Source organism: Vanellus vanellus, assembly GCF_965231255.1.
Source record: "Vanellus vanellus genome assembly, chromosome: 1".
Taxonomy (NCBI): Eukaryota; Metazoa; Chordata; class Aves; order Charadriiformes; family Charadriidae; genus Vanellus; species Vanellus vanellus.
The window spans coordinates 39,723,541-39,780,684 of NC_138905.1; the positions used below are offsets into that span (position 1 = coordinate 39,723,541).

Below are 57,144 nucleotides of genomic sequence, written 5' to 3' on the forward strand. Positions count from 1 at the left end.
ATTATCCAACCTGCTCTTGGTAACTCTTAAAACAGCTCTGCGCCAGCCCAGGTTGGGTCTAGAAAATGTATGGGCCCTTCACAGGGAGCTGTGCCTGCCTGGTAGGCATAATGCTAGCTCACTGTTTTTTTCTTATTGTATGTCTTTATAGCCTAATTTAGATATGTTTCGTATTGCTCTTTTTTTTTTCTTCAAGGCGAGTGCTCACCTCTGTCTTCCCTGCCTGCATTTTGCTAGATAATTAGCAGTTGTGTGAACCATACTTATGGGATGAAGGTGGGCATGGAGAGCTGGGAGCAAAGATTAAGGCCCCATTCTTTCACCTTAGAAACAGCATTTTGTTTCAGAAGAGTCCATGAGTGTTGCCATGGCACTTGGGGATTGTTCTTGTGCGTTGGGTTCCACTGAGCGGTGACTTACATAGAGCTTCTTTTAATTTCCTGACATTTTCAGTGATGGGGCTAAACTATAAATTCTCAGATCCCTGAACTTTGCTCCTATTTTGTGGTTTGAGCTCATTTTATTGACTGATAATGATTTTATAATAAGAGAATTGTTTCACTCATTAGCAGCGCAGTGACTGCTGGAGGTCTGTGCCCAGCATAGATTACTTAATCCAAGCTGGCCAGATACTTAAATCAACTGTGCATTTTAGCTGTTTCAAATGAAGACTGTTTTCATTGAACTGGTTTCTATTAATTTTCACTGCCCTCTGACAGCTGCTGCATCAGAATTTCCTTTCTGTAATTAGTTATTGCAAATTTGTATATAGGAACAGTTTTTAAATATGAAAGGTAGCTGACAGTGTTACTGTTTGCACTGCCAAAGCGATTAGCCCAGCGGGAAAATGCCTGTAGCAGGGAGAACATGGGAGACCTTAGAGTAGTGAACTCCTGCCATATGAAATGTCATTTGACATGGTGAAAGGCCTCAGAGCCGCACAGCGATCACACAGTGTGCAACAGCCCCCAGCCGTGCAAAGCCATGGCCCACCACAACCGAGCAGCACTCCTCGAGAGCAGCTCCCTCACGCTCTCCTGGACCCCTCTGTCATAAAGCTAACTCTGCTGCCATGCGTTTACCAGCCTAAATATACCGTAGGTTGCAATGAGTAGTTGACACAAAATGCTAGCTACGAAAAGTAAGGCCATGAAGGAGTGAGGGTGCCAGGTTACGCTAACCATCAGAGCTCTCTGCCCTGAGACACCTCCAATGGACAAATCACTCACCATCCTCCAGCATGGCAAATGGGCAACTTTTACACTGGCAGTGACAGCTTAACCAGGTCTTGATGTTTCTTTAGCCACTCATTTTTGCCCCCACAAGACTCCCTCAGCCGGTCAGCAAAAATCCGTGTGGCCGCTCTGTGACCACCAGATCAAATGACCAATGCAGACTAACAAGAGTTCTCCTGCATTTCCCAACACAATTCACTGTGCCCCTCTTACAACAGCTTCACCAGTCATACAACACTGCAGAGGAACAAGAAGGCAAGGAGACAAAACGAGCTGCAATTTAATTAAAGCCATCACTGACAGCAAAGGAAACATCTGTGGAGCCACCACGTCCATGCTGACTGCAGAATGACTGAGCCTACCCTGGTACTTGTCTCTCTCTGCTAACTACAAACAGAGCCTTGGAGACCTCAGGCTGAATGCCTAACCTTGAGATGGTTATAGTCAAATTAAAAAAAAACACCCAAAACATCTCTGGGTGTTTGGTGTGAAAGCACCACATCCTGATATCTTGTTTGGTAACCATTTTTCAGGCTATCAGACACTTCATTTCTGATCATGCATCTATCTTGATGCCCCCTCACTACCTGCTCTTTTTTTCTCACCATCCTTTCAAATTGTATTTTGACCTTTTCATTTGCGCTTGCTTCTGTTGTACTTCTTTTTCCCTTTCTTTCATGTTTTTTATCTTTCTTTTTTTTTTCTCCTCTGGTTTCAGCTTTACGTTTCCGTACTTTGTTTTCAGCGTGCTGCTGCCTCATGGGTTGTCACAGTAACACCTCGTACGTAATTAGCTCCCGTGCTTTTAGTCGTACTGTTGGGTAGAGATCTAATTGGCCTCTCAGTTTCCCTGCTACAACTCCATGGCCAGGCCAAAGACAGCCTTGGTTGTCCCTTCCCCTTCATGCTAGCTGTCACCATTGTCCTCCTGAACTTTTCTTCACCCTTACCATCCACATACCTTTGGCGAGGAAGGCTGAGAAGCAGCTGATTTAGCCCCAGAACCAGCCACTTCCCCACTTTGGTAGCTCATCAAAAATCTGCATTCCTCAAAACTTAATTTGGAGCTGGCAAGTCCGAAGCCGAGCATCAGCAGTCAGAGGAGCACATCATTTCAGGCTGGTGTCACTGACTTTCGGGAGTTGCATGCGCCAGAACTGCCCTTGGGCCCTCAGCACCAAAACCTCCGAAAGATGGAAATAGAAATAATTCTGAGAATTGAAGCAAGGGGTGGCTGAGAAGGAGAGGGGGAGGAAGAACATACATGCTCCTCAGTGTTTGCCAAGAGACAGCTTGCTGTTCAATCTGGTTTATAACCATTAGCTAATAAAGAGGTACTTCTCAGCTCTGCTGTGCAATCACACCAAAGAGTCAATGCTGTCCAAATTGTGAACGGCCCATGCTCAGCTTGCTCGAACCAAGCAGTGCATTTGATACATTTCCTTCAGGTATTGCCACATATAAAAAAATATCCCAGGTTGTTTAGTTCCATTAAAGAAAGCAATTACGCTGTCTTCATTCAGCTGGACTGGCAGGCCAGCGCCACTGTAAAGGAAATTCATCTCCAGGATCTGCAAATGACAGAGCTGGCTCCCCTGTACAATAAAGCTTACTGCAGCAGCATTAGCTGCAGTACCTTTTGTTACATTCTGCTTACACTGTACAATATTGGGTAACTTGATATTTCTCCAAGTGACATTTAAATTTAAGTCCAGAAGAAAGCTGATTGTCATCTTTTGTGAAAACATTACATGAGAAATTTCAGACCCCTATGTCACTTGATGTAAATCAGCTCTGTATATAAAAAGCTACTAAACTCCCCTCAGACCCTGTAAGGGCTATAATTTTCACATAATTTTGGTGTGATTATTGTTCAGCCATTTATGCGTGACTATGATAAACATACTCCCTTGGAATTAGTCCACTTAAAAACACATTTCCATGATCAGCCTGCCCTTCTTAGCCCTTCTTGACCCCCACTTGGTAATTTCTTCTAAGTCATTTTAATCATGTTTTATCATTACAAGGCTTCTTAATAGGACAGTCTAGCCTTCCCTTCTCACTGCATGAAACACTGCTGCCGGAGCTTGATTTGCATGACCTAAATGATTTCTGCAATCACTGCTCTCCAGTTGTTTGTCCTGGAGGGACAGTGAAGGATTATACTGTTTTAAAAGCATTTCTATTTAGCAAATACCTCATTTGCAATAAGATATCAGCATTTACCACATTCATAATGCAGCTTGTCCTGCTAATAAATTTCATTTCTGCTTCAATTTTTTTGCTTCACAGAAGACCAGAGACAAAGATTGCATAATTGAGATCCAAGCGCAGGTAATAATTCCTTACCCATTAGCCCTCCAACTGCAGAGCTGTAAGCTCATTCAAAACAGTTAATCAGCAGCTGCACCATCCATCCTATCACAAGGACCCCACATGAGGACCTCCATTTCCCCCTGCATAAAAAGGGAGGAAGACCACTCTGCTGAAGCCTTGAAGTTCTGTCCCTCGTGCTACTGTTCCTTTCTGCCTCAGTTTTCCTTCATTTAAAAATAAAAAAAAAAAAAAAAAGAGGCTTTTAGCACCACAAATACTTTGAAACTAAAGATGGTATTTCTTCTATTTGCGGGACTGATCCAATCAATAGGAATCTCATTATGGAGTTAAATCACTCCTTGTTCAAGCCTATTTTTGGGAACAGGGAACAGAAAATCTGTGAGGTGAAGGGATGGTGTTCAAGTCTTTTCCAGCTGCTCTTCCAGACAGGCTATTCTCAGTACCAACAGCTAGTGGAGGTAATACTCGCTAGGCCAGGAGCTATTAAGCGCATTTCCCTTGCTGCCACTACACAGACGCACTGAGGAAGAGTTAGGTGAGAGGAGGAAGGGACTGAAGTCTCCCCATCATACTGCAGCTATGCAATACAAGAGGCATGATTTTCTTCATAACAGTAAGCTAAATGAAAGTTTGAGTTGATTAATGACCACGGCAGAAAAAGAACCAATAGTGAAAGCATTTATAAGTCAGTGTATACCTTCCAGTCCGGCAAAGGATTCTTAAACGAACTACTTCATGCAGCGGTTGCTGTTAAAGGGAGGCATTAATCTTGCATTATTGATTTTGTTTATTCATACAGGTCTTCACTATAACCACCAATGTCATGTCAAAAGCAGCAATAAAGGATTTCCACATCTTCATCAAACAGCCTATGTCTTTCTTAAAGCAGAGTATATCTCTTTGCCATGTTTCTGCAGTGCTTAGGACATTGATATTGGACCTATTAAGACCTCATAATGGTAGGAGGAGTAATTATTTTATAATCCTTGTAAGAACAATATCACTCAATAAAATATTTCCTTTTCTCAGTTTCTATACCTAGAAGACACAACACCATCCAGTTCCATAGTTCTTTTCATAAAACAGGTCTGGCAAAGGGAAAGAACTTCTTTAGGGAAACATTTTATTTTTTTTTCCATCTGTCGTTGAGTCCAAAACAGCCTCTCCCTCACGACCACCAGCAACTCAGAATATTGCTGCTTGGAGCAGAGCACGCTTTCCTCCGCACTGCAGGCCTGCCTTTGTAGGGGATAAAAAAGCAGCTGAGCCAGCGGACACTTGTTGAATTCTGAGCATTCTCCATCACCCACCACATGAGCGGTGAGGGCAGCTCAGCTGCTGGCTGCAGCAGGAGCCCTACAGAAGACATATTAACAGAATAGACTGGTTATCAGGTTACACAAACACTCACACACAAGTACACACAGGCACGCACAGAGGAATAATAATGGCCCAAGAGAGATAAAAGCAATTTATAAGGTTTCCTCCTTGCACTGTCACAGCAATTTAAGAGACAGACAACTCCCTAAAACATGGCAAATGGCCATAACTGGAAGTCTCACTATTAGCAGTCTGTTTCTCTGCTAAATTTGGATTAAAGGGGGAATCACAAAATCTGTTGTTGAAAAGAACAGAATCCCCTATAGAGCCAATAACACTCTCTGAGCAGGTGAGGTTCACAGTGAATTGATACAGCTCATGCAACATCAGGCAATGTGAGGTGTCATTTACAAAAACCAAGTATTTGGCAGATAACTTTGGGTCTGTTGGCTGAAGCAGAAAAAGCAATCAATACATGTTGGCAATATTTACCCACTTACAGTCCTGCCAAATGTGAATTTGCAGGAATGTATCGGCTGTTTTGAACTGATCTTTGACTTTGTCTCTTCACAGATTAATGTGGACTGAAACTAGAATAATCCACATTACAGAGAAAGAGATATGGCAGGAATGCACAGGGTCACCTCTATTATTTGTTCTTGCCGTAAGAGTCACTGCTGAAAAAATTAGGTCAGATACAATTTCCAAAGGGATTAAGTGAGGTAAATCAGATTGATAACTGAATATGAGTCTGAAAAAATCACTATGTCAGACTTGATCACCCTTCTGCCTGGAATAAAACCTAGATTTTTTTAAAAATTGGAACAGAAATTTTGGATTTTAAAAGAATGAGCCCGTATCTGGTCCATTATCTGTTTCCAGCTCTCTCACTCTCCCTTCCTCTCTCCCTTCAGGCAGTGCCTTTCAAATGCACCCCCTCAAAAATACAGACTGAGACACCAATAGTTGTATGACAAGCTGCAAGCGGACAGTAAAGAAGAACACCTATGAGATAGGAAACCATCCTATGGCAATAAAAACTAGGAGAAACATGACTTCTGCTTATTTAACTTGATTCATTGCTATTACAATCCAAGCGCTATGAAATTTTCACTGGAAAACAGTAATTTCAAATATCAGACCCTAATTAAGAGCAGCAAAAGCATCCTACTAAGTCAAACTAATGATCCATCTCATCCAGTATTCTGTCTTCGACACTGGCAGTGGAACAAGTTGTTCATGGAGAGCATGTGAGTCTAGACACTTTCTGCAGACCACTCCTCCCAGCTTTCCAACCAGCAGAATTGCTGTTTTAGGGATGTTAGATGATGCGTCACTGCCTAGTGCTGTTAGCACTTTTACTGACTTTTTATCTGCAAATTTGCCTCATCTCTTTTTGTCCTGCTGATACCATCTGCCTCCCCAACCTCCCATACCACCTGCATAACACAACAAAGCCTTTCCACTCTTTGTCCCCAGCTCTGCAAGTAAGTTGCCAGCTGTCTCCAAGAGACAGACCCTGGGCCATGAATGCCAACAAGCCGGGTTCCTTCCTGGAACAGCATCTTCCTTCTCATTCTGCAGAGGCCAAGAAATAACTTGAATCTGAAGAGCTGGTTTCTCCAGGAGAGCAAAGGCAGGAGAGTAAAGTTACCCATTTGCCAACAGAAACGGGGCTCTGCTATGGTCATATAGAATTTTAAAAATATTAAGCAACAAGCCTGAGACATGAAATAAATCAAAGGGAAAACTAACTATTGTTCTAGGGCTTTTGCTAGCATTTCTAGTTGTGGAAAGAAATGAGAAAACTGTCAAGTGGAATCTCTCCGATACAACTACATTAAAGGATAATTTCCATTCCCCGGATGCATGATCTAACTCCTAATGAAAGGTGTGTCCTGAAGGACAGAATTTGGCCTTATGTGAATCTAATGAACCCAACATCTTTAGCAGGCTTCTCAAATACTCCTTTGTTCTGCAAAGTGCTTTACTGTACTGTTTACATGAAAGAAGCTGTACAAAAAAATGAGTCAGATTAAATGCTCTAGGGCCAGATTTCATCTGACCTTCCCGTGATACCCTGGTAAAAAATTAAAGGAAGGTCTTGTGTAGGGAGTAGAAACAAACGTATTTCTTTTTACTGCGTGAAGCAGCAGTTCTGCTCCCTCACTGCGAAGGAAACAAGGACTCAGGTCTAATTTCCCTCTGCACTGGAGGAGATACTGAAAAGTTAAGACAATCTGCGTATTTGCCCCAGTAGCAAAGCTAGGGAAGAACAGTGTCCAAAGGGTAACCTTACCTTTGAATAATATCTAGCTTATAAAAGGATTCCCTAAAACCCTGCCTGCAGGGCAGAGCTGCTTACAGACTGTAATGTTGAAAGGTGTATAGGGAAGGTTGATATAACTGTACAAAGTTGGAAAAAAAACCCAATTCAAAATAAAATGAAGCTTTTAATGAATCACAAAGCTATATTGTCCCAAGCAGGTGATGACTACTGAATAATTAAGAGCTTCATTTCTCTTACAATGCAGGTATATTTATTTTTCAAATGTCCTGCTGTTGTACTGATATCACTTTATACTCCATCTACTTCTAAATGAGAAATCTGCTTAGATCCCTGGAGGACTAAGTTCAAGAGAAACAGAGGCATAGCCACCAAGGCCCAGAAGGACCTATAGCTCACAGGTAGCACTCTGGAAGAACTGCTGCTAGGTATGAGCTCTGTTCAACAGCAGTGCAAAACAGACTGGGAGAACGACATTAAGACAGGCTTGGGAGGTGCTGTATGATCCCTGGGGAATGAAAAGTATTTTGGAGGGTATTCTTAATTTATTGGCAGAACTCTTTAAATGTGCATGGTAGGAAAGGAGATATGTTTTCTGCAGCTCACTTAATAAAGTAAGGTTCTGATTTACGTGGACATTCATCACGAAGGATTGTTAACTTGTAGATATGGGCAGACTCTACTTAGTGGAAAACCTGATGGGAAGTTAGAGCTCTGTCCCTGCCACCCCTCACAGTCACTGACAGCCAGTTTTCAAGCAGCTTTAAAACTACTGACGATATCTCAGCAGCAGAGCAGGAGAGGCCATAAGGCCAGGCAGAAGGAAATGCTGCAGCACAGCACACTGTGTAGCTGCTGGCTCTGATCCGGCTGGGCTACCCCAGCTGGCTCGCGCCCTCATGCCTGGCTCTGGGTGCCCAGCCTGGGAAACCCCCACCATGCCTTGCACTTTCCTGGGCTCTGAGGAAGGCAACCAGAGGGACCTCCATAGACTCGTGGCCATCGCAGCAATGTCTCTGGACATACACCCTGCATATTGCCCTGGTCCTGCTTGGAGGGGTCCTGGTATGATCTCCAGCAGGATGTCAGGGGCGAGGGTCACACCAGCCTGATCTTGCCATGAGTACGACTTGTCTACAAGTGAAGGGTGGACGTGTGGCACTAAATCCTGGGACCGCATCAGGCACCAGATCAGTCTTGGGCCTGATCTGGTGCTTCCTCACTTGGCCACTGAGACTTACTAACACTTAAGTGTCCAAAAGTCCCAGATGGGGATCAATAGATTGCCTCTGAATTTTGGCCTTGCCCTTCCCCATAACTCTGTATATTACATGATGTTTCTGCTGACAACTGTAACAGAAGTGCAGGCTGGTACGCTTCTATCTCAACTCTCCCACGTATTAGAAGCCACCAGTGTTTGTGAATACTTTCCCACGCCTTTCAGCTGAGAAAACCACATGAGAAGCCACATATGATATCCAGTTTAAACATGAAGGGTCACAGAATTATTTTTCTGAGAACTACTTTGAAATTTTTTTGTGAAATAAATGCAGTATAATACAATGAGGTAGATGACACTAAGCTGTTTGCTTTACAAGATGGATGTGTGGTGTGAAAGGAAACAGGAGTACAAGAACCAGAAAAGAACAGAAAAGAAATAGTGAAAATCTAGTATGCAAAAAACATTCAGGAACTGGAAAGAAGGAAAAGTGTACAAAGAGGTAGATTGGGAATATTGCAGGACTCAAACAGCAAGAGTAATACAACGAAATGCTGCAAATATGAGATGGAACCAAGGAACTTAAAGGGAAAAGATACAGTCCAAGAAGCAAGAGAAATAAATTGATTCCTTTGTCTTTTACTATGATTTATCTTCAGGCTGATGACACTGTTGACTATTTAGTGCATAGCATTAGTGGCAAACCTTACTCTGAGCTTTCAAGTATTTTCAGGCATGTAGTCAGATTTCAGCTGAGCAACAGTTGAACAACTTCTAACACATACACAGACAACAGGTCCATAAATGAGCATCAAAAGGACCTGGTACCCTACAACACCCCCAATACAACAGTTCTGCATGCTGGGGGTATATGTGGGGAATGGACCACAGAAAATGTCAGGGCTCACTACCTGTACAATGTCTCCCATCCATGTCAAAGGCAGAATACAGGACCAAACAGATTATTGGTCTGACCTTGTAGGGCATTTCTTATGTGCTTGTGCTCTTAAATCCTTTCAGAAGTGTTGTATTAGATGACAGAGTAAACTTCAATTTAAGCTTACAACCCCACTCTCTCTGTTGTAGTGTCCTATGCTGTAAATGTACTGAGGACATTCAGGAAAGCTTCTGTTGCACTTGTGCAAAAGATTTGCAGGATGGCCACAATGGGCCCCATTGCCAAGTTGTCTTCTGGTCCAGAGGAATCCTTTCAGCAGACTGACATCTCAAACAGATCATAGGGAAAACTTCATGGGGACAATACAGAACATGTGGACTGGAGAAACTCAGAAGAAATATTAGATTACTGTGACAGGTCAGGAGAAAGTGATAAAAAGTTTTCATTACTTGAAATCCAGCAGCCAGTTTCTTGCACCCCTTTTGGCCTATCAATATAAATCTGAAAATTCCTGCTCCGCTCAAGAGAGCTGTTGGTTAATATATATGCAGTTTTCATATAAGGCTTTTTCCTTAGTGTTTCTGGATAGCTTTGATTATCATGTTACCACTTTATCTGCCAGTATGAAGGAGCCGGCACCATTTTACACTTGGCCTACAGGTGCCAGTGCGAGTAAAGAGTAATCATCATCTCCTACCACTGCACCCAGTAATTATCTTTGGGATAATTAGCATATGTATCCGGGAGATCTCCATCAAGACTCTTCTTTCTATTGTGGACTATAACTATTAGGTTGGATCTCTGGCTGGTATGAACTGGCGTAGCACCCTTAATTAATATCTTTTCCTCTCCCTCGGAGCTGGGAGGAGGCCTTAGGAATAGATGTTGTTAAGGGATATTCAAGGCAGCTGTGAGCTGAAGATTTGAGTCTCTTAAAATCTGATTATGCTTTCCTTGTGCACTCAGAGCTCTGAAAGTTTTAGCTTGGTCGTAAATATGAGATCAAACCCTCGACTTGTTTAAATGGAGGACTAAGTGTTGCATAGAATGCAGGTATCGTTAAAATGCTAAACTTTGCACTGATAGAAACATTTTTTTTAAAGACTGAACAAATGATTTTCAGACCTTAAAACCTCACAGCCAATATCTATGATGCAAAGGTACTTGGTCTGCCATCCTTCCCTTTTTAATCAGTATAATTATAATGGATTGCTTTGTATCATTTAAACAAGTTCACATATTGTCATCTTGCAACCAAAATACCAGCGGCACTTCGTGGATCTATCTCAGCTTGAGAAGAGCTGATGTTATTATTATTATTCCTCTTTCTCTGTTTGTTGTAGCCATGGCCTGTTTCATGTTTGCTGCTGAAACATGACTACAGCCTATTGTGGCAGCGGATCTATGCACAACCTGGGGAGCCGGCAGTGGGAACCGGGAAGTCGCATCCCCGCTTCCTTTCAGTGATAAAAGCCTCAGGATAAAATGTCTGTAAAGCTGAGTGCTGCTGAATGAGCCGTTCAGAGGAGTGGAAGCAGGCTGGGATTGAAGTCTAGCTATTTATCTCTTTCTACAGCAGATTTGTGAGTGTTCACTCTGGAAAGAGGAGAGGCTTCAGAAGCCATCAATGTTTGGAAACCACAATGTTAGAGCAGAAGGGTTAACACCTTTCTGTGGCAATGCACTGTCTTTGTAAAAGTACAGTAGTTTCTGCCTACAGATAAACGTTCACAACATGCATCTCAACTTGTGGGAAATCTATTAGTAATAATAATGGGGTTTCTGTACCTCATAATGTTTCTCTGGATTAAAGTAAAGTATGAATTTTAATTATAACGCCAATTCCAGAAGAGCTACTTTTTCAGGCACATGTAGTCCACTACAGTTATTTTGGTTAATTTTCTCTCTGCAAATAAGTACCAGTAGTAATAGCTAGCATGTTGTTACAATCCTCTTACGATCTTTCTCATCACATACACAATTGTTTATACACAATTGTAATTATTATTATTACATAGCCCTATATAATTATATATGCTATAGGTATGTGTAAGTATAGGCATTATGTTGTTAAAATAATGCATGTTGTATAAATAAATGGCATATATTACTGTACATGCATGTGCTTTTATACATATATGCACAAGGGATAGATAAATACTTTGACATAGGGTATGATCGTTTGAGTCACATATGAATAAAAACTTGAGAAATAAAAAAAGGAGCTATGTTAGCTCAAATTAAGTTCCCTGGAGATGAGAGAAAAGATCTAAATAAAAGCAGTGTATAAAACATAGCCTAGACATAGATTCTGATGGAAAGTCAGTGCTACAGATATTCTATCAATATCCAAATTGTTAGTAAGCATTTCTGAGGACAGATTAACGTAAAACTACCCAAAAATAAAAAAAAAAAAAGTAATCAACAATCTAATTATATTTTATTCTCTTTCCCTCACGGAATGACTTTGATCTTTACTATATTCAGAAAGATTCCAAGATACATGAACTTCCATCAGGCCACTTGTTATTCATGGGGAAATATAACAGAACTTGTCTTTCAGTAAATGAGACAGGAACATCTGATATGGCCAGAATAATATCAGCACCTTCTAGTTCATTTGTATGCAATTAATCCGGAAATACAATAAGGTCCCAGGAAACCAATTTTTCCCTAGTTTTATGAAGCAGAAATAGATGTCATTTACTGGAATAGTGGCCTCACTTATGTGGGACAGACCTTCCAGTTGGAGTTTCCAAGCACCCCAACACTTCTACTTTGCTAACCTTTCTACAGGGTGTATATATATACATTTCCTGTGCTGGCAGTTATGTGAGCTATGAGCTCCAAGCATAGAGACACCGGGTGCACAGCCTCTGTACTTGAACAGGGGGGAGATCGCAGGACATTTATACAAAGATTTGGGTGACAGATGCAGGAGGACAACATACTGGATGTGTAAAAAAGAGCAACATACGAAGCTGAGAGTGAAAGAGGGTCATCTTCAAAACACCCCTTGTCAACAACACACAGAGAGGACAACTGCACAGTCTCCTGCTCCAGTGGAGTTAGCTGTGGTGACCTAGGGAGGCTTAGAAGCTCCTCACTCCCTAGAGCTGCTCTCTGTCACAACTGCAAGAACAAGGATGGCGGCTTGTTTCGAAAAGCTGCTTAATCAGGGAGTGGAGATACCTACCGAGATGCCTCTGTTGAGCGCTGCATCTTCCTGGTGCAACACTCAGCTGCTGGCAGCTGTTGCTGGCACTAGCCACCACCTAGGCATAAATAAATATCCTTTATTGTCTCTGACGAGGTTTTCAAACACAAAAAGGCAGGTAACCCCTAGCCTATAAAACCACTATGAATATATTGACATTTAACTATTGTGAGTTAATCAAGATTTGCAAATACGTTAAAATGAGTAAGTGATACATTCAGTGTCAATTAAAACAAGAGGATGACACAGCACTGAGTTGATACTAGCCAAAGATATTTCTTGATGATTTGAAAACCACACCTATCTACTGCTGATGCTTGGGGCAAATTATTTCTGTAGGCTCAAACAATTAGAGATATCCTTCTGAATGATGTTTATCTAACGCTGCTTTCTTCACAGTAAAGACTGTTAATGCAGCAGTTGAGCAACTCCAGGAAGGCACAGTTATCCTGAGATAATCAGGAGCCTGAGGGCTCAGAGGCAGTCATCTGTGTTCTCTGCCCCAATTTCATCGGTATATTAAATTAAAAAAAAAAAAAAAAAATCTGTATGTTAATACATCATGAAGGTCAAACATTTCATTGCAAAGAAGTGTGGAAATCAAAAATAGGATTCCCAGAGCAATCCTAACTGTATGTTTACACGTATATAGGTACAGTGCATTTTCCCAAATATTATTACTGTTGTCACTCAAAATCTATTAGAAACCCTGGGCAAATTATTAGGAAACTGATGTCTCAAAAATTGCTTATTTGTGTATTTGCCTCCATGTATGTGTTTATAAAATGTGTGGGTAAGCAAATAACCAATTAGTTCAATTTCACTTTGGACATGTATCTAACAATATTCTTTGATGAATTTTGTAATTTGTTTATATATCATGTGATTGCATATATAGGAGGGTGGAAGTAAGGTTGATCTGTCCATCTTACAAAGGAATAGTAAATATTTCCATGAAACTACATGAAATCTATTTTATGTGATACTGGTACCAAACCACAGGACACGATATATAATATGTTTTTAACTGTCCTTTAGGGAAATGGCTGTTTCCATATAAATTCAGCTGGAAAGCTTTTCACCACTGATACACTCTGAAAGAAAATAGGGTTGAGATTTATTAGTTGTGTTTAGGTTTCCTAATTATGGGCCAAGCCGCCTTGTACTAGGAAACATGCTGACAAACCTGAAATGAGCTGTAACGAGCTGACAGGAATCTGTATGACAGAATGGTTCATTACTCTGTTGTGAATAGGTAGCTTATTACAGAGCATTTAAAAAATACATCTCCTGAGTGTAAATTGGACTGGTGCACACACAGCTTTTCAACATAGGTGTCACTAATGTATGTATGCGGCAAGGAGTCACGACACTGTCCTCCCTTACTATCTGAGAGCCATCTAATCACACCCTGGCTAGATGAGCAGAAATCCCGAGTATGGAATGCTGAGAATGACTGGCCCAGTAAATTGATGACACTCAGTGTTCTCTGTACATTAAATAATGTGGGTAGCTCTGTTCACTTTCTGGAGTTGATGTGCCCGTATACTGCAATCCCCACACACGCAGCCTTCGTGAACAGCCTAAACCATGCACAGAACATTCCTGGGAATTAAAATACAATGTTATGCCTGGAACAGGGCAGATACAGGGAGAGCAGGACATGGGCCAACCTGGGAAAGCCTGTAGCGCCTCAGAACTTCTTATATAAAAGGAAGGATTCCTTCCTGAGGGCTTTTCCTCCATTACTGAATGCCCGAAGACAGACAAAAAAAAAATTCACTTAAATGATAAAAAGCTATTCACAAGAACTGGCTATAAAATGACTGTTATCTCCAAGGCATTGCTCTTTCTCTCTATCCAATGTTATGTACCAAAATTGTTAAAAAGCATGGTGCTAATCTAAGAGTGTTTTCAGGAAAAAAAGCTACAGTCCTCTCTTTTTATATAATTGAAGGAACATAAAGAAATACAGTAAGAGTAAATGCTGACCTCTGAGCGTAAATTTCAGTATTGTAGTGGATGCAAGGAAATGTAAAGACTATCTTGAAGTTGATTATATCACACAACCCCACCCCAGAACTAACTTGCAATCTTTAAACTGCTGTGTTAGAGTAAAAAAGGAGACAAGATAAAAGATAAAGAGAAGAATAGAGGGGGAGGGGGAAAGTTGCTGTCTTATAAAATAAGACAATTGTATATAATAAAACAGACAAAATTATATGAGTGAAAGACGGCATGAAATCTGTTTCTGTAATTCATCGTGTCCTCACTGGAGTCTGAAACTCCCATAATATAGAAGAATATAGAATGTAGAAAGCAAGAGTTGAGAAAAGCGGGGAGCAAAAATAACCACTCAAATGGCAATAACATTAAAAAACAAAACCAAAAACCTAGAAGTTTTATTTTATGTTACATCATCAAAATCATGGCTCTGTGTTTTCTTTCATTTGAACTGAATTTGGAAATGCCACACAGCGTACACAAACTGCTGCACAACTGGCATAGCCAGTGGAGTATCACCTTAGCACGTGAAACACAGCACCAGGGCAACAGGGGTATTGCCTTCACGCAAGGAAACGCAACACCAGGGCTACAGCTTCCACTCCATCCCCATCTTTGGTAGTGATTCACAGGGCTCGTCCTCACCCATCCTCTTCTGAATGTTAAAATACTGACTAGAGTTCAAATTAGAATAAATTTTATGCTGCTTGAGGTTGTAAGAGAAGATTCTGTGTAGCGTAGAGGTAGTTAAAAGGCTTGGGACATTGGAGCAACTCTGAATTTGTAAGAAAGGTTTGGAGAGGACAGCATCTTCATTTCAAATGCATATTTTTATTGATAAAAATTGAATATAGCAATACAGATATCCCATGGGAATAGGATATTATGAAATCTTCAATTTGAAGTTCAGCAGAGCTGCATAGTATAGCAGTAGTAAAATGAAAGGATTCATAAAATAAATCTATTACACAAATAAAATAACCTATTCAGAACCTCAGGCCAGTTAGGGAACAAGAAGGGATTTGACCCCTGAGTCCTTCTGAAAGTGACAGCAGAAAGAGGCAGATAGGTTATAGGCCTACTAGCTGATAAACCACCCTGAAAGACAGACTAAAATGAACACAGTGAGCTGCAAAGAGCATGGTGAAAGGGAGCGAGGGGAGGCAGAACGGGGCATCAACACATCTCTGCACAGCTCCAATGCCACTGATTATCATAGCACCCACACGACATGAAAAAAACATCAGAAATTTTCCAGATCGGACAGTGAGCCATGGCCTGTGGCAAATGGAGCAACTTATTTGGAGGTGGTTTGAATATACACACTCATCCAAGACCAGCAAGTTTGTCACGTTTTCCTGTTTTTACATTGGTTATTGAGGGGGATACAAAGTTTCACTAAAATATTAACTTCCAACTAAAATGTACGGTTGGATTAGTGGTAAACACTTTAATGAAATTGCTAATTGAATGCTGTTTGGGGGCCTAGCCATTTATGGACTTGTTAAGAAAGAAGTAAAACAAAGACATTTTTATCAGCTAAAAAACCCACAATGCATTCTTTTTGCAAAAAGATTTGTGAAAAAAAAATTACCTTGCTTTTTGGCTAGCTTTTAAAGGCAAGGAGTATGTGTATTCCTTGGTGTAGACTCTAACAATCCTCTTTAAGACCTCTCTCCTGATTATAGTTTCAGCAACAGCTTCCATGGCCAGAGGAGAGATACAGCAGAACAAGACCATGTCTACAAAGAAAGCTAAGGAGAAAATGATCTATGCAAAGTTATGAAATAAATTCTCCTTTCCATGCTGTACATTTTGTTCTTCTAACCAAACTGAGTACCAAAACTAATGAACTGCTAACATAACTAATGATTTCAAGAGATCCCTGTGAATGCTTTTGGCCCACTGTGTTAATTAAGGCTTGATTCTGAAGTGGACAGAAATGAAAGGAAGCAAAGAAAAATCATATCTATATTTCATTGTAAATTGCTATGTTAATTGGGATATAATTCTGCTGCTGGGAGAAGCAGGACAAAAAAACACTGAGAATTTTTAGACCTGTCCTCATTAAATGTACTTGCTCCTGTCTTAATATTGACGTAAACCCGAACTGAATATATATTTTAAATGCAAGTATTGCTAAATGTTGCACATCTCTCAGGGGCTGAATTTAAGTCCTGGTATAAAGCTCATTAAAATCAACTGTAACTTTTCCTTTGTCTCCAGTAAAGTCTGAATCTAGATATACATGAGTATTCTAAAAAAGAATAACAATGAAAATGAAAAAAAAACAAAGAACAAAAGAAAGGTACGATAGCTAAAATGTTGGTACTGACATTCAGTTGTAATTATAAACACTCTTTTCCCAAGTCAAAATTCTGTAGTTTCATGTTCTGGTAAAGCAGAGTCAAAAGTAACCACTTCCCATATACTTGACTGGGACTACCACTAAGGTCCCAATGCTGTCTTTGCTCAGGCATGCTCAATTCTAAAACATCTGGTAACAAAGTGAAGAAGGACATACTCCGGAAGAGTGCAGAATTATAAATGGGGGAAACCAAGCATTATCTGTATTGTGAATGTATCAGTCACCACCAGTTAACTGCCGTTGCACCCAGTCCTTTTATGGAAGACTTTGAAGAACTATCCAGGTATCACAGGAGCTTGTGATTCAGAAGGTAGTAACTTTCTTTCTGCATCACGTGCTGCTAAAAATGTTCTCCTGGAATAGTAGGGAAGTAAAACTTCTAAAGATTTGAAATTGTTAAAACATGTGTGACTTCTTTTTTTAAGAGAGAAATGTTCACCCATATCCTGGACAGATTCTGCTCCAGGTAATTACATTCCCTCTCTAGTTCCAATTGGATACATTATTCTTCATTTACTCTTTTAAAACACTTATGTTGCTGTGACAATCTTGTTCATTATCTGATCAGCTGGTTGTCCAATGCAATTTGAAAGATCTTTTCAACACAAGATAAAATAAAGTAAGCTTTTCCTTTTACCAAATTAATCCTTAAGAGTTTAAATTCCAGAGCTCAGGGCATTTTCTTGAATGTCTCTGCAATTCAGAGTATTGTGCTTTCACAACAGCCATGTTGTGAAACACTTATTCCTTGCTTTATCTCAAGTAACTGCAGGGATATAAAAAGTATCTCGAAGACAGGAGAAAAGAGATTCAAAAAATAGACCCCTGTAAATAAATGCTGACATTTACAATTCAGATTGCAGTAGTGTCCATTGCCCGTTCTTCCCCACCTTAGAAAAAACAAAGGCAAATTTTGCTCCTCAAAGCAGTCATCACAGGGTGGGAAGGCAGACAAATCACAAGATAAAGGGAGGGCTACATTATATGAACAAATAGTAGGATTTGGGCCAATGGCAGGGAAAGGGTTAGCCCAGTAAGAGATATTGACAGATAAACTGGAAGAGTCATGGAACATCCCTAAGAGATAGGAAAAAACATTAATTCAAGAGAGCTTGGAAGAGGAAGAGGAGCAGGGAAGTGACTGAGGATTTTTCTCAACAATGAAGTAAACATATGGAAAGTGAAAAAGACTTGGGAGAAAAAAATGTTGGAGTTAAGTTTTAGTCAAGCTAGTGATTAAACCCCTGTTTAAACAACTTTGATTAATAAATGGCAATACATCAAGAAGATGCAATGAAGAGCCGTTAAGATGCAGAACTGCATAATGGAAGCTATGTCAGAAGTGAAGATGATGAACTGGTAGAACTGATAATTATCAGTGTAAAAATCTCAGGCTGAAGCTGTATCAACAGATATGAAGATACAGAGAAATTGCATCAAGTTTGCAGGGGTAGATATATCTCTGAAATGTCTCAAGAGGCTATTCGGGCAGGCAGGTATTCCCAGTCTACGTGACTAAATCTTCTGAGTATGGAGAAATACCAAACAAAAATCACATTGAAGGATAAAGAATGATGAAGATATCTTGCATATCTATATCTCAAAAATAACAGACATTTTTCTTTAGCGTTGGAGATGTTGTCTCCTTACTGCTGTCACGATCCAAAGCACATTCTGATCTAGTAAACACTCTCTTGCTGGAACAACTGAGTTTCTGAGCTAAGAATCGACCCTTTTCAGTCCATTCACTAGAAAAGACAAGAACTTTGCTTCCTCTCTGAAAGCAAAGAATCCTCCGAGATTAACCAAATGACATTTCTTTTCCCTTCAGGACAAATTTCTAGAAAAGTTCACAGCTAGTTGGCATGCAGCCAGCACAACATTCCCTGGCACCACATGCCCATTAAACTTTAGAGTTTACTGGCACAAGCCAGCTCTGCATTCTGTCCCAGAGATGGCTGTATTTCAGCAGTAATGAAACTGCAATACACATAGAGCCACATTCTTTGCTCCAACACCCATGCAGCACCAGTGAAAACAATGCAGGCAAAGTTAGAAAAATTACATGGAGGTGACCAAAGGCCACCCTGACAAGCTTTTACTAAAGCATTGTTTAAAAAAATATTCCTTTGTTTTCCCCAAATAATCTATCAACTTCCCCTCCTCCCCTCAATAATTCCACAGAACTTGTTAACAAGATCTGTCAGTATTTTCCTCCTCTTCCTTCACCAGACAGGATCTTCTATGTTCCTTTGTAGCTGTTCCTCTGTAGCTGTTCCTCACAACAGCCATGACATTATCAGACAGCTCACTGTCTTAGTGATGAGCAGGCTGAATTAGCTCCAGCTAAGCACTGGTCATTGAAATAAGAGGTTTTTGAAGTACAGGCAGGCAACTGGTAAATTGGGAGACAGAAGTTACAGCCCAAAGAACAAATGGTACAGTGCTTTGGAAAGTTCTATTTGTCATTAAGGTTTATGGGCGTAAGCAGGTCTCTTCTGTTTTTTTTTTTTCATTCGGTGAGCAGGTGGCTGGGTATTTGACCTCCTCCTTTTAAAAACTCCAGATCGATGCTGGGCACATGCAGGTCCACTAAGAAAAGCTAATGCATCTATGTTGTTCCTACTCAACACAACAGCACTTCAGCCTTACCTCCCCCATTTCTTCCATATTTCCAGTTCTTTTGGGGAGTTCCCGGGGCACCTTTGCACTGGTACAGTTGCTTGAGTGACTATCAAGCAAGCAGCTCAGGCACATGCTTAGCAAGCTGAGCAGAACAAGCCGTGTGGAGTACCAGCTGAGTATGCTTAACAAGCACACCGATTTCTATTCGCCAGTCACACTGATATGAGTAAAGCTGGTTTAAGAACTGCGCTGAGGATTAGCTAGATGATTCATAGGAAAATCCAAACTTAAGGCCCCAATTTACATTCAAAGTATGCGGCTGAGAGAGTTGGGAAAAGGTAGCACTCTTGCTCAGAATGGATCCTAATTGCCTATTTCTTCTAGTTACAGTGATCAATCTCCAAGCACGTCTATATTAAGTAAACCATATGTGTATATACATGTATATACACTTTTAAAATACTGAGTTTCAGATTCCCCTGTATGAAACTCAAAACGCCAAGATCTGCTCACATGAGATTCACTCAGGCTCCCAAAGGCCCCTTCCTGTTTTCTCACTGTATAGCAAAGAGCAATAGTTGCCCCACTGCCTATAAAACACAGTGCAATTAAAGGCACACTGTAAAATATTATCACAGTAATGACACACATCTGTTCCCGGAACACTGTTATTTGGATTAATCTAGTTCACCGAAGAATGTTGTGAGGGCAGAGGACATATCTTTCTGTTTGTTCCTTTCCTACATACAATGAATATTTCTGGGAGCTGATAGTAATATCTACTGACAGAGAAGACTAAAGAAAGAGACTTTTTTATACCTGGTGAGTAAACGCACTGTACAGCTCAATAATTACATGAGATACTCCTATGACTTTTACTTGAGAGATTGTATTTTATCTATTTTGACATCTCTCATTAATGATTTTTGCCCCGCATAAGACGCCCCACTGAGAACGGACTGGTTTCTATGTACTTGATTTCTCACAACCTGAGCTCTCTTGCATTATCCGTCATTTACAGGGATTCATTATCAAAGTACTGCACAAGACTTTAAGCTGTAAAACACCAAGAGATTTGTCTGGACTTTGGAAGAGATTTTGTGACGTTTGGGATTTGGGAGCAACACTCTAAAGAAAAATATTTTTTTAATGCTTTAAATCACTTTCTGGATGCCTTGAATCTAGATGAAGCTTCTCTTACCAACAGCAGTTCATCTCTGTGGTCATTTTGACTCTGCTCTGAGCTCTAGTGTCTCCCACACATTCGTTTGAAGCTGTATGGTCTCCAAACATTTATAGCAAAGAACTCTCCATCACACAATTTGGGGAAATGTAATATCTTTTTTTTTTTTTTTTAATCCCTTTTCTATCTCTGTGCTACAAACAGAAAGCCTGTGCTTCCTCCACACCCACTCTCCTTGCCAGAAGCCTCACTGCAACTTCCTGTCAGTTTTACACACTTTGCTGTGGACTTCCTCTGAGCAAAAGTTTTATCTGAACATACCACGTTAACTATTTGCTTACTAAGTGTTTTCGTAGAAACATAAATGCTCGTTTATTTTTAACCTTTATCAGTTAAACCTTTGTAACTGGAAAATACTGGTGACACTCAGAAAAAAAATGACATTATTTCGGACTGAAATAAGAGAAAGGCTAAGAAATATCATAATCATTTGCAGGCAGTGGGCATCCTGCTTTGTATCAGCAGGGCTGTTCACATCCAGAGGCACAATAATCCACATAAAAACAGCGTAGTAAGTTGCACTCCTAAAACACACTTCACCAATGGATCTCAAAACCCTTTGGGGAATGTAAGGAATACTGCCCTGGCGTTTATGTTTCCAGCTCTTGATGTTCTAAATTAATTTAAGGCAACTATAATGTGCTTTTGACCCACCGTTGAGCTATAAGTAACCTATGGCTCCTACCTGGGGGCTTACAAGGAGAATTTAGGGAGAGACGGACTTGTGTTATCCCAATGAGAACTTTGCAGAAAGGAACTGGCTTTATCCCAATGACAGCTTGGGGTGAGTGAGACTTGCGTTATCCTGATGGATGCGCTGCTATGGATTACGGTGCATCTTTGCAAACATCTTACAGGGCTGGAGACAGGCTACCGATCAGCAGCAGCCTGGTACTGCAAGGCAACCCTGGGCTCTGGACTCCAGCCTTAACACTTTTCCAGCCCCTCAAACAGCACATTTTGCTCAGGCTCCGTCCCCGAGTAAAAACCTCCTAAGCCCAAGACACAGGCATGTGGACGACGGCCCACGCGTCCCGCCCGCCCGAGGCCTCCCCTTCCTCCCTCGCTGCCACCACAGGCGGTGGCGGCAGACCGGGGACAGGCCGGGGGAGGCCGCAGAGCCGCACGGCGGGTGGCCCGGCCCGCGCCAGCGGGGTTTCCAGTCAGGGCAGCACAGCCGGAGCGGCGACCATCCCTTCCTACTCGCCCTCCCCTCAGCCGCTGCCCCCTGGGGAGCTGTGTGTCGGGGGTGCCAGCACCGCACCAACCCGGGGCCTGGCGGGCGATGGCGGGCGGGGGGTAGCGATGGCGGGAGGGTCAGGGGGTTGAGGCGGGGTGTGTGTGAGGGACGATGGGGGGAGGGGCGGCCGCGCGGCGCCACGCCGCGCGCCTGCGCGAGGGGGAGCGGAGCGGCGAGGTCACCCCTCCCCTCCGTACCGCCCCCGCCCCCGCCGCGCCAGAGCGAGGCTGGGCGTGCGGCGTCACGGCGACGGCCCCAAGCCGCGCCCCGGCACAGGCAGCGAGAGGGAGCGGAGCGGAGCGGAGCGGGTGGCGGGCGGAGCGCAGCGCAGCGGGCTCGGCCGGCGAGGCGGCGGCGGGGAGCGGAGGCGCTGTCCGGTAGGTTGCGGCGGGTGGCGGGCTTCCTGCGGCGGAGCGGCGTGTCTGGTGCAGGTGGCGCGACGCGGCGGGGCGGGGACGGGTCGGTGGGGGCGGCGGCGGTGGGGGGGGTGGGGGAAGCAGTGGCGGCGGCGGCGGCGGGGAGCGGCGCGCTGTGAGGGAAGGGGCACGAGCCTGAAACATGGCGGAGGAGGAACTGGGAGCCGCCGCCTCGGCCGGCCTCAGGCGCGGGGGGGGGGGGGGGGGAGAGCGGGGCGCTGAGGGGCAGCCGGGCCGAGGGCCCGGCCCTGCCCTTCGCCGCCTCCCGCCGGTCCCCGGAGCAGAAGTTGGAGCGGAAGCGGAAAGTTGTAACCCCCGCGGCTCGGGGCCGCGACGTGGGGCCCAGCCGGGTACGGGGAGGGGCGCGGGTGACGCCCGGTTCGGCCCCCGCCGCGGGCGGGGAAAGGGGACGATCCCCGGCTGCTGCCGCCGTCGTTTGTCAGCGGGAAGTCCGAGCCGGGAGCCCCACCTAGTCCGGTCGTCGGAGAGAAGCTGCTGGCTCTTTCCGGCCGGTGGGGGGGAGGGGGGCGGACAGGCCGGGTGCGGCCGGCGGGTTGCCCGCCGGCTACCGCAGCGCCCCGAGACCGGCCAGGCAGCCCGCCGACCGCCGGCGCTTGTGGCCGGGGTAGCCACGGAGCGGGATAAGCGGGCAACGTCGTGGCCAGCGAGTTCCCCTTCTGCTTGTCACAAAATCAAAAGGGGCTGACAGAAATGTTCATCTCGTCTAAACACTCCCCCACACCACCACCACCCGTGTCAAAGCAAATGGAAGAATTTTGACTGACGCTTCCTGCGCCAAATCTATCTAATAAGACAGAGATACCTCGGTACCCTTCTGCCTGTCTTGGTGAAGAAGCTGTGAAAGGAGACCGAAGTTTGCAAAGGGTCGAATAAAACCAAATCTGAGTCTTTTCACGCTGGCCTCAAATTACAAAAAAAAGTTAATAAACTAAGGTTTCCTGAAAAGAAAAAGAAAAAAAAAAAAAAAAAAAAAAACAAACAAAAACCTAAAAACAACAGTGTGCTTTTACTCCCTTTTGCATCTTAAAGGGATGGGTTATCTTTTTCACATTTTTTTTTTTTTTTAAAAAAACAGTTTTTCTATGCTGCTTTGGGGTAGGATAGTAAGACAGTATGGTTCCAAGAGAGAGGGTGTTTCAGAGATGTCCATCTTGAAAATTGCACAGGTCGTGTGTGTGTGTTCTTGCATTTAGATGTTTTGATTAGTGTAATTTGTTATTTCCAGAATGTAACAGCAACATCTTACCCCAATGTGAAATGTGTAGACCGTGTATGACAAAGACGTCAGTACTCTTTCACAGTATAATATACATTGAAATTACTGTTATAAAAAAGGAGACTTGAAACACTTCTTTTTTATAAATTACAATTAAAAGGTATTGAAGCAATCACACTGTCTTATATAGTAACCATTCAAAAACAAATCTATTTCCCTTTGGAAAGAGTCTCTTTTTCTCCTCTATGGAAAACTTGAAAAATTAATCAAATGTTCATCTTTTGGATGACTTGCCCATGTGTTCAAATCACAAGCTTTTGGGGAAAAAAAAATCCAAAAAACCTTCCCCAAAAATTTGCTACAGCAAAGTGTTTTCACTTTCTTTATTCATCACATCTTTTTTTACTCTTACTCAAAGTCTATACTGTAGACTTCATTTTAGCTAAAAATGAGCTGAGTAAATTGTGGAGGTTACCTTGGCTGTTCACATCAAAGGCTTTGCAAATAAACTAACTAATTAGATGCAGTGTTTTATTCCTTGGTACCTGCATATTTTCAGGGTTGCTTCTTGTAGTAGTATGAACTACTTAAAGTTCAACTTCCAACTGTAGTGTAAAGCTTTATGATTATTTGTAGCTAGATAACTGAGTTTTGAGTTGCACTGTACAATATAAATGTCGTGTATCTTTTCTGCAGCAAAACTGATCATACTTGGAGCACCTGTCTGCCTGGGGGTGAAATAATCTACAAAACAGTTGAAAGTCTATAAGTGTAAAAACAGAACTTGTACATGGGAGGGGGATGGGGGACCCAGTAGTCTTTTTACTGCCTGTAGCTGTGTCTCGCTTCTCTTACTACATACGTGCACCAGATAAGATTTCTGAGTGGAATTAAAATTGTGCTATTTTATTCCAAAGCTCTGCTATAGGACAGTTCATCAAAAATAAATCTGAAGTGAGCCATGACAGTTCTCTTTGTGCTGTGCCAGTTTTGCAGAGTAAAACTGACTGTCTTTTTAATTGAGAGCCTTTCTGGAGCAGAGGCAAGCAGATGGGAATCTAGGTGAGGGCCTAAAAAAAAAAAAAAAAAAAAAAAAGAGAGAAATTACTTATACGGCTGAGGATGGAAGCATGCTAAAGTCTACACTGTAGCTTGTGATCTAAGAGTTAGTAAATGTGACTGGGAACGAAAAACAGTTGTCCACCTATCGTCTGGGTTGTGGGAAGTGCAAGAGTCGCAGGAGTACTTGATGCTTACCACTATAGTGCCAGTCCTGTCATCTGCAGAGCTTTGCTAGCTGCTTGGAGTTAGGTATGGAGAGGTGCTCTTAAGGGTAAGAATATCTTATAGATAAAAACAGGCACTCTCTTGTCCTTGGGTGTATGGTAAGAGGGTAGGCAGGTTCTTTTTGAATTGGCCTAAGTAACACTTAGATGCCTTTCAGATATCTAACTGATGTTTAAGAGTGTTCTTCAGGGTAAGCTCAAGTTGTGAGTTTTAATCAAAATTGCTCTCTTAGTAAGCAGATCACTAAACATACCCTATGCAGTGGAAGTTCATGTTTAGCTTGTGGTTACAAGCACTGCCATTCTTTTGCCTCAGAACTTATACAAAAGCAGACTGAAGTGCCCTGTGTAATGTCAGAGCGTTGAATCCCTGCTGAGTTGGGGCAGGCTTCTGCCGTGTTCTGTTGCATCTAGGTCAGGTAGAGCGATATTTTAGACAGCCTCCTTGTTCAGTGAGATTAAAGGAGTATCTACCGTAACTACACCTTCATATTTGAAGGCAAACTTTGTTTTTCTGTTCAGATGTGGTTAGGGTGGTCTGTTTCCATTCTTCTTGTATAAGGTAGGGGAAAAAATAAGATTTTTGTTACTTGAATGCTGTTAATAGGGAACCTGTTTTCAAGTTGACTGAGTTTTCAAAGTTGTTCAGCATTTGACGGCAGTGGAGCTTTAGTATCTCACTTAAAGCATCTAATGTATTACTTTCTCTGTAGGGCTTGTCAACCGTGAGAACACTGAGTGGGACAAGCATAGTAGAAGCAATATTCTGCTGAAGTTATGGCAGTTTACTTGTAGTAGTCAAGCACTATTTGGAGAAAGCCAAAGACCTTGTCTGTTGGCACAAACTGTTTCTACATGGAGCAGTTGAATGAGGCTACCTTCAAAAGTGGCAGCAGGTTCTGGCTTGAAGCTGTCATCTCTTGAGCTTTAGAATGCCTAAAGAAACACTGAACAACTGAAAGTGAAAAGAATTTTCATATTATTGTCTGTTCCTGTTTATGTGTGCTGTTGTGAGCTCCTGACGTACATGTTCCTCCTCTCCTATAGCAGCAAGGAAAGTGAAGAAGGCTGTAAATGCCAGGTTGGAAATCTGCCTATTAGGCAACTTGTGAAATACAAAATGATTTGGGGGTCCTCTACTATTCAGGATGCTCTTTTTTCAAAAGCAATGTTTTAATAGTAATTTTTACTACTGAAGTTGTAGAGTGAAAGTTACTTCAAGACCCTACGGGATTGTGTGTAGCAGAGTTAAAGGAACTTTTTAGAGTTGAACCAGGAAGAGGAGGCATTCAACAATATCTTGTACACTGTCCCATTCAGCTTTCTAGTTATTATTCTAAGAACTTGGTGTTATTTGAAGTAAATCCCTGCTATGCAACTGTGAAAAGAGACTGCCAATTACAGTACACGTGGTTAGCTCATTTTTGGCCAAAGGAGGAAGGCCAGACCATAGCGTAGGAGTGGGACAGCCTAGCCCTTCTAATGGACTGGTGTTTGCATCCTGTGGCAGAGAAGCAGCATCTCATGTTTCTCTTCAGCCTGAGATTCTCTTCAGGGAACCCCTAGTTTCTGAGATCACTTCGTATCATTCGTGCAGCTGTTGCAACAATCTTAATGATTTGACCAGGTCTTCTGCAGAAGGGATATTGTGTGCTACTGTTACTCATTAAATAATTTTCAATATAACTCTAATCGTGGAGCTGTGAGAAACTTTGTATCATTGAATTTCTGGACAGTACTGAAGAACTGGAACAGGAGAACAGTTTATTTTCATAAGTGAAGGCAAACTTAAAGCAAGGATCTGTAATTATAATTCTTGTATTTTTTCATAGAAGCTCTGAGAATGTGCTCCTTGCATCAAAATTTGTTGACACTGAGATGAATGTTACTCTTACTTGCTTTAATTATGTTATTACGAAGTCTTTATTTCAGTAGGTAATCTGCATTAAAGGAAAAGATGTAGTTTAATGGTATTTCCTTTAGTGTGGCTTACTTCATAAATTTATGTGAAGTTAGATGGTGAAAGCTTTTTCTTAACTGAATTTGCTATTGCCCAAATAATGTATGTTGGCTAGCCCCCTCTTCAGTTAATTTAAAATAACTTGTGAACACAGATAGTCCCTGCAACTGTTTCTTTTTGTTTCTCTGTATTAGTTAGCTTTTGAAGTCTTGTCCTATTTTTTCCACTCAGCCTCTGTTTCTGCAACCTAACCAGTTGTGCCTTCCCTTGCAGTTAATCAAGTGCCTATAAGATCTGGTCTGATACTTCCCCCAAAAGTGATTCATTAGAGGACTAATGGAAAGTTGCAATGTATTTTGTTTTTTCTGAATGTGGAGAAGGGTAAACTGGAATGTAGAATGGAAGTAACTGAAGAATGGAAGTTACCTAAGAATGTTACTCTCTGCAATGCAGTATTTAGGACTAGATTTATTTGTTTATAATGTGACATTTACAGTTGAGACCGAGCTATGCATGGCTGTGTGTCCAGGCTTATGTGGTTAGTTAAGTGTGGGGGCAGTCCAACGACATACTGTGTAGGAACCTCTTTTATTAATCTTGCAGACGTAAAGTGGTTAAGGTGAATTGTTAGACATTGTAAGATGCAGTCAGTAACCTTCCTCTGATCTTTCATTGTGAAGCCACTTATAACATTCTAAAAGCCTGATGTACAAGATGACCCATAAGCATAGACTACTTGGCTTCATATGATTGCTTTTTGCATACAATATTGCTGAAGGATTTTCTTGGGGTCAGAAAGTGTATAAATTAATACTGCATGCTGAATCTTGACTCTTATGCTTCTGGAGTTATATTTATATAGTTAGTATGTATAAGGATATATTGTACTGTCTTTCTGTGACCCTTCTGACTTGTTTAAAATGGAGAATTGATGGGCAATAGGCATTCTGTGAGTGTGGTGGTTTTATTCCCATTCAGGGAATAGTCCTTTTGTTATTTACTGTCTGTTGTTTATATTGGTGCAAGTGTACAGAAAATGCTATGGGTTTATGATGAGCGGCATCGGAAATGAGTTTTTGGCAAGTGTGAGTTCACCTTCAGAGCTCTTACATGTATTATTCCAGTCCATAGATGAATTTCTAAGATAATTTTATATCAACAGTGTTCATAAGCATACAATTTGAGATGCCTTGGACTTGTGTTCTTAATGGGCTGCAAAATGCTGTGTTCAAAATCCAACTTCTGCTGACATTAGTTATTTGAGAATATGACATGCTTCTAGGAACTGGTGCCAAATTGTCATTTTAGCACTTGGTGGAACCTAAGAGACTGCGTAGAAGTCCTGTGGCATCAAGGAGCACTGGAAGAGGCAAGAATAGCTGACTGTCATGCTGGAGAATCACTCTTCAATTTTTCTGATGTATCTTTTTTGACTTAAGTAGCAGATTAGGTGGTACCTCACTGAAGAGGAGACACCCTGTAACTTGATATAGATCATCCTGGGCATTGAGTAAGTTTGGAGGGCAATAGAGTGAAGTCTGATACTATAATAAACAGGCATTCATAACTCTCACTTTTTTTAACTGGATGCTTGATCTTCAAATGTTCTTATTTTTGGTGTACAATTTTCTACTTGCTTTTTATATCTGAATGTTAGAGAGAAACAGGCGTTTGTGACCAATACCTATTTCTGCTCATTGTATGTTCTTACGGTTTGTTACCTTTTCACCTTTCTCTATGTTTGAGCAAGTCCATTGCCTTTTTTAATGATACTCTCTTTTTTTTTTTTTTTTTTTTTTTTTTTTCTGATCTCCCTGAACCCTTCATTTCAGGAAATGCCCTAAGCTAAACTGAGGTTCAGCCAGAGAGCTCACATAGAAAACTTAAGTTTGGTATCTGAAGTTCTGCAAAAACTGAGTAGCTGAAAACAAGGTTTTACAATTAAGTGCTTCAGGCCACTGTATGTGATGGTGTTTGGCATCCTTTTGATCTGTGTGTTGCTTTTCATCAAACTCTTAAGAGTAATCTCACAAGAAAAGTGCTGTATCTATGTGAGTAGAAATTAGAGTGAGAAAGTAAGAGTACTTCATGTGAAGCCTGGAAAGAAAATACCAACAGTAAAGTTCTCTTCTTGAAGAACAAAGAAACAAAGAAGTCCTGATGCTTCCTTTTCTGCTAGATATCTGGGTCTTGTCTAGCCAGGAAACTAATGAAGAAGCAACATTAAGTGCACATTAGTTTGGGCTTAATTTAACTACAGTAACCAATATTTTGAACAATGTGTAGTCTTGCTAACTGAAAGTGCATCCTGCTTCTAGCCAGAGGCAAGACCTTAAGACGTGGTTTGTAAATACTTTCAACTTGAAAATATTAGTATTTTCAGGTAATGTAATTCTTCCATTACTTAATCTTATTGTGGACTTTAAAAATGCAATTTGGTGGTGTAAGTTTCACAGAGGAAAGCTGAAGCCTCTTTTCTGAACTGGATGCTGAATCTGCTGTGATAGTATAAGTGAAAATAGGGAACCATTCACAGCCTTATCTGCAGAACGTTGAAGTCATAGATCCCAAGAACCTAACTGGAGGATGCACTGGGTGAACTGGGAGCACTTTAAGCAATGTGGAAGTACAAGAATGGTTTCAAGGAGGATAAACTTGCTTCACTGGAACAGTCAGGGTAGACTGAAAAGTCATTCTTCCACTCAGACTTTGCCCAAAATGTAGAATATTTTGAGATGCATATAGTTAACTTGCTGGAAGTAAAACTCTTCTTCCGTAAAAGATTTAGGATGTAGTAGTAACACTTGTTCAAATGCTGTGGTGATTGTCATAGTCTAAATAACAGATGACACTTGGAAGACCAGACATACTGATTTGTATTTAGAAAGGTCTTCCCATCCAAACCTCTGGAGCCAATTTTAATTTTCAATATTCTTTGGACATCTTCTGCTACCTTATGAAAGTATGTGTTTGATTTGACTTAAAGCAAAGTGTGTCTTAAGGTACGACAGGTTTCTCCAGAAAATGGCAAGCTTTGAAGATGCAGAGGAACCAAAAAGCATGGTCTAAACAAGAACTAGAGTGATCTTAAGAAGATTCAAATAGACTCTTGTGGAGACTTGATTAAACAAGTTTAACCTTAATTAATTTGGTAACTCTCTACTAGTCCATGTAAGAGAAAGTGCTGTGGGGATGAGTGTGATTCAAATTCATTTGGTTAAAATTATTCAGCTTTTTGTGTAGGTGTCGTTGTGTCTATGAGCTCAGGCTTGCAAGTGTGAATTACTTACCTTTGGGTTCCTGCTCATAACTGTCAAATTTTTCCCTCTCTTGGAAACTCCTGACATATTAAGTGAGACTTTTTGGAGTCTATCTAAGATGTGTCAGCTGCTCACAAAGCAGATGCAGAACTATGGCAGTTCACAGTTTGGCATGTTAAGATAAGCCAGCATTTGTTTTAGGGAGGGGTGTGGTGGTTTTGTTTGGTTTTGGTTTGTTTGGGGGGGATGTGGGGGAGTGTGTTTTTTTTGTTTTTGTTTTTTTGTTCTTTTAATACCCTCATCTGAAGCTTGTGACAACTTAGCAGTTGCCTCAGAAACAACTAAGTTGTCTGTGCATCTGCCTATGGACAGAAGTGTGGAGGTCAGCTTCTATGGTTGTCATCTTCTAGTCAAAGTATGTTTGTGAGCTGGAAGTTCCCCGAGGAGCCATCATCCCTAGGTTTGAGATGCTACTGCCTTGCTGCCAGAAACAGATCAGGATGTTCCACCCAAGTTTCAGTCGCTTCAGTTAAGCATTTCAGACCTTTTACAAACCTGCCTTCATCAGTGGATTCAGCTAATAAAGTTAACCATGAAAAGAAGCAGTTAAGGTTGCACCTTCATTATTGCAGAGGTAGAACCATGTGGCAGAAGATGGTTGTTATTACTGGGTGTTGGTGTATGTGTTTTTCAACTTAACCTCAGATGTCTCAAGCTTTAACAAAAGAAGTGTTTGTGAAATTAGGTATAATTTGGGTGACTTCTAGTGAGGTTTGCTGCTTGTGTTCAAATACCATGTTTCTATTAGGGAAGTAATGATTGAGAGGTCAAAACAGACATGAGTTACAATTGCTTGGGACTTTGCTGGTATGGTTCATTTGTCATGGAAGAACTAATTTTATTTCTGTTAATGAATGCTAGTAGCTAGTATTCTCAATTTGCATAGAATCAGTGTCTTTTCAACAGATAAAACTTCTAATCTTAATTAAAATGACGTGTGGGAATTTGTAAGACTGCTCTTGGGCTACCAACCTGATTTGTAATAGAATTACTGTAAATCATACTATAGAAGGATACTTTGTATGTAAAGGGCCTACACCTGGCAGTCTTAAATGGCCAGTAACAAAAGATCATATAATGATGGAGGAAATCTATGCATCTGTCTTGATGATGTGTTAGTAATCTAAACAAACCTGAATTGAAACCAAACTTGTAATAATTAAGACAGTGCAAGTAATGATAGCTTGGTCTGCAAGCTTTGGCATTGTCAGGAGTGTATATGATGTGTGGGTTGTAGAGAAAAATAGGCAGGAGTGACAAAAATTCAGGTGGTACTGGAAATGCAGTTCAACTGAGCATTGCATTATGTTGGTAGGAGGAAACCCAATACAAGGCTTTAACAGTTCAGCAGCCAGTGCCACAATCAGAGTAGAGCTAGGATTGCCAGATGTTAAGCAGATATCACATGGAATTTGAGGCTAGCTGTTGTTTCTGCAACAGAAGTTACTCTTCTTTGGAAAAAGGCAGCTTATCTTAAGCCAACTGGCAAGTTTACTCTTGAAGTAACTTTTAAACTGCATGAGTGCATTTTTACAGAAGTATCTTGACTCTGAAAATTTCCATGCCTTACTAGTAGTCCTGATGTTTTTAACTGGTTTTATAGCTTGAAAGATAAAAATTACTGTGACAATTATGGAGAGGAACAAATGTTTTATCTGCTTTTAATCAGAAGGATGCATATCAAGTAAAGCATGTTGGGTATACCATGATGTCACAATCCATTAATTGATATAATTTTTAGAGCTAAATACTGATCCTTCTCTGCAATGACAGTAGAGCTGAATTCACAGTAGTAACTTGCTGTCTCAGTTCTGAAAACTTGCTGTATGGTTGAATACTTAGCTTATGCATAGCAAGATATCATAATGTGGTAGTTATGCATTCTCTGAATTTAATGTAATATACTTGTAGGATTTTTAAAAATCTCAGCATTCTTTCTATCTATTGTCTGCCTGGATTTTCTTTGCAAGCATAAAAAACATTTGCAATTCAGTTTATTCAGAAATTCTGAGATCATCATTTTAGCTGGAAGCCTGACTGGTAGAACGTGCACAAACAACTTTCATGGGGGGGATGGTGACTGTTCTACAGAAATAGGGAGAAAATGCAAAATGGTGGCAAACAGTCACCAAAAATAAGAATAAATCTGATAAATGTTACAAACTCCTATTGAGGCTTAAATAGACTCTGTAGCTTAGGTTTTATAAGGGACTCCAAATTTGAATTGACATACGTGAATTTTTGAACAAAGTTGAAACTTGAACTCAGCAAGTCATGAAGCACAGCATATTTTTTAGTACCTTAAGAATGTTCATTCATTAAGTCACTTGCTTTGAAATGACTTTTTACACTTTGTATGAAACTACTGCAAGTTGCTCATGCTTGTTAGTGTCTCACGTTAGGAAACTTTCATCTTGAGATATCAGCAGCTTCAAGCAGGCCAGTTTTCATTCTCAGAACATGCATTAAGTTTGTGTTCAGATTTAAGATCTAGCTGGGAGTTAACTTTGACATAAGGAAAAAAAACCCAATTTTATTCAGTTATACTAATTCTAGACAGTGGAACTAGTCTCACAAGGTAAGCTCATGTTAGCTGCTTTGTGGAAATTGTCCCTGTGTGCAGTTTTAGTCAAGGAAGCTCCCTTGAATGAAAGGAGGAAGACTTGGTTAAGCTATCTCTGTGGGTAAGCATCCCCATGAGCAGTTCAAGGAGCAACTTAAACCTTGGTGCCATGTTTGTGCTGAAGTAACTTGGTCTCAGGTCTTTTGGCTTTTTCTCAGGTGGTTAGTATGATTTCATGTCACTAGGTAAGCTTACTCACCCAGACAGCTTTTTCAAAATCCTCTGAAGATCTGGCATCAGTTGAAATATTTGAACATAATTGAAGAAATATTTTTATCCAAGAAAAATTACTCTATTAGTGCCTAGCAGAACTAGCTGTCCGAGTGACAGTATACTTGTTTGTCAATACAAGAAGCTATCAAAACCAGGTAAAAACTAGAAATAAAAATTGCTTCTAGCTTTGTTTACTGAACAGTTGACTCTCTTCCAAAGAGTCTGCATTAGTAATGAAATAGCTCTGCTTCCAGGAGTTTTGAGTATAAAAGTCTTTAATTAGACCCGGTCAGCTTTTCAGTGTATCTTGTCTTCAAAATTGATTTCTGAATAATGTTTTCTATAAATAAGTGTGAAAGTTAGCTCTGGAGTATTTTAATTTCTCTTTTATAAGAGATACTGCTTACCGTCTTGAGTAAGCATTATCTGAGTTGCTTTAATTTGTAAGCATCTAAAAATTGGTGAAAATGAACAGTCTTTCACTTTAGGTTATATTGTCAAGGTGCTGCTTATGCACTGCAATTATTGTGGAAAAAAAAAAAAAAAACAAACAACCAAACATTCCTTGGAGTTGAGGAATAAGAATGTAGGACTTCCCCTTACATGTAAGTATTTGGGGAATATTAAGAACATCATACATCTTCTCTAACTAGTTGCTTCCCTGAAGAAGGGGTTCTAAACCAACAGACTCAAAACTTAGTGGACTCTGGATGGTACAGACAATTAGAAAGATTTAGGTTTGGCCATCTGAGACTGCTCTAGTACCAGAAGTGGGAAACATCTGGTCTGTAAAGACTTAATCCTCTGACCTTGGTTGGTCCTGTGACTGAACTAGAGCTATTTTCCCAAATGTCTGACCTTTGTCCTCTTGTTCCATCTCAGGGTTAGTATCCCCTCTCTGAGAAGCAGGGTTTTTTTCCTTGGCTTTTTTTTCCCCTCCACTGCTAAGTGTAAGCAGGTAAACCAGTTGGTTAATTTGCTTCATCTGTCACTTTAATGTTTGAAACTTTTTTTTTTTTTCATGCAAACAGTTGAGATTAATTTAGGAGTGCTATTCCCAAAGTGGTTCTAACAAAGCCTCTCTTCCAGAGAGGTAAATGTGCTCCAGCAGGAGCATTATGAAAATTTTAGTGAATGCACTGCAACTTGACAATACAACCAGAATGTCAGGGTCTGAACAAGAATCATGGTCTGTAAAGTGCTGAATAATCATGATCCCTTCTGAAAATGATAAAGCATCTGGGAGGGACTACTTGTTTAATTCCATACCTGAACAACTAGTTCGCATGAGCAAGTCTCAGGAATATATCTTCAAGTAGTGACTGTATTTGGTTCATGTCTTTGGCCTGAGGCTGAACTCCAGTTACAGCTTCATTTGGTTTAATATCACATGGAAAGATTGGATTATTAGCTTTCTCATTCCTCAGACAGGTAACAAAGTTGAATCAGAAACCAAAATTTGAAGCTGAAGGAGTTGAAAGAATATTAAATTTTACCAACAGAAAACCAAAACCCACTTTCATAACTATGATAGCAAGCCCAAGTACCAATAGTATTTGAACTTTCCTGAATTCTCCATTATGTGATTGCTTTTTAAGAAGGCTTTACAAGCAGTAAGTGTGCAGTTTCTTCATTCACTGCTCAAGCAGGGTTTCTTATTCCTCTACTATCTTGGCATCATTACTTTGGTTTGCCTTTTTCTGGAGACATGCTTCAAGAAAATGTCCAGGAGGCATTTACTCCTGGTTTATCTGTATCAGGGCAGAAGCAGAAAGCAAATTCCACGTTCATGGTCCTTGACAAATGTGAAGCTTTTAAAATACTTCATTTCCAGTGACTTGTCCTTGTTAACCTTTCTTCCTTCTGTTCAAATGGGTTTATTCAAAGAACTGCTCATCCTTCAAAGAGAATCTTGATTGGAAAAAGTGCCCATGCGCGTATAAAGCTCTTGCTTCTCTAGTTCATCAAGTACTTTAGCTTTAAGTGTGCCACGAAGAAGTAGAATTAAGCAGTTACATTAATATACCACACTAATGCATTAATACATGCATTAATTAGAAAAAGTAATATGAACAGACTAGCGAGAGAGCCTGCACAGACGGGTGGTTTTATGGACTGTTACGTTTCAGGAAGTATGCAAGGCAGTCACTGAAGTGTCACTGGCAGTTACTGGAAGTCAGCTCTGTACTTTGGAGAGATTGTATATTTGAGACAGCACTAGAATCCCACTTATTTGAAAACGGTATTTCTTGAAGAAGAGTAGCTTCCCTCATTTTTCTTTCTAGCTGAATTTTGCATTAGACATCTCCAGAGTTTACAGTTATGTCAAATATCTGTGCATTTAAATACTTGGCTCAGCTGTTCAAAGCCAGTACCTGCTCCAATTAAGAGGGAGAAAAAAGGCCTTACTTTTTGCATGCTTCCTATCTTCTTGTTCTTTAGTGCATAGAGAGCACAGTTGACAATATTTTCCTGCCTGAAGATGCAATAGCAGAAAAATGAAAAAGCAAAGGAAGTTGGCATTGCCTTCAGTCCGTGTAGGTCTGTCGCCTTAAAGGTAGCCAGCCTTCAAAGCAAAATTTCTCTCTTAAAATAGACTCCACTAAATGAAGGGGGATTCAAACAGGTTACTTAGTTTAAACTTATTTGTATCTAATTGTTGGGTGACTTGGATACTTATCATCAACTGCCCAATAAATCTGGGACTTTTCTGCTTATCTGTTACTCAGTTATCATAGTCTTTTTGTTTCTGTTGTGCCCTTTTGAGTATATCCATTTTACAGCCCTGAGATTGGGCGATCTGGAGAGTACAGACATATTGTTGTTTGACTAAACCCTATCCTATTCTAGAAATGCTGGCTATGCTGTGTTATAGCTGTAGCTTTAGAATGCTAAGTTGTAGACAAGGATACACACAAACCTAACTGTCTCCTTATTTGAATGACTGAGACTGCGTGATCTAATGATCCTTTTCCCTCCTTTCCAGTTAGTATAATTGCTTTCTGATAGCTTTAGAACTGAAGAGTATCATTGAAATGACTGGTTAGTGCAGACTGCTGGAAATCAGTCTTAAAGTGCTACATTGAGCTCTGTCTTGACAGAGCTATTATTGGTTTAATAATTACATATTCTTCCAAAGTTGTTCTAGTAACTTCTTTTTTTGGGGGGGGGGTTGGAGGGGATGACAATATGTGAAATGCAAGGCACAGATTTTATAAAGAGATATTGCATGCACTAAGTCCCCTATCTGTTTTAGGGAAGTGCTTTGCTCTTTTTTTCAGGCAGAAAAGGAAATCCAATAGAAGTTTGAGCTTCCATCTTGGGTTTCATAGTTTGCATCTCTTTCAGCAGTCGAACTTCTTTAAGGTCTTGCTTGAAACTTAGTAGCTTCTGTTTCACATACTAATGGTAACTGAAAGATGGGGTGCTTTATGGCTTAAATCTCCTCTTTTATACTTTGTCATCTTCCTCCTCTGCCTCCACTTGTTGGTCATAAATGAGTCAAAAGGAAATTGCGATGGCACTGGGTGGAGCTGAATACAATATTAGTTCCAGAGTCAAGTGTTGCGTCAATCTGAACAGTAAAGTAAGAGCATGATCAAGGTTTAGAATGGAAGCAGTCAGTACAACATGTGATATGGGAAAATGGGTTTGAGCTACAGCAAAGTCAGATCAGGTGAGTTGGGAAGCACTGGGAAGTCAGGGCTCTGATCCTGCCTGAACTTGACTCAATCAGGGGAACACTTGCAACCAACAGGCATACTGGTCAGTGAAAAAGTGTGTGCCAGGCTTTTATTACACCAAATAGTGTGGCAGATCAGTCTCCTAAAGCAGCTCCTAGCTTCGTGGACTGGTGTCTTAGCTGAGGAGGAGGGAAAGGCCAGTAACCAGGGAAGTTTTCTTAGCTGGGAATTGAGTTTTTCTTTTCTGTTAGAAAACAGTAAGAGGAAGGTGAAGTGGCATCAAGACTGCTACTCAAAAGCATTGGGGTGGTAGATCAAAGTGGGACCAGACAATAGATGGTGCTTCTGCTGCATTCTGTGTTAGGGATGTCCAAGTTAGCATTCTTAAAGCATTTTGGAGAATACATTGGTTTGTGTTTCATTCCAAGATGTCTTAGCCAGACTACCTGATGATAGACCAGCACAGAGATGCCAAGCTACCTCTATGCTGTATAGAGGTGTGTGTATATATGAAGCATTACTGTGTGCTCTTGGTGAGCACAAATGACAAGACAGTTGTCATGGAGAAAGAAGGTTAGTACTACCATTGGTCATTGCCCAAGTTTGGAGAGAAGGTCAGAAAAACATTTGAGTGTACTGCAGTTTGGCTTTTGTCGTGTCTTCAAAGATCTTAAAGCTTTTTGCTTATGTGCTTCAGTGATTAAGAAGATTGGCTAACCAAGCTGTAATAGTGTATATATGTGCTTTAATTATGTACCACCACTTAAAGCAGTAAAATTGGTTCCAGAGCGTTGTACAGCGATTGGATATTTAGGGATGAACTTCCAAATCTGGATGCTGAAAGAAGCTTTGGCTTGCGTTAAATTCCTGAATCCTTGTTTGAGAGCCAAAATGGAACTGCCAGTCTCTCTCTAAAATCAAGTTGTTAGCTTATTATTTCAGGATTTGGAATTTTCTTTCAGGAATTGTAGATCATTCAGTAAGAAAAAGCCACAAGTGACTCAAAACACTAGGTAAAGCAGATATTTGGTACCCACTGCTTAAGTTCTGTTACTTTTAAATTACTGTCAGCCTTCATTATTGACATCTCCATATTTAGTTGCTAACTTCAGACTGAAGAACTCATCTTAAAACTGTTCTTTTAAAGACAGTGAAATTGCTGCAGTTCACCCAGATTAATTTACTGGGATTTTCCCCTACACCCACTACGTTTATGTCATTCTAGTGACACCTTTCCAAAAATAAAGGCATAACTGAATGTTTGTTTTAAAGAAATGACAGGTAATGTAGTTATAGGCTTAACTTGTCATCATTTTGAAAGATGCATTTCAGTACAATTAGAGACAATCCTTTATTCTTGTTGTTTGTAGAAAGGCTGGACAACTTACAGGTTTGTGGATATAACTGAACATTTACAGTGGTGCCAAATAGATTAAACTTGTGGTGTGAATGCTTCTGGTGGTCTATGTTGGAAAAAAATCCGTGTAGGGAAGGAAACAGTTTTTAAAGTCAGGAGTGAATAGGTGTTCTATTAGGTGTGAAAATCACTGAGAAGTCTCAAAAGTTACTGGTAACAGAAGCCTGTGGAGACACCTGCTTTGCTGGACGTCAGGTCAATTATTTCCTTACCTCTTTCACCTTGTGTTCCTTTTGCTTGCTTAAGGTGCAAGGAACAGTTTAGATAAAGTTGAAAGATTGCTCTTTATGTGTTTGCAAGAAGAAAATTACATAGGACCTGGCCTCTTGATTTCTCAGTCCTCTGACGATGTGGAGTTAATCAGTGATGGGAAAGATGGACACTAACATGGAGGTGCTCTAATTTCTATGTAAATTATCTTAGCATTTTGTGCTAAACACTTAACAGATGGTGTGACTCCAGAGATTCTGTGAGATTACTGCTGATGAGAAGGGTCTTTCTTACTTTACTTCTGCTGCTTACCTTGTACCTGTGTTAGATTCCCTGCACTTCCCCTCTCCCACAGCCCCCAAATTATTCCTCAGTTGGGGAGGGTTTCATCTTTATGTGGGGGTGGAGAGAGGAGAAAACAGGTAACTCAATCTGATAACTACTAGAGCCCCTGTAGGGAAGGAACTGAGACCTTCCTCCCAGGGCAGCAGTAACAGTCCTGTTAGCTCAGTTGCTAGCAGGCCTGTGAGAGGTGTGTTTTCTTGAGCAGTGTGACCCAAAGAAATGTCGCAAAATCTGTGGTCTTGTTTTGGTTTTGCTGGTTCAGTTTTCAACAAAGATGAGCAAGCAGGTCAGGCATGTGGATGCTGTAGGCATCCACACTAGCTAGTGTGGAGCAGGGGAACAGATCTAGCTTGTGGGAGAGGAGTGGTCTCAAAAGAATATTGTAGTTGTCTCCAGTTATTAATGAAACTACAGTCATTATAATTGGGTCAGATATCTAGCAAAACACTAAAACTTTCAGACTTAAGTGAGGATTATTTTTTTTTTTTTTTAAACTGACTTCTGGGATCCTGCTGTTCTTTTTGAGAAATGTTTGTTTGCTGGGATGAGGCTGGTTTAATTTTCTTATACAAGTCTTTCTGTGATTCCTTGTTTAGCATTTAAGTGTTTCGCAATGAGAAAATGCATCCTATCTCCTCTTGGATAATTGCTTCTTATCAATAGTAACTGTTAGCTTTACTATAGTAGGATTTATTCAATATTTCTTTATGGGAGCACAGTAATGAGGCAGAGGAAATACTATATCTGATGGTTTGCAGCACTTTATTGTAGCTGCATTAAGAGTTGATGGTTTGAAAATGGCCGCTGTATTAAAAAAAGTTAACTAAACCCTTTTATCAAACCCTGCTTAGTAACCTGGATTGTGGTGTCATGGTTGTACGTTCTGCTTATAGATCAAGCTTTGGGCCAGTAGATACAAACTTTGGATGTTACTTCAAGTAGATGGAAATACAAATAGAGATGCTGTTGCCTAAAGAAACTTTTTTGTTGTTGTTAGCATGCTGATGCTTTCAGTTCTTCAGAGGAGACTGGGGACATTTCATGCATGTCAGCTCATGTGAACAAAATCATTTGCATGTGTGTATATATATGAAATTACAAAAATTTTGTGATGTGAAATAAGTTTGGGGGATGGATGAGGAGAGGATGTAGTAGCTGTGAAATTTAAGACACGGGTTTTTAGAATTACTGTATCAGTACCTTAGGTAACAAACATTAGCAGCTGTTTACCCGATAAACTTCTCTAATACTGTGAATGTAGTGGCTGTAAAACTGCAAGCTCTTTGGGCATCTACGTGGCTCTTGGAAATATTGGGTTTGGTCTGTCGTTGCAAAATATATAGTGCATGCAACTTCTTGTGAGTGAATGAAAGATCTTGAGAAACCTGTGAAATACCTTAATGTTTGCTGTGACTGTAGCTGAGGGGTGATATGGACTTGTTTGCATCACTAGAAGAGATTTTGTAAGTTTCTGGAAAATGTTATGAGATGAACATCCCTCACTGGATGGTATGCTGTAATCAAAGTAATTGGCCTATCAATTGGAGTAAATTAATTTCTATGCCCGATTCCTCCTTGCCATAAATAAAAATTAATCCATCCAGACAACTCTGTGAAAGTGATGTGTGGACATGGGTGTGAGCAGTTCTTCTAGATACTTGTGCACTTTCTTTGAAATATCTGTGATATTTTGGCAAGATTGTGATACTGGAGTCTTTATTACAGAGATTCTTAATCTGTTATTGCCTTTTCTCTAAATTACTGTTTCATGGGATAAAAAAAAAAATCTTCATTTTAAAAACTTTCCAAGTCTGTATATCTTGAGTATGAAATTAGGCTAGGTAACACATGAATAATGGTTCTTAAAGTACCTCCAAGGTTTTCTTGTTATCACTTAATTTGTGCTAGATGAAAAAGTAGCATCGTTCAGCAGTTAGTGCCTTGAATCAATGTCCATAGTTTTCATATTGTGTAATAATTAAAGTGACATCCTGCTAAGGTTATGCCTGGTTATAATGGTATATTTCCTGCATTTATCAGTTGATATCAATATTTAACTTTTCATGTCTTGTTATATATCCAGTCTTACAGTGGCTGCAGTAATGCTAAAATGGTTGTCCTCTTGATCAAAGGGGTGAATAATTTATTGTGTATTTTAGGTACTGAGGGCGATTTATCTCTTGCATCATGCGTGAATACAAGCTAGTGGTTCTTGGTTCTGGAGGTGTTGGAAAGTCTGCTCTGGTAAGTACTCTGAGGCAGTTCAAGTATGTTTTCTTAGGCTTCTCGTGTCTTTTTTTTTTTCCTCTAATACACTCTCTACTAACCCATATTTCTTTTCTGTAAGTGTGCACAAATAAACATAAATGTAAGTAGTGATTGCTGAGGGTTCCTGGCTAGGATAGGCATGTCCTTTACTGGGTATATCCACATCCATCGGTGTGCTCTCACATGCTAATATTTTTGTACGGGGGTGGTTGATGGTGCTTGATCAGATCTTTGCCTGTCTTACACAATGAAGTGCATAGCCACAGCATTATGAAGGTCTCTGGCTTCACTGGGTAACCCAGCCATAGGTCTGTAGGAAATCAAGCTGCTTCATGAAACTTGCACAATGAACTAGTTTGCCTGTGTCTGGCCCTGGTAAATAGTCTCTCTAGGAAGGTCTTCAGGGTGCTGTTTGCTTAATGTTTGATATCAATCTCTAAAGTACTGATATTTTTTATGCAAATGCAAATATATATTTGCACATTTGTAGGAATTTTAATGTTTTCTACATCTTTCCCTGCAAGTAGATGCATAGCTGCAGTAGGTAGATGATTGTAAACCAAAGAGCTCATGCATTTTAGTTAAACGATTACAGAAAAGTTTAGTCTGACCTAGACTAGCACTGAAAAAGTTCACAGAATATGTTCTTGGACCACCTAAGAACTTTACATCTTTCAGTTTAATTGAGCACCTTATCAAGTAAGGTCTAGAGGTCCGCTCTATCAGGTAAGAACTAATCTCTTGCAAAGCAGTTCCTAAAGGAAAACTTAAATGACAAATCGTGTTAGATTGTGAAAGAACTCTTTCCTTCATCTCTGAATTCTTTATCTTACTGCAGCATTTCTGGATTTGAACCTGTCTGCTCTGACTTGGCCATTGAGTCTTAAAGTTCCATTTGACTTGTGCTAAAAACGTCCTACGTGCTAGGTACACAGGAATATCCTACTGAGTCTAGTTAAGACTAGTAAATGCTGGCAGTTGTTTTTTGACTAATTCCTGTGCTAGCAGAAGGTGCAGTAGTTCTAAATGCAAATGTAAGAGCCATGCAGCTGTATAGCATCCTATTCAACTAAAAACTAATAATGATTCCAAGAGTTAGACAAGCCTTAAATCAATGCATGCCTTAATTCTTACACTCCAAGTGAGAGTGGATAAAGGAAGGTGTAGCATTGCTTCATCTAACAGTATGTAGTTAAGTAGGCATATACATCTAACTTCCTGTTTTTTCTTATAATTTATAGTTATGTCAATCACTTAATTTGCCTTCAAAAATGTAATGGATAACTGAGTATATACCTAGAACAGTAATTTGTGTACAGTGTTTACAAGATGTCACAATACAAGAAGAATCTTACAATAACTTTTGTGTTGCAGACTGTACAGTTTGTTCAAGGAATATTTGTTGAAAAATACGATCCTACGATAGAAGACTCCTACAGAAAGGTATGCAAAAGACCTCTCTATTGTTACAGAAACTTAAATATTTGACAGTATGTACTGCAGTTTTGAGTCATTGCTTGAAAAAGGGTATGCCTGGTAATGCCACGTAATACCAGGTAACTTAACAAGTTTGAAATATGAAGGTGCTCTTAAAGTCTGTCTAAAAGGAGTAATTCAAGACTAGCTTTTCGGTGCTTTTAAGCATAATACCTTACTAGCTAGTCGGTAAAAAATGGTAATTTTATTGTCAGAATTGGGAACATTGATTTTAAAAATAAAAAAAAGTAAAATACACTACCACTTTTTAAGTAATATTTATTATTAGTTTCTCTGTGTGTTAGTATCTTCAGGTGGATTTAGACTTGTATGTTGGAGGTCTAAGCTTACTTGCTACTTAGGAAAATCTGCTAAAAACAACTTCGTGCTCACCTTCAGAACACTGGTGGCATCATACTGTATTCGTAACAATTTAACCGATAGCTTGATATGCTTCCATTAGACGGGCTGTTGTTTTATTAATAAGTTAACACAAACCTATCATAAATGAACAAACACTTACAGTGGCCTGTTAGTTTCTCTCTTCCCATCTTCAGCATGACAGGCCAAAAGGTCTGACTCTGCCTGCATCATCTTGAATCTCCATATTGCTCACTCTTCAGTTTCAGCCGAGACCATGATTAATATTCCAGGCTAAGATAGCTTACATCTGGACTGCTACCAAAAGACTTAACAATTTGGTGAAGCAGATTAGTTTTCAGCTGTGTCAGTTTCTTAATCTTTCTTTCTTTTTTTAGCTGAATTACTGTTCAGATGCATTGGTCATCTGACATAGCTCACCATGTCGCCACAAAAATGCAGATGTCTATACAAGGGAGGCAAGATGCACAAACCCTAGCTGGGAAAGGGCAAAAACTGCAGGCCCTCTTCTTTCAGCATTGAACTACATTTATATTGGAATAGAGAGGCTGCATTAACAGCCGTTGCAGCCTATAGTCACTGGAATCTCTTCTGAACAGAAGAGGAATTAGTGAGAGAAAAATTATAATTTCACACTCGTTTTCCTTGACCTCGTGGAAATCTGTATGCTGGAAAAATCCTAGTCTGTCTTAAATGTGTGGGCTTCCAGGCAAAGCTAGAACTTGAACAGCAACTAAAAATTCTATATAGCCACTTACTTTTTCTGTGTTAGAGGAGCAGGAATTTTGGACCCTATCCTGATGTTTGGTGCAGGCCTTTGCTGGGTTAGGCCCAATAAATGACTCCAAAAATATTCACAAGCTGTGCTAAAGTGAAATGTTTCCTTTGTTATATATTTACATTCTTCAGGTTATACTAGATTCATGATGTTTGCTGGGTGAATTTTTTCCAAAGACTGTTTCCATGGAGCCTGAAAAAGTAAAGCCATCTTAAGAAATTTTGCCTTTTGCTAATTAATTTTTCTTTTTCTTTTCTTTTTTTTTTTGGCAGAGGTCTTATAATGTTCCTTTCAGGTTTGGTCCTGAAATGACAAGGAATATCTCTGTGTATTCTGCTTTTCAAATCAATCAGATTGTTGAAGTCTTGCTTAAGTATGGAAACGCTTTATGCAGTCATTTTCTTTCCCTCACTGCTAGTTACAATTCTAACTTGCTTCATGACTTGAGTGACTTTAAAATGTATTGGTTTGGCAGTTGTAATTCTATACTTTTAATGTTAAATCTAATTTTAAAATATTTGAAGTTAAGAGGATGTGGCTTGAATTTTTTTTGTCTGGAACTAAATAATTGAGCATGAAGTCTTGAAACCTGATGCCTTGGTTTACACCCCAAATACTTCTTCATAAAGAGAATAGATGCTGTTTAATTATCTGAATAACTTTGTCAGCAATACATGCTAAAATAGTGGTTATTGAAAGAATCTACATCCCTAGGGGATATGGGGGAGGTGTGAGAGGAGTGGAAACTCTCTTCTTCCTCACCCCCTAAGCTCCAGTCTAGTTACAAAAGAAAATCTCAAAGTTAAACTAGTGATAGTCATATATTGGGAACAGGGGACGCAAAGTTTTTTCTGAGTGCTGATCTGCCAACTAGGAATTTTGCATGCAAATGGAAACAAGGGAAGTGTACCAACAGCTTGAAAGGAAAAAAAAATATATATATATATATATGTGGCTAGCTTGCTTCAGACGGCTTGAGGGCACTTCCATGTCCTTTGATGCCCTCAAGGCTAGATAGAGGAACTCTGAAATGATACAGAAACTGATCTGGCTTCTTAAACCTTCTATTTTTTGCAAATTTTTCTAAGCTGAATCAGTTTCCTAATGAGTATCACTAAGGACTTGTTCTGGGGACACCACTCTTATCTGTTTGCTTAGTTTGTTTGCTGTGTACTACTTATTGTCTTGTTGATCTAAATTACTATTAAATGAGCATTAGTGTGCCAGTCCAACTTTTTAGCTTTCACCTGTATGTTTCAATCTGTAAATGGTCCCTGGAACAAGTAGATGTTAGTTGTCCTAGTTGCTGATAACCATCATTACAAATTTAGCAGCCTCCTTTTTAATAATCAAAAATCCTTAATCAGTTTGCAAAGTGGTACTTGGCTGCTGACGCTGCTATTGAAAATGTCACTAGGGCTCTTTGAAAGGCTTCTTCCTGCTGTTTTCAAAGTGTATATCCATATAAACTTCTTAAGCCATTATGTTGCTTTATGCATTATGAATTTGCTTATAAGATCACACAATTCCTGGTGTCTTCAGAGGGGGGAGTTGCAAGGGGAAAAACTCTAACCACATCTTTCTCTCTTGACAGCAAGTTGAAGTAGATGCACAACAGTGTATGCTTGAAATCTTAGATACTGCAGGAACGGTATGTAAAACCAACTTCCCTAAATACTCATGTACAGTGTTTAAACCATCAAAAGCCGTAGGGATGTAAATGATGACACATTTCCTTCCTCATTCTCTAAAGAGTAACTGTGGTCAGTGCATTGGATTAAAGGATGTTCTTTAACATATTAGTATTTAAACAAAACTTGAGTATTGCAGCAGAAGATGAATTGCAAATTTCCTGTGAGCTCGTGTTCTGTAACAGGGGAAACATGAGATTGAGAATTTTAAGAGATTGTGCTGCTGTTTTAAGTTGATATTGCCCAGAGGAAAATTTAGGCCCGATGGTTACTCAGGTTTGATTGTTTGTAGAGAATACACACTTTCTTCTCCTCTCCTTTTTCTTTTGTGTGAGATGTACTCTGACATTGGGATAAAAATAGTATTGCTTTAGTCAGCTTATGTGAACTCAAAGCACAGGGTTTATGCTGACCCTTTGCATGCTGGTCAGGTTTTTCTCTGACTTGTTCCAAAATCTACTGAAAGCAGTAATTTCCTTCACTGATTCCAGGAAGCATAAGCTCGAGACCCTTGGAATGTAGCATGTGTTCTCTGAACGATAGTAGTAACCTGGTCCAATAATAATTTATTTAAATTCCATATTAGAGTAAGGCCATGTAAAACTACAGGAAGATAGAGTGGCTGTTCTGTCGAAATACACTGCGCTTTTCATCTGACATACAGCAAGGGACTTGGTGAGTGATTGACTGGTCACAAGATAGCAGAGTCACCAATGCGAGAAAGGCAGATGCTGTTCCACAGTCATACTGGTGAGAGTTTTCAAACGGGGAGAAGTCCTAATGCTGCTGTGCAGTGCACTAGTGAACCTTCATATGCAATATCATAGTTGTCAGTGTGATCTAGGAAATGTGACAAGCCTGAGTGTCTCCATCCTCTAGTCAATCTCCTTGAAAATTAAAGTAGAATTTAACATAGGAAAGCGCCTAGACTATAAAATGGAGGCTGAAAAGGGATGCATTTACTTCGCCACATGTTTTGAAGAATGGTCAGGAGATGGGAAAAATTTGGTATGTAAGGAAGGGTTTGGGAGTAATGTAACTTCTGTAATCTACACATTACACTGTACATTCTACTGTACCTCCTCTCTTTAGAAATTACTTTAGTTTCTGTGATTCCCCTCTCCCCCGGGATATCACCCATCTAGATACCGTTCAGCCACACCAGATAATGTTCTAAACCAGATTTATTTAAAAGTAGTTCAGTTTACTGTAACGCTTATAGTCAAACAGTAAAATACGGGTTGATTTTAAAAGGGGGGGAGGGCATAAATGCATCATACTTGTGATCCATTTGTGACCTGAAATATATGGCAGTTTGTGTAATGAAAGTGCGAACTGAATGCAACATATGTATCTTTTTTTAATTACAGGAACAGTTTACAGCAATGAGAGACCTATACATGAAAAATGGACAAGGTTTTGCATTAGTATATTCCATCACAGCACAGTCCACGTTTAACGATTTACAGGATCTAAGAGAACAGATTCTTCGAGTCAAAGACACTGATGATGTAAGCATCTCTAAAAATCCATAATACTTATATTTACAGTTTTCATTACAGATGTTGTAATGTATACACTGATTGGATAGCTTCTAAGCTTTAAATTAAAAGACAAATCAACCAGTAGATGCATAGTACAGAAATGTGGCTCTTAAGATAAACTAGAGAAATTGTAAATTGTCATGTGGTATATAAAGAGAATTGTCTTTTTAATCTCCTTCTTTTAAAATACTCTTCTTTGAAACTGTATATAACTTTATTCACTAGTACTGCAGAAAATGTTTCTGAAGCAACTCTATTCTTACCTCAATTACTATCAATGAAGGTTTTAAAAAAAACCTACAGTTCAATTGTTCTTTTCAATATGCCTACTGTTTATGGTATTTTAAAAGCACAAAATTCTAAATTCTTACAGAAGACAATACTGTAAGCTTTAAACTTGCATGTTATGTAGCTTTTATATTTTGTGTGTGTGCTTGCAAGTAAGTTTGGTCATACCATTTCCACACAATTTCAATACCCACCTCTTAACATTACTAAAGCTATACAGTTTATGATGTATTAAAAAAAAAAAACTGGGGTTGTAGGAAGTGAATACTTAGTAGTCCCTTAATAAAAGGAATAAAGGTATTTCAAATGTGAAACAGCAGTAAAAGTGGGGATTAAATGATCAAAATATTGTAAACTTTTTTTCAACACTTGAGGAGAAACTTAGCTACGTCCTTAAACTACTAAAAGGAAGGGGGGAAAACCCACTTTGTACGATTGCCTTTTCTTGCCACAAGGTCAATTCAGTGTTTTCTGTAGTTAGTAATTTTGATAAAGTAGCACGTTTCTTTCCTCTGTGTGCATCAGCTTACTAATAAGAACTGTGTGAGCAAACTGCTCTGGAAAGGAGTGCAGGTACACTGGGAGAAGAGGAATGATGAAAGGAGCTTTAGCATCCTTCATCGTGTTACCCAGTATACGCCCCTTTTTGCAGGATTTCTGAACACGTAAAAATCTTGTAGCAGATTTTTCAGTAGACTTCTTGATACCTTAATCTAAGAATGAAATCTCATTAGGTCTTCTAGAAGATGTGAGATTTTTCTTAATTGGCAGCATACAGAATCCTCGAACCATTCCACTCACCTCCCTGCCAAACATCGGGCAAAAAATGCAGTCACTTTGATTTGAAGATTAAAGTCTCACACAACTGTAAGCTTAAGTTTCTGTTATACCAGAGCTTGATTATTCTGGAGGTCAGGATTCTGTAAGGATTCAGGTAGAGATTCAAGTGTGCGCTTACATTGTGACTTCCCAGATTTTTAATGAATTTTTTGCTGGTATTAAATTGGTTTTAGGTGCCTATGATTCTGGTTGGCAATAAGTGTGACTTGGAAGATGAAAGAGTTGTGGGAAAGGAACAAGGTCAGAACCTAGCAAGGCAATGGAATAACTGTGCATTCTTAGAGTCTTCTGCAAAATCAAAGATAAATGTTAACGAGGTAAGGCACGCTACCTATGGGGGGAGGGGTGGCAGGGAGAGAAGGATGGGACACTGTTCTGGTAACCAAACATTACTGTTCTCAAGAAAAACTAACAAAATTATTAATAACATTCACTATAATGGACAAAACTGTACCCTACTATTGTGAGAATTTGTGAGGTGTTTGCATTAAGAGATGTATTTAGCTTTGACTTAGGAGTTTTTCAAATTATATTAATTTTAGTATAATTACTTTTCAAATTATTTTCATATTAATTTGGGATAAATACTTTTTTCATATTACAGTCCCTAGTTGATATAATCTCTGTCCACTGAGAACATACTGCTAGACTACTTTTTTTAAAAATAAATATTTGAGAGCTAAATCAATTAGTTTTAAGGACTTAAGTTATTTAGTATTAAATTATTTGAGATAGTGAGGACAAAAACTCATAAGGGTTTTGTCCAAATTAGCAGCTGATCAGAGAAGAGACCTAAATAAGTGCTCTGTAGAGAAAAAGGGAGGCAAAAACCTCTCTACTGTCTGGTTAGTTAACTATTTAGCAGGAGCTAGGTGACTGATCAAACGTACATTTTTGGGACCTGCCATAGTGCATGCCTTCTTAACCAGTGGGTGTGCCAGCAGAAAGAAAGGGATACAAAAACTTTTAAAAACAGGAGCTATGTTGGTGTTTACATTTCTGGAACAGCTTGAATATTATGATAAACCCTGCAATTCATTGTGTCTTCTGGAAAACATTGTTGGCTGCATCACTCAAGTTGACAGGGTCTCTCTGCAAGACTTGCGTGTAATCGAATAAGTTTTAAGCACAGCGGATTTTAAAAATGAGTAATGTGTGTTTAATTAGTTGGGAATTTCTGGAAACTTTTCAGTTTTTCTTAAATACAAATTAATCAGCTGAGCTATATAGAAGTCATATGTTTAATAAAGTAGAACTTATTTCCATCAAATACTAAAAGCCGTTGTTGGAATGTTTGCTGCGTTGCAGCCAGTGCTTAGGAAACTGCTAGGATGGCTTTAGTATGAGGACTCCCTCGATTTAGGAGATGCAGAAATAATTGGAACAATGTCAATTATGAACAAAACAGATGCCATTTAATTGTAGAATGTAGACTTGTCTTAAATTAGCCTTTCAACAAAATCATGTTCTAATTAGAATTCTAGGAGACTCAAAGTATGAAGGAGTCTTAGACATGAGTTACTTTTCTAGAAAATGTTACACTTCTGTCACGCTGTAGTCCTAGAGAGGCTGTTGAATCAATTCTCTAGACTTTAGTATTTTTAAAGTATCTGGAAAAGCATGATCTCACTCAAATACTGAATATGCAGTGTACTTGAGTTACCATGAAAATTTATAGTTAAAACTTACTAGAACTTTCTTTAAAAGAATATTCTTTGATTAGAGTTAGAAGAAAGCTGTGGCCTGTTTCTTAACCTCATTGATAAATTGAAATTAACAGCATATAGTAGTTGATCATTGTGGCATATATGATGCATGTTCAGATAAATTTGACCCAGTAATTAAATAGCTGCAGATTATAGATGCCTTTCCAGTTTGCTTCATTGAAAGTGGAAAATCCTTGGCAGATAATTATCTCAAACAGGAGAAAGAAAGAAAGAGGAAAAAAAAAAAACAAACAAACAAACAAAAAAAAAAACCCAAACAGATATTAATAAAGTATATAATGCAACTTTCTGGCTTTGTGATAACTAAATATTTACAGGAGTTCTTAAGTATGCGAGTACATTATGTGTGAAGATTCAAGGCTAAGTTATAAGAGAAGCCTCTTAATTCCAATAACCAACTGATTTTTATATTCTCAGATCTTTTATGACCTTGTGCGACAAATTAACAGAAAAACTCCAGTGCCTGGAAAAGCACGCAAAAAGTCATCATGTCAGCTACTTTAATACATAGCTGTACTGTAGCTCTGAGCCAGGTAAACATTTTAAAATTTTCTGTGTATTACGGCTATTAAAAACAAACCAACCAATAACAAAAAAAACCTAAACAACTGTGGTAGCTGTTGATGCAGAACAGCATTGAAAATTCTTGATTTACATTGTCATAGAAATTTTTATTGTCTTTATTTTGGTATTCCAAAGTCAGAACCACAAATATGTGCAAGATGCATTTCTCACTAGTGTCAAATTTTTTTCAAGCTTTAAGGTGTTGATGGAGCTCAAATTAAGGGTGTTCATTCTGATACTCCAAAACTTATAACTTTTGGAAACACGGTTTTCTTTTTTTTTAAAGGCTGATAGAATATACCGCAAGAGCTCAATTATCAGGAATGCATACTGTAAAATATTGCAGTTTGCATGCTAAAATGTCACTTCCTCCTTTGAACTCCTGCATATGTTTGCATGATGTCATAGGAATTTAGCTTGCTTTCTTTGGACTATATGTGTATTTTAAAGGCTGCATTGTATTTAGTACGTTTGGAAGAGAATGGTGAAGTGATCATTGTAACACTCCAAATATTTGACCTGGAGCTATTGGTTACTAGATCAATTTCTGACTTGTTGGCAGTTGGCTAATGTTCTACATGACTAAATCCATGCTTTAAGAATGCTGTGGAAGGCTCAAGCAAGCTCCAGCTTGCTGTTTAGCAAGCCTTTTTAGAAGTTAGTCAGCAGGCATGATTTTTTTTTTTTCTGCAACAACTTCTTGGGGAGGTTGTTTCCCCCTTTCCACCTCCAAGCGTTAATATGGGCAGAGGTCTGTCTTGATTGACCTGACATCATGCAAGTTGTCTGTTCATCTTGATTTCCTTCAATTTTACTGGACTTAGGGTGGTTCAGTTGCTTCAGTGCTATGAACCATTATTATATCGTATGATATCTGATAGACCTATTTAATATACTGGAGGATTCTGGTAGGATACTTCACTGTCATAAATTTCAGGCTTTTATTAATATTCAGATAATGCCATGTTTAACCTTTTTTGGTATCGATATTAAAACTTGCCGAATTTGAACAACTTGAATCAGTTTAAAGTAAAACTGAGAGGGTTCCAAAAGCATTAGCTGAAGATGGCAGAAATGGCTTCTGCATTTCCTTAACAGAGCTTTTGTTTCGGGAGCTTTGATCCTCCAAATGTGTTTTTGCTTTTGAAGCCATTGGAACTGTCATACTGTAAGCAAAACTAGCCCCACCCATCAAATGCTACTTCCACAGTTCAGCTTGGATTACCATGTGTATCCCGATTCAGTTTTACTAATTGAGATAGTCTGTTATTTGTATCTATACAGTAAAATTATATTAATAGAGAAGAAGTGATAAGGTTATTTTCTCAGTCTGTTTGCTAAGAACTTGGCTTGTTCCTGCTTTAGTTGTTTTAACTAAAGAGGCATGACAAACAGTTGTTACTAATACTAACCTCTTGTTTTGTTGTTGCAGGTCTGAAGAACTGTTGCCCAATTCAACAGTGCCAGCATTCCAACTTTATTAAACCTACCAACATCTTAAATGGACTTTCCTGTGGTGGTACCCTTTAAGAAATGGATGAAAGCTACTACATCAGTTTGCACATTCTAATCACTTTCCAGTGTCACGAGAGATTTTTACTTATAAATATTCTAAGTGTATGCAACTGGTAAAACCAGAGCCTACATCCAGTATTACTGATAAGAGACATTGTTCATCCACCAATGTTGTACATGTATGAAAACTCTGTACTGTATACTTCAACAATCCCCACTTTCTATTGGAGAGTACAATAATGTAAATCCTAAAAGCACCACTATTTTAGCATAATAAAAGAAAGTCCAAAGAGCTCCTATATAGACTACTCCAGATAACTTTGCTTCATCGGTATTTGTAGCTTATTGTAACTTTTTTAAAGAAATACAGGATCATCATCATCGTATTGTACAAAAGCGCTTTGATTAACACAACAGCTATCTAGTTTTTTAATTTTAGGAAAAACCTGTGGAGACAGTGATCTAGTCTTTAAGAGTCCTTTCAGTATAACGTCTGACTAAAGACATGGCCTTTAATATCTGTTGGGAAGGAAATGTCCAGACTTTTCAACCTTTTATTGTATGTTTCCTTTTCCTTGTTTACATAGGGAACAATGTTTATAGTTGTGTGTACAGTGGGGGTCTACAACAAGAAGTGTATATTTTAAAACGATTTTTTAATGATTTAACAATTTTTTGTAAATCATTTTCGGGCTTCTGCAGCTGTAGATTCTCACTGTGAATTCCCTTGCTTGCTCATGCATAAGTGTATTTGCAATACCAAATATACCGGTTTAGTACTTTTGCCTGTTAGTGATTGTTTTACATGTGTAACGTTTTGGTTGAGATGTTAAATGGTGGAAGAGTACTGTGGATGTGAATGTGGGAAGTAATTTTAATCATGTGTAATTGGTCACAGGGCCTAAGTTGCAGTAATTAACTTTTGCTGATTTATTTAACAATGCCTTGTTGCTTTGTATGCATTAACGTTTGGGTGTAAAGATTGTGTGTATATCCAACAGGGAGCCACAGTATTTAAATTGACCAACCTAATGTTACAACTGCTTTGAGGTGGCCAAATGTAAACTAAAAGCCTTAATTAAAAGTGGTGCAATTTTGTATGACTTAGCATCAGTAGTTCAATAAATTTGGATTGCCATGCAAGGGCTTGCATTACGGTTATATACTACTTGAATGTTTTGTGTTTTAGTAGTGCTAGTAAACATTGATTTTTAAATCTCTTGCACAGTGCAGATTCATACATCTTAGGATGAAAAGAAACCATTATGACTTTGTCTTCTGACAAATACATGCCATGGATATTTCTTCTAATAGCATCCCATGTGCTAGGGTGGATGAATTTCTGACTGAATGAAATTCCACTTACAGTTTTGGACTTGGAATATTCCAAGCCCTAACGTAAGGGAAAGTCTAACAGACAAATATCTGTCTTCAAAGGTTAGACTATCAGTGGATGTTTTGGGAACTTGAAAATATGTTGCCTGCTATTTTGCTTCTTTCCAGGAAGAATTCATTGTTAAAATTGACTTAGTGTAGGCAAAAAAAAAAAAAAAATACAGATCTCTCGGGAGAAAATATTATTTTTCTGCATGACTAAACCATATTTGTTTGGTTTCAAGAAAATCTGCAGAAGAGCATTCTTGCAGTATTGAGTGTAGAGTTTTGCAGACTTTAAATATCGGTTAACACTGTTGGACTGTGAAGTGGAATGTGTGGACTGTGGATGATTTCCTGATCTTGGCTGTGCTGCTGAAAATGAATGTCACACCCAAATACTTTGTACCCCCTGTTTCTCAGAATTATCGGAGCTTGTTCTAATCCATTCCTGCAAATTCAGTCAGATTAGGTTGGCTAATATCAGTAAGCTTTGAGATAGTTTATCTTGCCCAAAGTGAATTGAGGAGCCCATCTGATCCTTCCTGCTGGTAATTTCATCAGCCAACACCATTGTTTAACGGAGGTAATACACTCTTTCACTGTGCAGAGTCAGAGTTAAGACTGAAATTCCTTTTCGTTTATCATTGGAAACCAGAACATGTGGTGGTTGATCCCCATAAATATCTCTCGGTACTCTCTGCGTCCTGATTGGTCCCCAGAGTAGCTGAGACTGGAGCACTGGATGCTCTAGTTCCTTTTTTGCTAGGTACCTTCCTCCTCCTTGATGAGCTAATCAGTATTTTTCCTCCCTTCACTTTCAGCCTCTGCTTATTCAGGTCTTATAACACTATTATGTCCCAATTGTCCTTTTATCTGTGTTCTTTTTAATGTGTTTCTTTTCCAAGCAACTGTACAGATGGCATTGGGTGGGAGGGAGAGAAAATTCTTTGATAACATCAGAGAGGGGGCCCTGGTCTGGTCTCAGTGTCCAGCCAAAGAGTACCAATTACAGGGGACGTCGGGCTTTGTCCTGAAGACTCTGTACTGAAGCATTCTTGTTTGCTCTGTGGAATAGTAAATGTACAATACCTCAGCACTGGAGGTAGTCAGTTTGATCAAAGTAAATTTTTAAAAACTCCAGGCTTTACCATCTAAAGATTGTGCTAAAAAGTGAAAGACGCTTTTTGCCCCCTATATTTAGAACTTGGGCTGGATTTGTAAAATCAACATATAACCCAGGTAATACTTAAAAAACAGTATTTTTCTCCTTGAAAGCTTGGGCAGACTTCAAGGGAGCAGTGTCCTGGTTGTTAAAAGGGAAGATGCATGACAAAATGATGCCAAGGAAGTGATGGATATGAAACATAAGGAAAAATGCGTGAAAGAATTTTCTTCATTTCTCAGTAATTGCGGCATATGAAGCTGTTCCCGCTGAGGAAGTGAACATCCAGTTCCCCACAGGAATTGGAACTATGTAAGCAGTTACCAATTCTAGAAAAGAATTCTGTCTGCTGAAATTTTTGAACAAACTTTTCCATATCTTCAGGATAACTGCTTTGTGTACCAGTGCTTAAGTTCACGCTTGAACTACTTGTACAGAAATGGAACACGTCTCAAAGCTTTGAATGAAAACATGCATAATTCATAGCTTGAGAACTAATGCAGTAATTTTCCAAATTCAGTGTTAATACACATATATTACTGCTTGTAAAGTTAGCTTATGCTTACAGTGCACACAAAGGTTGTGACTGCTTTATTTCCACCCTAATCTGAAATTGCTATATGTCAGTAATTAATGTCTTGAGCTTTCTATGGAAAAAGTAATGTTCATGTCCTGAAATATAGAAATATTATTTCATGGAATTGCACTCTTCTTATTAGGACTCTTTCCTGTCAGTATAAATTTATTTCTTATACCTTGTTACTAATGTCCTTCTTCATCCTCAATTTATTCTGTGAAATGAATGTCTACTTGTTGAATTTACAAGAATATTTTGAGACTGAAAGATGTTTTCAGATGTCCAAACAAATGCACTGTAAGCTCAAACTACTTCTGCTCTTCTGCATAAGAGAATGTAATTTGTGGAAAAGTATTGTAGAGTTAGGTGTTATTTCATAATGTGTACTGATGTTGCAGTGCTAGAAATGGGAGGTGGGAGGAGAATCCTGCTGGAATTTGGATTAAACTGTGTTTTTCTCCTTTTCTGGTGTAACTAGAGTTGCTGTTTCCTGATGGATAAACACTAAAGATGAGGATTTTCTTTTTAAACAAACCATGGATGAATCAAACTTGATAGGTTTTTGTGTTGGGTGTTTTTTTTTGTTTTGTTTTTGTTTGTTTGTTTTTCAAAAGATTTCTAACCTTTGCCAGTTTGGGGAATAACTTAGAAGGAGAAATTTTGCCACAATACTGTACTAATTCTAGATAGACTTCATTTTAGACATCTCAGCTATTGAAAGTTATTTCTAGATGTGAATTGTCAAAAATAAATAGTCTATATACAGCTGTCTGGAACACTTGCTTTTTGAATTGTAATATGAAGATGTAGCCAAGCATCAGCATAGACAGAAAGCTTTTTGTCCAATGTTAAACCACTGTTCCAACAGCATTAGGCTATACTTCAATTTACAGCTTTTATTTTGCCTGTGTATGGGGAGTAGAATAAAAGCAAAAAAAAGTTACTCAAATATGTAACAAAATGCAGTTGTATGTAGTTCTCTAAGGTACTATTAGAGAAGCAGAGCTCAATAAAATTAGGTTCTTACTTCTGAGTCTCGAGCACCTTATACTTTTCTTTCAAAAATTTATGAACAGCTTGAAGATTCTTAAAACCTAATTTAATTTCTTTGTTCTAGAAAGTAAAACTCTGTAATGATACTTATATTTGTTGGAAACTTTACATTCGTAGTCTGGAACTATAAGCAAAGTTGGTTTGTAGTCTTGATTTTGTTCCCAGTGTTGCAATATCTGAGCTTCAAACAACAGATAAATGTGGATTTTGCTTCTTTTTTTGCTTTTCTTTTGTTTTTCTTTTCTAAAACCACTTATTTTCAGAATTTTGAATCATCAAGCAGAGGGTGGCTTCCTGTTTTCAATGAGATGTACTTTAGGGAGAGATTTGTGAATGGAGAAAGGAATGTCTTCGTAATTCCACTGTACTTACTTCAGCCTCAAGAAATATTAGTACTGCTGAACAGCAAGCTCTACAGCTTCATTGTTTCAAGAAAGTTCACTGCCACCAGGATTATTTTTTTTACTTTGAGGTTGTGGCTGGGTGAACTACTTCATTTGAAAGACATTGGAATTTGTAATTAATTCGTGTATTTTCTTTTGGCTACCATAAACTTGTGGGGAGGGGTATGTCTGCAGTCTTGGGTACAGAGTGAAATTATAGTAGAAAATTATAGTTCCTTCTTTGTTCAGTATATTTTACCTTTTTGTATTTTGTGGCATTTTTACCTTCTAAATCTAGCAGGGAGGAGTCAGTAACTTCACTCCTGTACTAAGGACAAAAATCCACATGTGAAAACCCAGCTCTCAAACTGAGTTTACAGCTTGTAACGTGCCCAATGCAACAAAGACCCTTGGCACTACTGTCATGATTTTCAGACACAAATAAAATGACAGTTACAAATTTGTCTCTTTCCTTTTATTAAAAAGGGGGTTTAGCTGAGCTTTCTCAATAGGAGTAGGCATGGGAATCGATTTGTTTAGGGTAAGACCCCCAGGAAATATTAATTTGAGAGTCAACACAGGTATTTTAACACTAAGGAAGCACATAAACACTTTAGTTAAATTCTTGAGATTGGTTTAAAAGTTTCCTTACACTTAAATTTTTTAAAAATGAAAAATTACATACTTCCAGGAATGTGTTTCAACTGAGAAAAGATGTGCTAAAGCACGAGCTTTCTTCCTTCTTTTACAAAACAGCAAGGTATAGTGTAGGTTCCACAGTTTTCTTTGTACTGAGTACAGTCTTGCTGCTGTCACA

The 57,144-nt window shown here is 39.3% G+C and overlaps 1 protein-coding gene across 1 annotated transcript; it reads left to right on the top strand.

Annotated features, from left to right (window-relative positions):
• Positions 1–22,214: 22,214 nt before the first annotated feature.
• Positions 22,215–52,920, top strand: RAP1B (RAP1B, member of RAS oncogene family). The gene is made up of 8 exons (XM_082497362.1): positions 22,215–22,370; positions 40,863–40,947; positions 42,346–42,414; positions 45,201–45,257; positions 46,668–46,808; positions 48,143–48,286; positions 50,114–50,229; positions 51,693–52,920. The coding sequence occupies exons 2-7, from the start codon at positions 40,891–40,893 to the stop codon at positions 50,198–50,200; spliced, it is 555 nt and encodes a 184-aa protein (XP_082353488.1). The 5' UTR covers positions 22,215–22,370; positions 40,863–40,890; the 3' UTR covers positions 50,201–50,229; positions 51,693–52,920.
• Positions 52,921–57,144: the final 4,224 nt, after the last annotated feature.

Coding starts and splice junctions, on each gene's coding strand:
- RAP1B (XM_082497362.1), top strand. CDS start 40,891: ATGCGTGAATACAAGCTAGTGGTTCTTGGTTCTGGAGGTGTTGGAAAG. Junction 42,415..45,200: donor TAGAAGACTCCTACAGAAAG/GTATGCAAAAGA, acceptor CTCTCTTGACAG/CAAGTTGAAGTAGATGCACA. Junction 45,258..46,667: donor TCTTAGATACTGCAGGAACG/GTATGTAAAACC, acceptor TTTTAATTACAG/GAACAGTTTACAGCAATGAG.